The sequence below is a fragment of the Oryctolagus cuniculus genome, chromosome 1 (genome assembly GCF_051225735.1).
Source record: "Oryctolagus cuniculus isolate XC-2025 breed Fujian yellow rabbit chromosome 1, ASM5122573v1, whole genome shotgun sequence".
NCBI lineage: Eukaryota > Metazoa > Chordata > Mammalia > Lagomorpha > Leporidae > Oryctolagus > Oryctolagus cuniculus.
Genome location: NC_142867.1, coordinates 36855074 through 36927162, shown reverse-complemented (window position 1 = coordinate 36927162; position 72089 = coordinate 36855074). Strand labels below are relative to the sequence as shown.

The 72089-nt window shown below is 39.3% G+C and overlaps 1 long non-coding RNA gene across 1 annotated transcript; it reads right to left on the bottom strand.

Annotated features, from left to right (window-relative positions):
• Positions 1-43407: 43407 nt before the first annotated feature.
• Positions 43408-51198, bottom strand: LOC149128361 (uncharacterized). Its single transcript, XR_016218046.1, has 2 exons — positions 50931-51198; positions 43408-44222 (listed from the first exon to the last, which is right to left on the bottom strand). It is a non-coding gene; the product is annotated as an uncharacterized LOC149128361 (long non-coding RNA).
• Positions 51199-72089: the final 20891 nt, after the last annotated feature.

The window sequence follows — 72089 nt, the reverse complement described above, 5'->3', positions numbered from 1 at the left end:
TTAAATAGCAGTGGTGAGAGTGGGCATCCCTGCCTGGTGCCAGATTTCAGTGGAAATGATTCCAACTTTTCCCCATTCAATAGGGTGCTGGCTGTGGGTTTTTTATAAATTGCTTTGATTATATTGAGGAATGTTCCTTCTATACCCAATTTGCTTAGAGTTTTCATCATGAAAAGGTGTTGAATTTTATCAAATGCTTTCTCTGCATCAATTGAGATAACCATATGGTTTTTCTTCTGCAGTCTGTTAATGTGGTGAATCACATTGATTGATTTGCGAATGTTGAACCATCCCTGCATACCAGGGATGAATCCCACTTGGTCTGGGTGGATGATTTTTCTGATGTGTTGTTGTATTCTATTGGCCAGAATTTTATTGAGGATTTTTGCATCTATGTTCATCAGGGATATTGGTCTGTAATTTTCTTTCAGTGCTGCATCTTTCTCTGGCTTAGGGATTAAGGTGATGCTGGCTTCATAGAAAGAATTTGGGAGGATTCCCTCTTCTTCGATTGTTCTGAATAGTTTGAGAAGAAATGGGATTAGTTCTTCTTTAAATGTCTGGTAGAATTCAGCAGTGAATCCATCTGGTCCTGGGCTTTTCTTTGTTGGGAGGGCCTTTATTACTGTTTCAATTTCTGTTTCAGTTATGGGTCTATTTAGGTTTTCGATGTCTTCCTGGTTCAATTTAGGTAGGTTGCATGTGTCCAGGAATCTATCCATTTCTGATAGGTTTTCCTGTTTGCTGGCATACAGGTCCTTGTAGTAATTTCTGATGATTCTTTTTATTTCTGTGGTGTCTGTTGTTACGTTTCCTTTTTCATCTCTGATTTTATTGATTTGGGTCTTTTCTTTTTTTAGTTAGTTGGGCCAATGGGGTGTCAATTTTGTTTATTTTTTCAAAAAACCAGCTTCTCGCTTGGCTGATTTTTTGTAATGTTTTTTTGGATTCAATCCTGTTAATTTCTTCTCTGGTTTTAATTATTTCTCCTCTCCTACTAGATTTGGGTTTGGTTTGCTGCAGTTTTTCTAGGTCCTTGAGGTGCGCTGAAAGCTCATTTATTTGGTACCTTTCCAATTTCTTGATATAGGCACCTATTGCTATAAATTTGCCTCTCAATACTGCTTTTGCTGTATCCCATAAGTTTTGATATGTTGTGTTGTTGTCTTCATTTACTTCCAGAAAGTTTTTGATTTCTCTTTTGATTTCTTGAATGACCCAGTGTTCATTCAGGAGCATGTTGTTCAGTCTCCATGTGTTTGCATACTTTCTGGGGTTTCCTGAGTTGCTAATTTCCAGCTTCATCCCGCTGTGGTCTGAGAAGCTGCATGGTATGATTCTAATTCTTTTAAATTTGCTGAGACTTGCTTTATGGCCTAGTATGTGATCAATCCTAGAGAAGGTTCCATGCGCTGCTGAGAAGAATGTGAAGTCTGTAGATGTAGGGTTGAAAGTTCTGTAGATATCTGTTAGATCCATTTGGGCAATAGTGTCAATTAAATCTGCTGTTTCCTTGTTGATCTTCTGTCCGGATGATCTGTCTATTTCTGAGAGTGGAGTATTGAAGTCCCCCAGTACTATTGTATTGGAATCTAAATCTCCCTTTAAGTCCCTTAACATATCTTTTAAATAGACCGGTGCCCTGTAATTAGGTGCATATACATTTATAATAGTTACATCTTCCTGTTGAATTGAACCCTTAATCATTATATAGTGTCCCTCTTTGTCTCTCTTAACAGTTTTTGTATTAAAGTTTATTTTGTCTGATATTAATATGGCTACACCTGCTTTTTTTTGGTTTCTGTTGGCATGGAATATCTTTTTCCAACCTTTCACTTTCAGTCTGCATGCCTCTTTGTTAGAGAGATGTGTTTCTTGTAGGCAACAAATAGTTGGGTTGTGTTCTGTGAGCCAGTCAGCCAAACGGTGTCTTTTAACTGAAGAATTCAGACCATTAATGTTCAATGTGACAATTGATACGTAGTGACTTTGCCCTGCCATTTTCCCAGAAATATTTTCTAGTATATGCTTTGAGCTTCCCATGCTCTTTTACTGGTAGGTGTTCTTCCTTTCCCTTCTTTCATATTGATGGCCGTGTTTCTGTGTTTCTGAGTGTAGCACATCTTTAAGTATCTTTTGCAGGGCTGGACGAGTGGCCACAAAGTCCTTCAATTTCTGTTTGCTATGAAAGGTCTTTATTTCACCGTCATTCACAAATGAGAGCTTGGCAGGATATAATATTCTGGGCTGGCAATTTTTCTCTCTTAGCACCTGTGCTATGTCTCGCCATTCCCTCCTGGCTTGTAGGGTTTCTGATGAGAAGTCAGCTGTGAGTCTGATTGGAGATCCTCTGAGAGTAATCTGACGTTTCTCTCTTGCACATTTTAGGATCTTTTCTTTATGTTTCACTGTGGTAAGTTTAATTACCACGTGTCGTGGTGAGGATCTCTTTTGGTCATGTTTATTGGGGGTTCTATGAGCTTCCTGTACTAGGATATCTCTGTCCTTCTCCAAACCTGGAAAGTTCTCTGCTAGTATCTCACTAAAAAGGCCTTCCAATCCTTTCTCTTTTTCCATGCCTTCAGGAACTCCTAGAACTCGAATGTTGGTTTTTTTAATAGTATCCTGTAGATTCCCAACAATATTTTTTATGTTTCTAATTTCCTCTTCTTTTCTTTGGTTTGACTGTATGTTTTCCTGTGCTCTATCTTCTAAGTCCGATATTCTCTCTTCTGCTTCACCCATTCTGTTTTTAAGGCTTTCTAATGTGTTTGTCATTTGATCTATTGAGCTCTTCATTTCATTTTGATTTCTCTTGACTATTACACTTTCCTGTTCTACTAGTTTCTGAGTTTCATTTTGACTCTTCCTTAAAATTTCATTTTCACGAGAGAGATTTTCAATCTTGTCCATTAAGGATTTCTGTAGTTCAAGGATTTGCTTTTGAAAACTTCTAAATGTTCTTATCATAAATTTTTTGAAATCCGTATCTTGCATTTCTTCTATCTCATCATCTTCATACTCTTGGCTTGGGGTGTTTTGCTTATTTGGAGGCATCATAGTGTCATCGTTGATCTTGCTCCCTCTATATCTGTGTTTGTTACTCGGCATAGTTAATTCTTCTTGCGTCACTGTGCGTTTTTTTTTTTTTTTTTTTTATACTGTGTCCGTGTTAAGTGGACTGCCTGCTGTTGGAGGAGCCTTGGAGGCTTGAGATGGGTGCGGCCTGAGAGCTCTGCCTGGTTCTTCCTGGTTAAGGGTGTGCAAAGGTGACACCCTCAGGTTATGCGTGGTAAATCTCTCTCTTTTTATTTATTTATTTATTTTATTTATTCAGGGGGTAAGTAACACCGCAGGGCAGGGCTGTGCAGCATTGATGGTATTTAGCTTCCAGTCTTTGGCTCCTCTGGACTCCCACTGGGTTGCCTAGGCTACTGAATTGTAGTGACTCAGTTCCTTAACTCTCCCCCATTGATATGTAAATCCAAAGAGGAGGCCTGCTCTTTGTCTCTTGGGAATTTTTCAGTTGCAGCCTTGTAACCTTTGCAAGGTTAGGGGGAAGAGAAACCCCAAAGCTTTTTTTTTTTCCTTCTTTCTGGTAGTGAGTTTGCTGCACTTTCCGGCCCCCCTCTAGATTCTGACCCCTGTTTCCCCACCAATGTCTCGGGTTATTGAGCTCACCTCCCCTTCCAGCGCCGATGTGTGGACTCGGAGCCCTGAGCGTCCCAAGTCTCCCCGCTGTTGTCTGTGTGGCATGCACTCCCCTTGGAGCACTGTCGCGTAGACCCTGGGGCTTCTGTGGCTGGGTCCCGCAACTTGGCTTCCGCGCGGTGGGCGACCTTGTTCTCCCAGTAGGTCCTCCAATTCACACCTGCTCCATCCAGAAGGGTTTCCCCTGCAATTTTTTGGTTCTATTTTCTGCGGCTACCGTAACTCCCCTTTTATTAAACTAAATTTTCCCGGACTATCGGTGCGCGCCCTCACTATTCCGCCATCTTGGCTCCGCCCCCTCAGGGTAAAACTCAAGATTCATTTTCAATTATCTTTATATATGGAAGATCAACTTAGTATATACTAAGTAAAGATTTCAACAAACTGCACCCACACAGGAACACAAAGTACAGAGTACTATTTGAGTAGTAGTTTTACCATTAATTCGCATAGTACAACACATTAAGGACAGAGATCCTACATGGGGAGTAAGTGCACAGTGACTCCCATTGTTGATTTAACAATTGACACTCTTGTGTATGGCGTCAATAATCACCTGAAGCTCTTGTCATAAGCTGCCAAGGCTATGGAAGCCTGTTGAGTGCACCAACCCTGATCTTATTTAGACAAAGCCATAGTCAAAGTGGAAGTTCTGTCCTCCCTTCAGAGAAAGGTACCTCCTTCTTTTTGGCCCATTCTTTCCACTGGGATCACACTCACAGAGATCTTTTCTTTAGATCATTTTCTTTTATTTTTTATTTTTATTTATTTTTTTATTTTTTGCCACAGTGTCTTGGCTTTCCATGCCTGCAAAACTCTCATGGGCTTTTTAGCCAGATCCAAATGCCTTAAGGGCTGATTCTCAGGCCAGAGTGCTGTTTAGAACATTTGCATTCTATGAGTCTGCTGTGTATCCTGCTTCCCACATAGGATCATTCTCTCCTTTTTAATTATATCAATTATGATTTTAAACACTGGTCTTATTTATGTAATCCCTTTGACACTTAATCCTATCTTTTGGATCAGTTATGAACTTAAACCAATCACTTTAACAAGTAAGATGGCATTGGTACATGCCACCTTGATGGGATTGAATTGGAATCACCTGGCACATTTCTAGCTCTACCATTAGGGATAGATAAGTCCAAGTGAGCATATGCCAAACTGTACATCTCCTCCCTCTCTTATTCCCAGTCTTATATTTAACAGGGATCACTTTTCAGTTAAATTTAAACACCTAAGAGTAATTGTGTGTTAATTAAAGAGTTCAACCAATGGTATTAAGTAGAACAAAAAAATACTAAAAGGAATAAAATAGTAAGTTGTTCCTCGACAGTCAGGACAAGGGCTGATCAAGACATTGTTTCTCATAGTGCCCATTTCACTTCAACAGGTTTCCTTTTAGTTGCTCGGTCAGTTGTCACCAATTAGGGAGAACATATGATATTTGTCCTTTTGAGACTGGCTTATTTCACTCAGCATGATGTTTTCCAGATTCCTCCATTTTGTTGCAAATGACCACTAAGGAGTCCAGTTGTAGGTGGGTTGTGAAAGTTGCTTTATTAAGTCTTAAAGCCAGGAATTCTATTCAGCTCTGTTTGACTTTAAGCCTGTGTAATCCCATTTGGTAATTCTGAGCAGAGACATCTTTGTTCTTTCTCTTTTCCAAAGTCTCCAATAGGACAAAAGTAAGAAACAAAAACATCTTGCTGAGGCTCTGCTCCTTAACATCAGTTTGGTGTGTTAATAAATAAAGCTTTTCTGTTCTAAGAGTCAAAGGGAGCACATAAACAAGTCTAGTAGCTGCTACTACTAACAGATAGAATAAATAAAGGGGAGAGTGATCCAACATGGGAAGCGAGATACTCAGCAGACTCATAAAATGGCAGATGTCCTAAACAGCACTCTGGCCTCAGAATCAGCCCTAAAGGCATTCCAATCTGGCTGAAAAGCCCATGAGAGTATTTCAGGCATGGAAAGCCAAGACACTTTGGCAAAAAAAAAAAAAAAAAAAAAAAAAAAAAAAAAAAAAAAAAAAAAAAACTAAATGAAAGATCTCTATGAGTGAGATCCCAGTGGAAAGAACAGGTCTTCAAAGAAGGAGGTACCTTTCTCTGAAGGGAGGAGAGAACCTCCACTTTGACTATGACCTTGTCTAAACAAGATAAGAGTCAGAGAACTCAAGGGGCTTCCATAGCCTTGGAAACTCATGACTGGAGCATAGGGAGATTACTGATGCCATAAACAGGAGTATCAATTTGTAAAGTCAACAACAGGAGTCACTGTGCACTTACTCCTCATGTAGGATCTCTGTCCTTAATGTGCTGTACATTGAGACTTAATGCTATAACGAGTACTCAAACAGTATATTTCACTTTGTGTTTCTATGGGGGTGCAAACTGTTGAAATCTTTACTTAATGTACACTAAACTGATCTTCTGTAAAAAAAAAAAAAAAGAAGAAGAAGAAGAAAAAGAAGAAATTATCAATTCCCAACTTGACTCTCACTGGGTAAACATGACAATAGGTCTGATCTGATTTCATCATCATTTAAAAAATCATCTATTATTTTTCACTTTATGTTTCTGTGTGGTAGCAAACTGTTGAAATCTTTACTTAATGTATGCTAAACTGATCTTCTGTATATAAAAAGAATTGAAAATGAATCCTCATGTGAATGGAAGGGGGGAGAGGGAGTGGGAGAGGGGAGGGTTACGGGTGGGAGGGACGTTATCGGGGGGAAGCCATTGTAATCCATAAGCCATACTTTGGAAATTTATATTCATTAAATAAAAGTTAAAAAAAATAAAGCTTTTCTGTATGGATTGAGAAAGACCGTAAAAATAATTTTACACATTGGGGCTGGCGCCATTGCTCACTTGGCTAATCCTCCGCCTGCGGCACTGGCATCCCATATGGGTGCCAGTTCTAGTCCCGGCTGCTCCTCTTCCAGTCCAGCTCTCTGCTGTGGCCCAGGAGGGCAGTGGAGGATGGCCCAAGTGCTTGGGCCCCTGCACCCGCACGGGAGACCAGGAAGAAGCACCTGGCTCCTGGCTTCAGATTGGCGCAGCACTGGCCGTGGCAGCCATTTGGGGGGGTGAACCAACGGAGGGAAGACCTTTCTCTCTGTTTCTCTCAATGTCTATAACTCTACCTATCAAATTAAAAAATATCATTTTACACCTCACAAGTTTAAAGGATTCATGAATGAAGATGTGAATGAAGGCATGACAAGGCATCAAGAAACTGCAGAGCAAGCAACAAAGGCTGGGAAAGGGTGTGTCTCCTCCCCATGCTATGTCTACAAAAAGAAAGGGGGGAAGGGAAAGAAAGACAAAGAGGAATATTTGTTTAGCTGGGATCTTTTTAGTTCTCCTCTGGCTTAATGAATGCCCATGTCTCTAAAAATTCATTGCTGTACACTTCCCCTGTCACCCAGAACCACAACTGGCTCCTTGCCAACTGTCTCAAATTTCTAACAGTCCAATATTTCAATGCTTGGTTGCAGTCATCTAAAACAAACTCCATGCTTTTCACTGTCTATGAGTAAACTGGCTTTTGACTATACTCAGGAAATACAATGTACACATTTCAAAGCTTTTCTTATATTCTCGCTTCCACATTTGTGAGGCATTTTGAATCCTCTACCATGTCTTCTTGTGAAATACCCCCTGGTTTATATGTGACTTTTCCTCACATACTTATCTACTTTTCTCTTGCTGTATTTAATGTCATGTTGCATTTTTTTCCCTTTATTTGAAACAGACAGAGAAAGAAAAAGAAATATATATAGAGAGAGATTTGTATCTGCTGGTTTACTCTCCCAAAGGTCCATAGTAGCCAAGGCAAGACCAGGTCAAGAGTGGAAGCCAGGAACTCAATGAGGCTCTCCTAGATGAGTGGCAAGGCCCAAGCATTTGAGCTATCACCCGCTGCTTCCCAGGGTGTGCATCAGCAGAAAGTTGGATGAGAAGAAGAGCTGGGGACCATGATATGGGATGCTGGCATCCCAAGTGGCATTTTAACTGCTGTGCCAAACACTGTCGTGTTGGTTTGTAAAAGCCACAAAACAGAATTTAAAAAATCATAATAATCTCAGATTTGTAGAGTAAATAAATGATTAAGAGAAAATACTTTAAAATAAAACAATGGCTCAGTTGGTTCAATAGGTGTTAAACATCTCACTACAGTGTCAAAAGTTTAGTGGGTGGGCTCTTTTTTAGACATTGCATCTTAATTTTCAGATTTATTTTGTCCTATCTTTGCGTTCACCAAGCCTATTGGTTAGCCACATTACAACAGTATGTTGTAATAACAATAAACATAGCCATAGATTAAGGCTACTTCATAGATAAAATTCAAAATACAGGATGACTATACTTGCTTGATATCAGGTATTATTCTAGAATTTTACATATATTGTATATTATCTTGTTTTGTTCCCCACAACAATCAATGAAAGAAAGCATGTCCATATAGCACCTCACTGGTGCTTACCATTACACAAAGTATTCTCATTAGCTAATCTAGAGGAATAGTTACAATTACACTATGAAGTAAAGGTTTCCACAACTTACAAATGAAAATTTCTGAGAGCTTATGGAATTTTTATCTACAATCAGAATTAGTTAAGTGAGGACCTGGATTAGAAATTTCATCTCTGGGGGCTGGCACTGTGTGCAGCAGGTTAACGCCCTGGCTTGAAGCGCCGGCATCCCATATGGGCACCGGTTCTAGTCCCAGCTGCTCCTCTTCCAATCCAGCTCTCTGCTATGGTCTGGGATAGCAGTAGAAGATGGCCCATGCCCTTTGGCCCCTGCACCCATGTGGGAGACCCAAAGGAAGCTCCTGGCTCCTGGCTTTGAATCAGCACAGCTCCGGCCGTTGTGGCCATCTGGGGAGTGAACCAGCGGATGGAAGACCTCTCTCTCTGTCTCTACCTCTCTTTGTAACTCTGTCTTTCAAATAAATCTTTAAAAATAAATCTCTAAAAAAATCCCTTCTTTAAAAAAAAAGAAAGAAAAAAGAAATTTCATCTCTGGAATAGAAAATATTCTTCTTTTAATTATTTAATACAGATCTTTTCAATGTAACTTAGGAGACCAAAGTACACGTACTAAATAATCAATATATGAAATGAGAGAAAAGTACTGAATGATAATATTTCAATATGTCCGTTATTCTAGCATAACACAGAAGGGTCCAGCAAGGTCTGAAAATCTTAAAGTAATAATTTTGGATCTGAGGAAATAGAGTTTCCAAGAGAGAGGCATGGAATTAATGTTCATCATTAAGCACCTGAAATGTGTGAGATGACATTGTTTATTTAGAACATTTTTATGACAAGGGAACATGGGAAGAGTTAAGGATTTTACATTTAATACATTAATACATTAATATTAATTTACAATAATCTTGGGTGGCATGACACACCAATATAAACCGCATCTCCCTGAGTGAGGGAGTGAAGTTGACCAACAATGAAGCTGGAATTTGAACTAGAAAATGTGTTATTGAATCCATTTTCTTTCTCTAACATTGCTCTATTAGACATGTGAAGCCAGTAGCTCTTTCAAGTTCTACTTAGAATAACCCCATAATTGCCTCTTAAATCAGCACATGAGCAGAGAATCTTCATCACTTCAGAGATTCATTAGTCAGGATTTCTATTCATTTATTTAATTAAGTCATGCTTCAACTCATGTTAGTATTTGACCAGCTTTACACAGTCTCTCAATCACTTTATGTTTATGGACAGGTCAACCAGGAGAATAATTTCCGTCTGACAAGTTCCAATTGAACTCACTGCTCTGGATCATTAAGCACAATGGCTTTTACATTTACAACCATTTTCTGCCTTGTTGATTTCCATCTATTTCATTCACAAATTAATAAGACATAACTAGGACTCAATTAATGCCCCTTTGCATACTACCACAGGCCTTCTTGGAGGCAAGAATTGAAGTTTTGATGTCAAAAGAGGAAGCCTAGAAATAAGCAAACCAAAGATTCATTCATCTTATTGCACAAGCTAACTATGCCAATAAGAATGAATAACTAATTTGTATAATCAAATTTGCTTTAAACATTATCTAGATTTCCTGTCAAGAACTCAAATAGAGACAGGTATTCGTTCTAGCAGTTAAGACATCAGTTAAGACCCTATGTCTCCCCTTGATGTGTCTAAGTTTTATTCCCAGCTCCAACTTCCTACTATTGAGGATCCTAGGAAGCAGAGATGATGGCTCAAGTGATTGAGTGCCAGCCGCCCACTTGAGAGACCTGGATTGAATTGTCAACTTTCAGCTCTATTTCTTAGCCCCGGCCCAGTCTTTGCAGATGCTTGGGGAATAAGTCAGTGCATGGGAGCTCTCTCTCCCCCTCTCACATTTGTGTGTATGTGTGTGTGTGTGTATTAACCTACTTTCTCAGTTTCAGCATTATTGACATTCGGAGCTACATTACTCTTTCTTGTGAAGGCTGCCCTCTGCATTATAGGCTATTTAGCAGCATCCCATCTTCCAACCACGGGATGTCCCATCCTCTCCTTGGGTAATCAAAAATGTCTCTTTATGACCACTAGTGATGGAACAAAGGCATAAGCCTTAGCCATTATCGCTCATTGCCCAAAAGATAAATAAACATTGGAATTTATTCATTGCTCTTGAATCCCAGTTTGGTCTCACCCCCTATTGCCTTTACACCCTCACATTCTTTCCCAGGTTCCCAAGGCCCCACCTGGCCACCTGAAAGATTGGTTCCAGGAATTCACCTTTGTCTGTTCCCTCTACCCCCAGTCCCATCTCCAGCCCTCCTAACATATAAAAAGGCCCGGCCCCTGGAGTCGGGGCCTTCTGCCATGTGTTCCATCAATGTGCACCCCAGCAGTTTGTCACCCACCTCTGTGAATTTATTTTCTCTGAATAAATTCGGTCTGGCTGTAGTTCATATACTGCCTCCTCTCTATTCTGTGCCTCTTTTCCTAACAACTGATCTATTTTCATTAAGACTATTCACCCAGACTATGAAACTAGAATAATGCTTTGAGCTCATACCTTCCTCTTTTTTTCTCTGATAAGGAAATTGAAATCTGAAAAGAGGAAGTAGGTTGGTTAAGTGGGGAATATTTGATGAACTGTATACTGTGTGCCAAAATCTTTTACATATACTAATGGGATCTCCATGAGGAAACTTCTGTTCTTCTTTATAGATGAGGAAATGAGCCCCTAATCTTACCCCAGACCTCATGTCTCCTAAACTGCCTTGCTAAGACTCATGTGTGGAAAACCAGGTTATAATTCAATACAGATATTCAACTATTTAAAAAAACTGTAAGCATTTGGAAAGGTTTCTATTGAATATATACTATCTAAAATGAAAATTAGCTTTAGTGGATTCACATGGTCATAATAGAAAAACAATTTTAATTGCTCTAAATTTAGGCAAGAGGATATTGAATCCTTGGAAGTTGTACCTCAGTTGTTTCCTTCCCAAAGGATGTCATTTCCTGTTCTCTGGTTTAACATGGCTGCATCATATCTTTCACCTTTTCCAACTTTTCCTTCAAAATTTTACTCTTCATGGGTCCTAAATGTTTCTTACTGTCAGATCTGGAGCCATTAATAACCAGTGTCAATTTACATAATATCAAGAATATTATCTCATTTCTCATTTAAATAAATATTCCTTAATTTTTAAACACCCTGGCAGTAAAAGGAAAAATTAAAAATCTATTTTGTGTCTTTTTTTAATAATTTGTTTATTTATTTATTTGAAAGTCAGAGCTAGAGAGAAGGAGAGAGAGAGATCTTCCATCTGTTGGTTCACTCCCCAGAGGGCCACAAGGGCCAGGGCTGGGCCAGGCCCAAGCCAGGAGCCAGGAGAATCATCCAGGTCTTCCATGTAGGTGAAGGTGCCCAAACACTTGGGCCATCCTCCCCTGGGCTTCCAGATCATTAGCAAGGAGGTAGATCAGAAGTGAAGCAGCTGGGACATGAACTGGAGCCCATATGGGAGCCAATGGCAGCTTTACTCAATATGTCACAGTGCCCACTCCTGTTTTGTGTCTGTTACTCTACAATATTGTAACTTATGACACAGATACAGGGGTTCATTAAGCATGTGATTTTTTAAAGATTTCTTTTATCGATTCGAAAGGCATAGTGGCAGAAAAAGAGAAATAGAGAAAGAGGTCTTTTCCCAAATGGCCACAAAGGCCAGGACTTGGCCAAGCCAAAGCCAGAAGTCTGGAATACTATCTTGGTCTCCCAACACCACAGTGTTCTTTTGGGGAGTGAATCAGGTGATGGAAGAGCTTTTTAGCTCTTTGACTCTTCCCTTCGCTCTCTGTGTCATTCTGCCTTTCAAATAAATAAATCTTTTGAAAAAAACAATGATAGTCCAGGGCCAGCACTGGCACAACAGGTTAAAGCCTCAGCCTGCAGCACTAGCATCCCTTAGGGGCACCAGTTCAAGTCCCAGCTGCTCCTCTTCTGATCCAGCTCTCTGCTGTGGCCTGGGAAAGCAGTAGAAGCTGGCCCAGTCCTTGGGCCCCTGAACCCATGTGGGAGACCTGGAAGAAGCTCCTGGCCCCTGGCTTTGGATCAGCTCAACTCTGGCTGTTGAGGTCATTTACGGAGTGAACCAATGGAATGGAAGACCTCTCTCTCTCTGGTTCTACCTCCTCTCTCTGTAACTTAAAAAAAAAAAAATGAAAGTCCAAGAACATAAATATGATCTTCTTACTCTAAGGCTTAAAACTCATTACTGTTATGATGAGGGTCAAACTCACTAGGCCCATGATATAGCTATCAGTTAGCCACAGTCCTTCTAAGTTTAGATCTTATAATAGAATAGAGGGGAGGCTGCCCCTCTGGGCCCTGCATTAGTAGGAAGCCAGAGTAAGAAGTGGAGCCACGGCCGGCGCTGCGGCTCACTAGGCTAATCCTCCGCCTTGCGGCGCCAGCACACCGGGTTCTAGTCCCGGTTGGGGCGCTGGATTCTGTCCCGGTTGCCCCTCTTCCAGGCCAGCTCTCTGCTGTGGCCCGGGAGTGCAGTGGAGGATGGCCCAAGTCCTTGGGCCCTGCACCCCATGGGAGACCAGGAGAAGCACCTGGCTCCTGCCATCGGATCAGCGCGGTGCACTGGCCGCGCCATTGGAGGGTGAACCAACGGCAAAGGAAGACCTTTCTCTCTGTCTCTCTTTCTCACTGTCCACTCTGCCTGTCAAAAAAAAAAAAAAAAAAAAAAAAAAAAGAAGAAGAAGAAGAAGTAATAGAGGGGCCGGTGCTGAGGGGCATGTGCTGTGGTACAGCAGGTTAAAGCCCCAGCCTGCAGCACCTGTATCCCATATGGGAAGCTGGTTCAAGTCCTGGCTGCTCCATTTCAGAACCAGCTCCCTTCAAATGAGCCTGAGAAAGCAGCAGAGGATGGCCCAAGTCCTTGGGCCCCTGTACCCACATTGGGGACCCAGAGGAAGCTCCTGGCTCCTGGCTTTTGATTGGCCCAGGTCTGAACATTGCAGCCATTTGGGGCGAGAACAAGTGGATGGAAACTCTCTCTCTCTTTCTCTCCTCCCTCCCTCTCTCTCTCTCTGTCTGTCTGCTTCTGCCACTGCCTGTCTATAACTCTGCATTTCAAAGAAATTAATGAATCTTAAGAAAAAAAAGAAGAAAAGAAGTAACAGAGTAAAGGTACTTAGGCTGCTCTTGTCACCATAAGCTTACATCATCCCTAAATCTGACAAACCAAATGTGATAGTTTCCTAGCTCACTTGGTCCAGTGCTGCAAGCTTTTGCATATGATTTTCTCATGGCATGGAATGCCTACCTCTAAGCCACTAAGATACAAAACAGGAGCAATGTCTAAAAAAATACTTAACACTGGCCAGCGCCACGGCTCAACCAACAGAAAAGGAAGACCTTTCTCTCTGTCTCTCCCTCTCTCTCTAACTCTGCCTGTCAAAAATAAATAAATAAAATAAAAAATATACATATACTTACATTTAGATGAGTGAAATCAAAACAGATTTAGGAAATTAGAAACTTTGTGCAATTTTTCCTAATAGAGGATGACGGACTTAGAAATATATTTCAAATATAAAACCAGATATTGGCTGGCGCCGCGGCTCACTAGGCTAATCCTTCGCCCGCGGCACCAGCACCCCAGGTTCTAGTCCCGGTTGGGGCACCAGATTCTCTCCCGGTTGCTCCTCTTCCAGGCCAGCTCTCTGCTGTGGCCCAGGAGTGCAGTGGAGGATGGCCCAGGTCCTTGGGCCCTGCACCCGCATGGGAGACCAGGAGGAAGCAGCTGGCTCCTGGCTTTGGATCAGCACAGCACGCCGGCCGCAATGCACCGGCCATAGCGGCCACTTGGGGGGTGAACCAACAGAAAAGGAAGACCTTTCTCTCTGTCTCTCTCTCTCTCACTGCCTAACTCTGCCTGTCAAAAAAAAAAAAAAAAAAAAAAAAGCAACACTTGTGGTGTATCCGTGAAGCCTAATTAATTAGAGTCAAGTGCTGATAAGTGTTGCTGTATCTGAATTTTCTCCTTTCTTTCTTTAACATTGTATATTAAAATGTATGTTAATATACCCTGAAGCTAGATGGCATAGTGTATAATTATTGTAGTTAAAATAATTACTTTCAAACTTACGATGAAAAAAGTGGCAACTGTATTATCCTATTTTAGTACTAAAAACCTATAAACATTTTCCTTCCCAACCAGCTCTTTTCTCACTTCAGAAATTGTATTTTCTTACTATAATTACAATAAGAGTTCATATTTTAAGAGATGTAGAGAAAAAAATCAAAATTTTGTTGATATGTATGTGTATTATTGAAAAATAGTCATTACTAACATTTTGGTTTTTGTTATTCTTTTATTATGAAAATGGAGTCTTTTTATTTAGATGACTGCATTAAATAATAATGCCCTTTTTTGAATAGTTTTTCTTCAATAAGATATATTGTGACTATCTTTCATGACAATACATATTTTCATGGAACAATTTTCAAAGGGTGCATAATGCTACACAGTATAGGACCACCACAATTTAATAATTTCCTATAACAACATTAAATTTCTTTTTATTAAATTGTTGTTCAAAGAATTAAATTGCAACAAGATCTTTACAGCCTTTTCTTTTTAGACCAATAACACTCGTTCCTTCTATAGGAATCAGCCCCAAAAGGAGAATTGCTGAGTCAAGAGATGTGAAAGTTGAACATTTCTGCTAAAAATTTCCAGTTGTTTCTTCACAAATACTGTACCAATTTTCATTCCTATTAACAAGAGATGGCCCATTTTCTGCACCATTGACAGGTTTAGTTTTTTAACCCTTCCTAAAAGGATCGTTTAAATTTTCTTTTTTTTTATTTTTAACTTTTATTTAATGAATATAAATTTCCAAAGTACAGCTTATGGATTACAATGGCTTCCCCCCGATAACGTCCCTCCCACCCACAACCCTCCCCTTTCCCACTCCCTCTCCCCTTCCATTTACATCAAGATTCATTTTCGATTCTCTTTATATACAGAAGATCAGTTTAGCATACATTAAGTAAAGATTTCAACAGTTTGCTCCCACACAGAAACATAAAGTGAAAAATACTGTTTGAGTACTAGTTATAGCATTAAATCTCAACGTACAGCACACTAAGGACAGAGATCCTACATGAGGAGTAAGTGCACAGTGACTCCTGTTGTTGACTTCACAAATTGACACTCTTGTTTATGGCCTCAGTAATCACCCTAGGCTCTTGTCATGAGCTGCCAAGGCTATGGAAGCTCCCTGAGTTCACTGACTCTGATCATATTTAGACAAGGCCATGGTCAAAGTGGAAGTTCTGTCCTCCTTTTAGAGAAAGGTACCTCCTTCTTTGATGACCCGTTCTTTCCACTGGGATCTCACTCACGGAGATCTTTCAGTTAGTTGTTTTTTTTTTTTTTTTCCCAGAGTGTCTTGGCTTTCCATGCCTGAAATACTCTCATGGGCTTTTCAGCCGGATCCACATGCCTTAAGGGCTGATTCTGAGGCCAGAGTGCTGTTTAGGACATCTGCCATTCTATGGGTCTGCTGTGTATCTCACTTCCCATGATGGATTGTTCTCTCCCTTTTTGATTCTATCAGCTAGTATTTGCAGACACTATTCTTGTTTATGTGATCCCTTTGGTTCTTAGTCCTATCATTATGATCAATTGTGAACAGAAATTGATCACTGGGACTAGTGAGATGGCATTGGTACATGCCACCTTGATGGGATTGAATTGGAATCCCCTGGTATGTTTCTAACTCTACCATTTGAGGTAAGTCAGCTTGAGCATGTCCCGAATTGCACATCTCTTCCCTCTCTTATTCCCACTCTTATATTTAACAGTGATCACTTTTCAGTTAAGTTTCAGCACTTAATAAGAATTGTGTATTGATTACAGTATTCAACCAGAAGTATTAAGCAGGACAAACCAAAAAAATACTAAGAGGGATAACATATTAAGTTATTCATCAACAGTCAGGGCAAGGGCTGATCAAGTCACCGTTTCTCATAGTTTTCATTTCACTTTAACAGGTTTCCTTTTTGGTGCTCAGTTAGTTGTCACCTATCAAGGAGAACATATGGTATTTGTCCCTTTGGGATTGGCTTATTTCACTCAGCATAATGTTTTCCAAATTCCTAACAGGGATCACTTTTCAGTTAAAATTTAATCACCGAAGAATAAATGTGTGTTAATTACAGAGTTCAACCAATGGTACTAGAAGAAAAAAAAATACTGAACTGGATAAAGTATTACATTGTACATCAACAGTCAGGACAAGAGCTGATCAAGTCACTGTTTCTCATAGTGTCCATTTCACTTCAACAACTTTCCCCTTTGGTGCTCAGTTAGTTGTTGCTGATCAGGGAGAACATATGATATTTGTCCCTTTGGGACTGGCTTATTTCACTCAGCATGATGTTTTCCAAATTCCTCCATCTTGTTCAAATGATCGGGTTTTGTTGTTTTTGACTGCTGTATAGTACTCTATAGAGTACATGTCCCATAATTTCTTTATCCAGTCTACTGTTGGTTCCAGGTCTTAGCTATTGTAAATTGAGCTGCAATAAACATTAATGTGCAGACAGCTTGTTTGTTTTCCAATTTAATTTCCTTTGGGCAAATTCCAAGGAGTGGGATGGCTGGGTTGAATGGTAGGGTTATATTCAGGTTTCTGAGGAATCTCCAGACTGACTTCCATAGTGGCTTAACCAATTTGCATTCCCACCAACAGTGGGTTAGTGTCCCTTTTTCCCCACATCCTCTCCAGCATCTATTGTTGGTAGATTTCTGAATGTGAGCCACTTCAACTTCTATTTGTAGCCAATAACCCTAAGCCCTTTTCTTTTTCTATTACTATTTTCTTTCCTTTAAATAAAGGAAACTTTGATTTGGAAAAAATGGTTAGTAAGAGAGCTCACCCCTAGTTAATCTGGAAAGACATGAGCAATGGAAGGGAGGGGACACTTGCAAACCTTCTATGAGAAAATAGCAACAAAAGCAAGTAATAAATTAGCTATGTGATTTTACAGTGCCAATGAATATTATTTTCTTAGATAGCCAGTTAGGTACAATGGTAACATAAAGAAAATTCTGGGGACTAGCATTGTGGCATAGCAAGTAAATCCACCACCTGCGATACCAGCATCCCACATGGGCACTGGTTTCTGTCCCAGGTGCTCCATTTCCAATCCAGCTCTCTGCTGATGCACCTGGGAAGGCAGCAGAAAATGGTCCAAATATTTGGGTCCCTGCTCCCACATGGGAGATACAGAAGAAGCTCCTGGCTCCTGGCTTCAGACTGGCCCATCCCTAGGTGTTGCAGCCATGTAGAAAGCGAACCAACGGGTGAAAGATCGCTCTCTCTCTCTCTCTCTCTCTCTGTACCTCTTTCTCTGTATCTCTGACTTTCAAATAGCTATTTTTAAAAAAGAAAATGCTATAACAAGATATTAGGATAGAAAATGAGAAAATTCTATAATAATTTCAGGTTTGTCAAATAAATGTAACACTTAAAAACAAGAAAAAGGAATAAATTGAATTGTCTGATTGTTAAAAATTAGTCAAAGAAATAATGAGATCTATATATATATATATATATATATATATATATATATATATGTAGGCTCAAAAGTAAAACCTACTTAGCCAAGCCAGTAGACATTGATATTCAGCTGATATCATAATACAACAACCCAAACAGAACCACTGTGCAGGGCTACTGATAAAACACACGGCTGCTTTGTGCCTGTTTTTATACCTATATGGCCTCACTCACACCATATACTCATTTTAATTTTGCTGGGCAACATTTATATTAACCTTTCAGGTTTCCCTAGTTACTAAAAGGAGTACCCTTTCATGGAATGAGTATAATTATGGCATTCCATTCTTATCACTGTCTCCGTTTTCCTCTCAAGGAAGAAAATGCAATTGTTTCATTTCACCAATGCCTTGTGTGTGAAATGAAGAGCAAACTGCTGAATTCTCTGTACTCAGGAATAAATATTACATGCAGGCTTCTCCTTCCCCTTGGGAGTTGCTCAGAGCTGGGGAGGGCAACCACTCTGCCCAATCAGCTTGGAAAAATGCTTGTCAGGGAAGTAAAGCAAGACATTTAATTATTTCAACAGGAGATGGTAGCAGTAAAGTATAAAAAGGAAATATTATTAGCTGTGAAGGCAGTATTCCTCTTCCAGCAAGCACTGGCCACCTTAATAAAAATATGAATAAATTAATCAGGTAAGAAGTATGCAAGGCCTGCAAAGGTGCTGTCATGTGACCCCTCCACCGTTTATAGAGAGATGTATCTTTTCCATCGAAATGAGTATTCAGAAAGGACTGGGACTAGAAAAATGGGTCAAGAAAAGAACCTTGGGTTCTTAATTGGGAGTTGTTTTTCTGTGGACCCTCTAGAATGAGTTTCACAGGCCCCTCCATGTGAGAGTTGGGCTGGAGGGAGAAAAACAGAGATGACTAGACACACTTTAGATTCACACTGAAGAAACCCACCCTGGTTTCACATTAATAGGCAGGTGGTGTTTTTCCATGGCTAGACAAGTGTGTCACTGTTTTCACCTCTTTGCCTCTTTGATTTTTTTAAATCTCTCATAGTACACCAGCAATTGCCTGTGGGTGTGCCTGTGTGTGTGTGTGTGTGCATTCGTGTGCGTGCATACATGTGTGATGTTACCAGCATGTGAGCACTTTTATAGTGACATGGTACTTGACCGTTAGTACCCATCCTGAGCTATATTCATGGAGAAAACTAATTAATTAAGCACCAGCTTGCTTTTTATAAATAATCTATTTTTCCTTTTAACAATGCAGGGGTTGTTTATAGTTGCTGAGTGATCACACATTCTCAGCTTTATTCCTCAGATTTTAATGCTGGAACCAGGCTGTCATTAACACTTGCACTCTCTAATTGAGATAGAGTACAACAGTTTGCATTTTAATTAAAGGACTATTGCTGGTGGTGGCAGGGAGGGCGAGATGGATGGGGGTCTTATAATGTCAAGGTATCCCATAGTCTCAAACATATCATGCTATTTAAGCTATGCCTTTAACCCATTGCAGTTGGCAATCATGAGAATACAAGGGAAGCTAGATGGGAGAATAAAGGACATATTTTAGAAAGAGTGAAGACATTGATTTTTACATCAGTCACTTGAATGAGTGATTCTCTCCAGAGGGTGCAGGGAGGAGGCTCCTCTCTAAATGCTAGGAGTGTCTATGGATTTGAATAATGGATTAGGAAGCACAGAAACATCACGATTTTCAGATTTCTCCTGCTGAATCAGTACAGCTTGTCCAAAGCTTCAGGGAGAAAGCTATTCTTTACTGGAAGCACTGCGACAGGGGGCCCGAATAATGACTTTGCAATAGGGAGAGCGTCCCAAAAGACCAGTGTCGGATGAGACTGAGCTGGAATGATCAGAGGCAGTTAGCTATAGGTGGGTGGGCCTCAGAGCACTTTCCTGCTTGTCATTTTCATTCTGTTAGGGTGTGTGTGGGGGCAAGGGACTACAAATGCAGAATGCTTTAGGGAGAGCAGGTTGTGAGGGGCGGAGTGGGGGACGGATCCTAATTATTTTCTCTGACTGCGTTGTTTGATGGTGCTGTCATTAGACATCGCCATGCTGCCAGCCTGATACTCACAGAGTGAATGTTCTGGTAGTAAAGGCCCGAAGTTTGCATAACATCTGAATTAAAGTCTTCGGAATCAATTCTAAACAACAGTGACTCTGTTCAGATCAAGAGGAATAGAAATTCTGTTCAAATCCACTGATATATCTTAAAACAGGCTACAGGGGTGATGCAAGAAATCCAGTCCTTCAACCCTTTCCTTGAAAATAAATGTATATATAAATTTTTCATATAAATATATATACACTTTATATATACCCTTTTGCCCTGCAAGACTGGGGGGAAAGGTTGGAAAAAAGCTCAGTTGATTGAAAAGAAGTCATTAAGCGGGAGGCAGAGCATATGTGTCTTTTTTTTAAATCAGTGATCACCTCCAAAGAATTGCAGGATGGAAGTAGATAGCTCCTCCAAAACAAAACAACCGAGTGAGCAGCCATATGTGAGGCTATGTAAACAGGACACTTCTTCTGATCCCAGGAGTTAACAAAGACAGTGCCAGGAAAATGAGTCATCAAGCATTGCCATGAAAGCCAAGACTGAGGTTGGGGCTGAGTCATTTAAGAATCAGATCTAAAACTCACGTCCCTGCCTCCTTGTCTTGTCCAGCTCCACTGCATGGGGCAGCTGAAATGGACCCCTTGCTGTGCTTCCTATGAACTTTGACTGTGTGTATAAATAAGCCAGGAAAGTCAAAATTTTTGCAAATTATTTTTCTAACTATTTTTTTTCACACTGATTCAGCCAACTCATTTCCTCGAGTTTACTTTTCTTGTTCCAGAGTTGTCCAGGCTGGTGGACAAACCATGTCTAAGACAATAGTTAACCAATTCCCAGAAATCTTCAAGTACGCAAGTGTAGAATCATTCACATGTTCATCTAGCCAAATTGTTGCTATTGGGGGAATAACAATCTGTCTACACAGAACATCTTTCCTTGGCTCCTTCACCCCCAGCAAGTAAGTACTTGCGTCACATAGGAGTTTGCTTCAATCTCGATTGTCATGCTCAACAGCAGAGCCCAAGACATTTTGGTTAAGTCATAGTCACTGCCCTTGAGGAATGAGTAATTCTTGTTGTAAGATACATTTTATAAGCAATTTTCAGGGACAATTTTATAATAAAATAAATGAGCTTATATTAATACTGTGACCAATATACACAGTTAATATTATAAAAGTCGCAAGGAATACATTTAAATGTATTTAATATATAAACATATATTTATATGCATGTAGAAGGTGCACCTATGTGTGTGTGCTCTTAGATCTTTCTTTAAATAGAAATGTCTGATCCTGAAGCCCTTCAAATCGATAATAGTCACGCAGGTTAAAAGGATGAAGGAAGACACTCTGTTCAGGTTGGGACACAAGTAAGCTTGAAGTGCAAAGAGAAAACTAGTTTTGACACGCAGTTAAGTACTATACAAGTCACTTTAAAATGTTGTTTGAATCTCTGTGGACCCTTGAAATCTGATACTGAAACACTCTGTGGGATGGCCAAAGTAAAACAAAAATAGAGGAGTCAGGATTTGCAACCAAATTTTCCCTGGCTTCAAAACTGGTGCTGTTTATACTGTGTGTAAACAGTTTGTAGACAGGGGCAGGTGTTTGGAGCAGTGGTTAAATTGCCACCTGAGATGCTCAGATTCCATAATGAAGAGCCTGGTCCTTGGCCTGTCTCCTCTGCTTCTGATCCAGCTTCCTGCTAATACACACCTGAGAGGTAGCAAATGATGACTGAAGCACTCGGGTTTCTGCCACACACATAAAAGACTTGGATTGAGTTCCAGGCTTCTGCCTTCAGTGTGGCCCACCTCTGGCAGTTGTGGGCATTTGGGGAGTACACCAGGGGATAAAATATCTCTCACTGTCTCTTTACCTTTTAAATAAAGTGAAAAATAAATAAATATTTTTAAGAAGCTTGTGGACAAATGAAGTTGATAGAGAAGTTCATTTTGGTGTAAAAGCTTTTGAAATGCATGCATAAAAGAGCTCTACACAAAGTTAATTAAAAATTGTATAATGTAGGGGACAACTAACTGAGCACCAAAAAGGAAACCTGTTAAAGTGAAATGAAAACTATGAGAAACGGTGACTTGATCAGCCCTTGCCCTGACTGTTGATGAATAACTTAATATGTTATCCCTCTTAGTATTTTTTTGGTTTGTCCTACTTAATACTTCTGGTTGAATACTGTAATCAATACACAATTCTTCTTAAGTGCTGAAACTTAACTGAAAAGTGATCACTGTTAAATATAAGAGTGGGAATAAGAGAGGGAAGAGATGTGCAATTCGGGACATGCTCAAGCTGACTTACCTCAAATGGTAGAGTTAGAAACATACCAGGGGATTCCAATTCAATCCCATCAAGGTGGCATGTACCAATGCCATCTCACTAGTCCCAGTGATCAATTTCTGTTCACAATTGATCATAATGATAGGACTAAGAACCAAAGGGATCACATAAACAAGAATAGTGTCTGCAAATACTAGCTGATAGAATCAAAAAGGGAGAGAATGATCCAACATGGGAAGTGAGATACACAGCAGACCCATAGAATGGCAGATGTCCTAAACAGCACTCTGGCCTCAGAATCAGCCCTTAAGGCATGCGGATCTGGCTGAAAAGCCCATGAGAGTATTTCAGGCATGGAAAGCCAAGACACTCTGGGGAAAAAAAAAAAAAAAAAAAAAAAAAAAACTAAATGAAAGATTTCCGTGAGTGAGATCCCAGTGGAAAGAATGGGTCATCAAAGAAGGAGGTACCTTTCTCTGAAGGGAGGAGATAACTTCCACTTTGACCATGGCCTTGTCTAAATATGATCAGAGTCAGTGAACTCAGGGAGCTTCCATAGCCTTGGCAGCTCATGACAAGAGCCTAGGGTGATTACTGAGGCCATAAACAGAGTGTCAATTTGTGAAGTCAACAACAGGAGTCACTGTGCACTTACTCCTCATGTAGGATCTCTGTCCTTAGAGTGCTGTACATTGAGATTTCCTGCTATACCTAGTACTCAAACAGTATTTTTCACTTTATGTTTCTGTGTGGGAGCAAACTGTTGAAATCTTTACTTAATGTATGCTAAACTGATCTTCTGTATATAAAGAGAATCGAAAATGAATCTTGATGTAAATGGAAGGGGAGAGGGAGTGGGAAAGGGGAGGGTTGCGGGTGGGAGGGACGTTTTGGGGGGGAAGCCATTGTAATCCATAAGCTGTACTTTGGAAATTTATATTCATTAAATAAAAGTTAAAAAAATTGTATAATGTGAAAAGTCTAAATGCTAAAATATGTAATTTTAATTACATTAGGACTAAAATTAAATAGTAATGACTAGAATCTTTTTACAATTCATATTCTAAAGAATCCTTGTTTTTATGTTTATGACATAAATTTTGAGTATCTAAAGTTAGGGGTAGGGGCCAGTGGGTGCTATGGCATAGCTGGTTAACGCCCTGGCCTGAAGCGCCAGTATCCCATATAGGCACTGGTTCTAATCCTGGCTGCTCCTCTTCTGATCCAGCTCTCTGCTATGGCCTGGGTTAACAGTGGAAGATGGCCCAAGTCCTTGGGCCCCTGCACCCATGTGAGAGACCCTGAGGAGTCTCCTGGCTCCTGGCTTCAGAACAGCGCAGCTCCGGCCGTTGTGGCCATCTGGGGAGTGTACCAACGGATAGAAGACTCTCTCTGTCTCTACCTCTCTCTGTAACTCTGCCTTTCAAATAAATAAAAATTAATCTTTTAAAAAAATAAACTTCGGGGTACTTATTTACATCTTTATCATATTTTCAGAGAAGTACAGATGTATACATGTATACAAATATATGTAGTCGGTATGAATTTTAGTTTACATCAGAAAATGCAAGTGATATCATAGTTCTTTGTTTAAAGGATATTTAAAATATACTGGCAACACACAGACATTTCACTTTAGAAGTATTTTGGGGGCTGTTAACCTATAAGGACTCAAGTATGGTAGTGACTGAAGTCTTAATCTATGGAGGTTGTCATTTGTAAAATTGCTGCTATGACTACGTGACACTGTTGTTGTCAACTGATATCTGGATCTTAAAACTACTAGTCTTTGAGATTTGTGACAACATGGATGAACCAGAAGGACATTATGACAGATGAAGTAAACCAGGCACAGAAAGACAAACATTACATGACTTCACTTATTTGTGGAATTCAAAAAGTCAAACTCGTAGAAAGAGATTGTAAAAGGGTACACTAGAGGTCAAGGAGGCTAGGCAAATGTGAGAGAAAATGGTCTTAGGGAACAAATTTTCAGTTACGAGGTAAGCTCTCTGGAGACCAAGTTTACAACATGGGGACTCTAGATACCATGGATGCCACGTGTATACTTGAAGTTGGTTGGCAAAGTAGACCATAACTGTTCTCAGCACACATAAACACAACAGACAACTATTTGCAGTGATGAGTATGTTGATTAACTTGATTAAGGTAAGCATTTCAAAATACAAGTATACATGTATGTCAAAACATCACATTACACACTTTAAATATTTGCAATTTTTATCACTTAGAACTTAAGAAAGCTGGAAAAAAACCTGCTGCGTTCTTATGTCCAACAGGAGATGACAGTTAAGCAATAGCATATATGAATCTGGAGTAGAGTGGAGCTGTTAAGAAAGTATAAATGTGGGAGAGAGCAGCATGTGGATCTTAACACTATTTAAAGTAACAGAACTGATGAAAACCATCTAGGGAAAGAATAGAAAGAGAAGAAAAAGTATAATTGGTAGTGGCAAGAATTGTAAGCAATTGTCTTATCAATAGAACATTGGTTGAAAACTCATACTGTAAGATTTTGTATTGCTATTAGCAAGAGCAAGTTATATGTGCATGTAAAGAATGCTTCAAAAAGCTTCTGAAAAACTGAAATGAAAGTACAAGCTTGGGAGAGCATTTGGCCTAGATGTTAAGACACCTGCATCCCATAGCCAAGTGCCTGAGTTTGAGTCTTGGATTCTCTCCCAACTCCAGCCTCCCCACCAATGCAGGTCCTAGGAGGCAGCATTGATGACTCAAGCAGCTGTGCCCCTACCATCCATGTGAGATATCTGGATTGAGTCCACATCTCCAGCCTTAGCTTGACCCAGTGGATAAGTGATAGGGAGACTGGAAGGGGGTACTAGCAGGGGATAGAGGCCCCTTAAGAACATTTGTGTAATGAATCAGATGATAAAAGTGCACTCTCCCTCTCTCTCTCTCTCTATCTCTCTGCCCGTCTGCTTCTCAAATACACAAATAAATACATAATTTGTTTTTAAAGGGTATGAACTTATTTTGGTAGCCCCAATTTAAATGTATAGTATGGAAAACTATCCATAGATTATAATTTTTGCATCAAAATAAACTCATGCTCTGATTCCATTTTTCCATGATCTTTATGTAAATGCTATATAGTTTTTAAATTTTTATTTCTCTAATTTCATTGGAAAGGCAGAGATAGAAATGGAGAGAGACAGAGAGAGAGAGAAACAGATGGAGAGACAGAAAGATCTTTTCATCAGTTGAGTCACTACTCAATTGCCAAAACAGCCAGGGTTGGGCCAGGCAAAAGCTGAGTGCTAGTCACTCTCTGTGGATCTCCCACACAGGTAGCAGAGACCCACCTACTTGACCCATCATCTGCTGCCTCCCAGGAAGCTTGACTCAAAGTGGAGCTGGGACTCAAACCCAGACACACTGATAATGACTGCAGATGTTCCAAGCAGTGTATTTACCAGTGTGCCAAACACCCACCCCACTATGTAATTTTAAAGTTTATTCATGAGACTGGCATTATGACATAGTGAATTAAGCCTCTACTTGCAAGGTCAGCATCCCAAATCATAGTGCTAGCTTGAGTCCTGGCTGCTCCACTGTCAAACCAAATCTCTGCTAATTTGCCTGGGAAAGCAGCTGAAGATGGCCCAAATACTTGGGCCCCTGCCACCCACTTGGGAAACCTGAATGGAGTTCTTGTCTCCTGGCGTAGCCAAAACCTGGCTGTTGTGGTCATTTGGGAAGTAAATCAGTGGTCATTTGGGGAGCAAATCTGTGTGTGTGTGTAAGAGAGAGACTCTACATTTCAAATAAAAATATAAAGTATATTTCTCATTAACTCTATATTGAGGTTGTTTAGCCCACTAAGAAAGGAAGTGCCATATACTCCATAAATGTGTTTAGTCAGTGTGCTCTTAAAAATATAATAATTTAAAAATTTTAATATGTACTTTAAAATGTATAATTTAACAATATTAAATTTATTATTAAATACTTGAATATAATGAAAAATAATTTATAATTTAAATTTAAAATTTTGTTTTAAATTCGATCTAGGAATGCAAATAAATTTGACTCCAACCACTTAAATCAACAATTTAAGCAGCAACCACGGTTTTGTTGATTGAGTTTCTCTTGAGCTTTCCTTTCATCTTTTCCCTTCCCTCACCCCCTGGCCAAAGTGATTAGGAGTTGAACAAACAAGCTGGTGTGACATGTTCTAAGTGAATTGGCTGATAATTTATAAATACAGTGAAATTTCTTGTTGTCAGATGGTCACATTCCTGTTCAAATATAATTCGATACTGCATACTGGGCATCTCACAGACTTAGAGGAGAGAAAAGGAAACATAATTGTTAAAATAGCCTTGTAGAGTCATTAAAAACAGAATTTTTAAATGTGTGAAGTATACAATAAGTACAGTGTTTAAAATCCACATAGATGCTCTAAATGGAGTATTTCTGCAATGCAACACCTTGTGTTTTTGTATTTCCCATTCTATTCAAAAATATTCTTCAACATAAAGTAAATATCCAATATATTTGCATAGTGTGAACACCAGAAAACATCAGAGACTTTAAAGAAATTAGAATAATATCTGATTTCTGCATACTAAAAGTGTATGTTTATAGTTATCAATAAGTATATACAGAATTGTTATTAAACTCATGATGTTTTTAAAAATAAGAATACCAGTGTTTCATTTATAGGCTATTTTCGTAAGGATTATGCTATCAACATTTTCTAGAAAACATGTCAAAGTGATACATATACTTATAAATTATTCTGTATAAAGAGGGTAAAGACTAAGCAAAATAGTGTAAAAGTAAAGCAAAAGTAAACCTGAAAGATTAATTAAGAGCATGTTTATATATCTGTAGATAAGAAAGTCTACTCACTTTTTTAAAAGATACTGTTTTGTTTAGAATACCTTATACTCAAAAATGCTTATACATTTTAATTTGTAGAATTACACTTGCTTTTTTTTTTATTTTTGCAGGAACAAAACAGTGTTGAAGGAAAAGAGGAGTGGTTTGTGTGTTGCCTCAGGCAACATTTTCCTCATTCATTTAATAAATATTTGTGGTGTTAGTTACTAAGCATATAGCTGTAAACAAGGCACAGACTATGCCTTCATGCAAGCAATACTGGGCCATTATTAAATCAATAATTATTATACTTAAAATCTATAGACACATTTTCTATATTTGAATTAATCAATTGTTCTTACTTGATATATCCTAGGAACATATGTGAACACAAAGATTTTATTTCCAACAGTATATTTGCCTGTACACTAATGCTTTCACCACAGATGTGTGTCTCATTATCACTATAGTTCCATTATTTTGAGGAAGTTAGAAGATCCTTCCAAGGATAATTAGATAATTCAAATGAGAAAATTCAATAAAATTGGAAAAGAGATATTTTATAGTTAAAAGTGGGACACGGTCAGCTTTTTCCTGGTATATTCCTAAAATTTGGTCAAAATGGTAATTCTTTCCTTACACATTCCAATATTTTTACTATGGAAAAACTGCCAGTTTGTAATATTTCAAGAATAGAATAATTGGAGGTTGTTACAATAAGTGATGACTGTATAACATACACAACTGAACAACTTTGTAAAATAAGGATTATTTTATTATGCTCATAAATTCTGTGGATCAGGAATTTGTAAAAGGCACAGTACAGGTAGCTTATCTCTGCTCTTGAATGCTTGCGGTCTCAGGTGAGACTCAAAGACAGACGGCAGGATCACTGGAGGTTTCATCCACTTTCAAGTCTCAACATTGATGTCAGCTGTTGGTTGGACTTCACTGGGGGCTGTCACAAGATTGTATACAAGTGCCCTTTTCCCGTCATCTTTCTTCTTCACAGCCTGATGACTGGATTCCAAAAGCAAGATTCCAGGAAGAACTTGTTTCACCTTTTCTGACGTACTCACTCTGACCACAGCAATAGTCCTACATAAATCCAAGAGTACCAAAGACCCTGTATCTTAATCAGAGGATAGCAAATGTCCAATGTTATAACATGGAAAACTGGCTATTATGATGTGACCTTGTTGGAAACCTCATTGTCCTATGGAGACAAGTAAAAAGTGAAGTCTTGTATGCTTGTCATGTACTTTGTATATGAGCAATATTTTGCACTGATTTCTTTAGCAGCACTAAAGGATATACTAAAAGCAATTAATATAGCACTATAGCACATACATATAGTAAGTAACTAAATAATAAAATATAATTGATGTTATTATTTTAGATTTTGGCCAAGAGAACTGACCTAAACATGTGCTTTCTATGACTCATTGGTGTGTGGATCACACACCAATTTAGTATAACCTTAAAGGCTACTATCCTGATACACTTTAAATGTTATATATTAGGACAAAATATGAAATACCAGAATGCTTTCTATTTATAAGGTATTTCTTTAAAAATTCCTTTTCAATAGGGTATGTATGACTACCTAGTCATGAGGTAAACATGTGCCTTCCTGATTTTTAGTAAAAAAAAAAATTTGAAAGTTGCTTCTCTAAACTATAGGAAGGGGATTCTAGATAAATACCACAAATTGTGAAGCAAGAAAATGAAATAAGTTTATACAAGACTGTTGCTTAGAAGTTGATAATAGCATTTGTCAGAGAAAATCATTTTACTTTTAAAATACATCAGCTCTTTCCTTTCAAATAGACTATAAAATGTCTATTTTCCACTCGGGATGTCTTAAGTTTAAATTATAAAACCAAGCTTTCTATATATAAGTCAATTATTATCGTAATCTCTGGATAGAAAGAGTAAGGGACATAAATGTAGCTTGTTAAAAGTGATTACAGATTAATCAAGGAAAATTATGGAAACATAGCTCTTATTTTGTTACATCTGAAAGACCTTTACTGTTAGATGTCCCATTTTCTTGGATATGATTGTTTGGATAGGGTTAGACATATTCTATATGTGTATATTTAATGGGAGTTACTCTGGTAAGTTTTAGCTCTTTAGCCCATATGAGAGTACTTCACAAAGTTCAAAAAAAGTATATATAATGAAAAATTTCATGGATTTCAATTTTTGCACCAAAATAAACATAAATCTCAATTGCATTTTCCATGAACTTTTGGAAGTACCCTTGTACATGAATATTGTCCTGAATTAAAGGTAAAGGTACAATAATGATACCTGTAAATGATGGTGTTCTGTATAGAATTTTACATAGGAACAAAAGTTTTTAAAATGATTTTTAATGAACCATGCATGTCTAGATCAAGCTTGCTCATCAAGCAAAAATAGGCCTAAGTGTTCTAGATCGAAATATGCCAACAAGTATAGAGGGAATATTCCTAAAAACAATCAATGCAATTTATGACAACCCATGGCCAGAATCCTATTGAATTAGGTAAAGCTGGAGGTATCCCCCCTAACATCTGGAACCAGACAAGGATGCATACTGTCACCATTGCTAGTCAATATACTCCTGGAAATTTTATCCAAGGCCAGTAGGCAAGAAAAGTAAATTAAGGAAATATAAATTGTAAAGGAGGAAGTCAAACTATCCCTATTTGCAGATGACATAATTCTACATATAGGGGATCCAAAACACCCCACTAAGAAGCTGTTGGAACTCACAAAGGAGTTTGGTAAAGTGGCAGAATATAAAATTAACACAAAAAAATACCCTATGTATACACAGACAATGCTGTGGCTTAGAAAGAACTTTTAAGATCAATCCCATTCACAATAACTATAAAAAATTAAATACTTTTGAATAAATTTAACCAAGGTTGTCAAAGATCTCTATGATAAAAATTACTAAACATTAAAGGAGAAAATATAAAAAGAAAAAAATAATGGAAAAATCTTCCATGCACATGGATTGGAAGAATCAATATCATCAAAATGTCCATAGAACCAAAAGGAAATTACAGATTCAATGCAATCCCAATCAAAATCCCAATGACATTCTGTTCATATCTAGAAAAAAAATACGATAAAATTTGTATGGAAACATAAGAGACTCTAAATAGCTAAAGCAATCTTACACAATAAAAGCAAAGCTGGAGACATCCCAATATCACACTTCAAGCCATACAACAGGGCAGTTATAATCAACACAGCCTGGTACTGGCAGAAAACCACATGTATAGACCAATGGAACAGAACAGAAACTCCGTAAATCCATCAACACATCTATAACCAACTTATCTTTGACTAAGGAGCTAAAATCAATCCCTGGAGCAAGGACAGTCTCTTCAACACATGGTGTTGGGAAAACTGGATCTCTTTGCATGCAGAAGTATGAAACTGGACCACTGCCTTACACCTTACACAAAAATCCACTCAAATATTGAATCAAACACCTAAATCTATGACATGATACCATCAAATCACTAGAGAATATTGGGAAAACTCTGCAAGACATTGGCATAGACAAAGACTTCTTGGAAAAGACCCCAGAAGCACAGGCAATCAAAGCCCAAATTGACAAGTGGAATTACAGTAAACTGAGAAGTTTCTGCACTGCAAAAGAAACACTCAGCAAAGTGCAGAAGCAACTCAACAGAATGGGAGAAAATATTTATAACCTATGCAATTGATAAAAAGAGTTAACATCAAGAAACTCAACAACAACAAAAGAAACAATCCAATATAGAAATGGGCAAAGGACTTGAACAAGCATTTTTCAAGAGAAGAAATTCAAATGGCCAACAGATATATGAAGAAATGCTCAGTATCACTAGCCATCAGGGAAATGCAAATCAAAATCTCAATGAGATTTCACCTCACTCCAGTTAGAATGGTTCTCATACAGAAATCAGAAAACAACAAATGCTGGCAAGGATGTAGAAAGAAGGTACCCTAATCCACTGTTGGTGGGAATGTAAACTGCTCTAGCTACTGTGGAAGACACTATGGAGATACCTCAGAAATCTGAATATAGACCTACCATATGATACAACGCATCCCACTCCTGGGAATTTACCCAAACCAAAAGAAATCAGCATCTGAAAGAGTTATTTGTACCCCATGTTCATTGCAGCTTAATTCACAATAGCTAAGATATGGAATCAATCTATATGGCTATCATCTGAAGACTGGATAAAGAAATATGGTCTGTATACACTATGGAATACAACTCAACTTTAAAAAAAATTGAAATCCTGTCTTTTGCAACAAAATGGATGCAACTGGAAACCATTATATTTAATGAAATGAGCCAGACCTAAAAAAACACAGATATCATATATTTTCCCTGATCCAGGTAACTAATAGAGTACCTAAAATGTAATGTGTTGGAGTGAAATTGTCATATAGAGATTCGATGACTGTCATAGCCCTTGTCTCTTCTGTTGAGGAACAGTGTTTTTCTTCATACTATTTGTTGTACTCTTAGTATAGGGTTAACCTTACAATGATTAAATAAACTGCAATTAGATCATTGTAAAAATTAGGAATGGGAATAGGAGAGGGAGGAGGAAGAAATGTTGCAGTCCAGGCAGGAGGGAAGGTAGGGTGGGAAGTATCACTATGTTCCTGAATATGCATATGTGAAATACATGAAACTTGTATAACTTAAATAAAATTTTTAAAAAAGAAATTTGTCAGTAAGTACCTATGCTATATTTGGAAGAAATGTCCAATAAACTGCATGGCCATAACTTTGAAAGACCAGGTAATTGATCTTTCTTAAGCAGAAATCAGCTCTGCTCTAGATCCCATCAGAATATTGATGCCATCATAAAAATTAAGTAAAAAGTAAATATGAATTAGCTAGTGGTGATCATTCATACATGTCTTTGTGTACTTATCAAATATTTACTGGCTGCCAAACCCAGATAACGCAATAGTAAGCAAACAGATAATTCCCTGCTCTCATGAAAGTTGCATTGGAAACTTCAATTATAGAGAACTGTGAGAAACAATACTTCTATGATATTTCAAGTTTCTTTATTCTTATCTACTTGCCCATAAATTTTCCTATCACATATATTTTGCCTCAATGTAGAAACCACAAGTGACATTGCATACATATTCTCATAGAATAAGAAAGTATACAAACACCTTTTTCTTTATTTTGTTGTTAAAAAATCTGAAGCACCTTAAGTGAATCAATATGTGCAAAACAGAAGATAATCTTATGGACCAGAACTTTATAGTCAAGTGTTAACTCACATTGTAGGTCACCATTACAAAATTACGAAAATGAAAATATCATTAGAATTTATTGTCATCATCTACATTTCCACACTTGTTTTGTTCTGTATTTTGTGCATGTGTGATTCCTTGAAAGAGGTTTGTAGATTAAACTGATTATATCATCCATATCCAGGGTATTCTTTGGTAGAATTTTGTTTGAAGAAAAAGTAGTCCTTCAATTCTCTCCATAGCATCTATCACTACCTGATAAACTTTTTTTTTTTTTTTTTTTTTTGACAGGCAGAGTGGACAGTGAGAGAGACAGAGAGAAAGGTCTTCCTTTTGCCATTGGTTTACCCTCCAATGGCCGCCGCGGCCTGCGCGCTGCGGCCGGCACATTGCGCTGATCCAATGGCAGGAGCCAGGTACTTATCCTGGTCTCCCATGGAGTGCAGGGCCCCAGGACTTGGGCCATCCTCCACTGCACTCCCTGGCCACAGCAGAGAGCTGGCCTGGAAGAGGGGCAACCGGGACAGAACCCAGCGCCCCGACCAGGACTAGAACCCGGTGTGCTGGCGCCGCAAGGCGGAGGATTAGCTTAGTGAGCCGCGGCACCGGCCAGTGATAAACTCATTTTAAAATATGTATTTGCTGACTGTCTAGTACTCAACTAGAATGTCAATTGTATTAAAGTACAGATTTTGATCCCCTGTCCCATATAAATTGAGACATTTTGGAGAGACTCATTAAGAAATAACTCTGAGAGCAACACATATTATTATTCACACAAAATAGTTAAGGACAGAAAACTGAGGCATCAAAATGTTACAGAAAATTTCTAAAATCATATCTTTATTAAGTAGCTGAGCTGCAATTCACACCAGGAATCTGACTAAAGCATTAACACACTTAGCCATTAACTTTTACATTAATTGCTAGTAGATCTTGATTTTTCTATTATATCTAACGAATCTGAATTTTATCCATGACTTAAGGACTCTCCACTTGATATTTCTACTCCAAGGTGAGGTAATGAGGTCAGCCCTGCCAACTTCATAGTTATAGGAAAACTGTTAAGATTGTAAAGCACTTTTTAAATGTTGATCATCATTGTTTCAGTTGTTGAAAATCCAGGTATTGTGATGGGTCCTAACATAAAGAATTACATCATTTTGATAAAGGAACGGTGCCTAAAAATTAATTCAAACACTGGCTCCGTTTGCACATCAGAGTTTAAATTGAATATTTAAGCCAAATCATTGCCATTTACTTTCACTTGATTGAGCTCCGACACCCGTAGGTAACTTTCTCAAACTTCTCCCATTCATAGATGACACAGCTGGGTAGAAATTAGTCTCTAAAAATACTTTCACACAACCGGCTTGTTTTCTAGTCACTGTCTGCTTATGTTATGCTCATTCCATCTGTCAATAGATGTGAGTCACACATTCGACCTTTCAGCTTCACTTGCGCACATAAATTTCTTCCAATTTCCTGTGAAACAAACACTTTTAACTCTTTAGGGTTTTGAAATTTGTACACAGGTCATTCAGGGATGATTCAAAGAACAAAGTAAGCCCTTGAATGTGTGACAAATTTGGCTTGAGTACTTTATAATTGGAATAGATATTTTCTTTTGCTGTTTGACTAATAAATAAAGGCCTATATCAAGACATAGATACATAGGTACTTGTATTTGTGTCTACTTTTATATATATATATATATATATCAGATTTTCCATGATTTAAGATAACTAAAGGCAAAAACGGTTTAAGGAATACAAAGGTAACCTATAACGAAAGCCTACTAATTCTCCCTTTTAATGTCAATACAGTTTTATCCATTTACAATCCATGTAAAAGAATGCTTCAATCTTCAGTTGAGAAAGTAAAGTTTATCCCTTTCTATGACTGCATGACTATTTTGTCAAATTTGTCTAATCTTTTTATTCTGATTACACATAATAAATAAAGAAATATGCAATAGAAACATGCCTCTAATTTAAGAAATTGTATTTGGAGAGAGTTTAAATTAAAACTAGTTCTGTGATTTAACAAAAACCACAAAGCTCTCCCCAAAGTCTGTTGTGATAAAGAAGCGCACAATCACTGAATAACAAAATGATGGAATTGATAAAGGTAGCCAAAAAATGTTCTTATCTCAAAAACTATTCTTACCCTAGACAAAAGAGGAATAACAAGACCTTTTTCTTCCGTTTCTTCCTTGGTTACCAATCCCAGAGTGGCTGAAGTGTCAATGGGGGCTGTTTCTTTCAGGACTGCAGAAGGGAACCATGCCTGCAGGGCTCCAGGAAAATGATGGAAAGAAGACACGCTAGGCGTGTGCTGAATTGTTCAGTACTCACCTCCATTTCTGTTTTAATTTTTGTGTCTCATTCCTTGCTGTTTTGTACATCTTGTGACTTCCATAAAATTTTCCAGCTGCACAGCCTGTATTAAGGATACAGGTCTAGGATCACAGTAGCCATGGTTACTCTGCCGAAAGTACAATGCTACCAGTAGGATCATCAACTCACCCTCATCTAAGTGCTGGTGAAACTAGGCTGTCTTCACTGGTCACACGCTCTGGGTGCAAAACCTATGGTTCACGGACCAGTGCTTGTTAGGGTACAGGACATTGTCTATTTCATATCTCCACTTAAGCTGGTAAAAGTGGATACTCTGAATCACCCTAGTATATTAATCCCAAATCCAGGTGTGACTTCCTCTGAAAACCTTTAATGTTGTTTTTTTTAATTAACTCCGAAAGGAAGAAGGGCAATGTCTAGGAATCTAGAAGCAGCAACTAGGGTGTAACAATTGCTCAGAGCTTCTGCTAAACATATGATATGAGGTGAGAGCTGACGGGAATTTTAGTATGGACAAGAGTACTCTGCATCCATGGAAGGTTGCAATCACACCACATTCCAGCCTTGTCTAACTGGAGAGAAAGAAGACAGGACTTCATATGTTTTGTTAAAAGAATTCTTTCTTTGAAATAAGGCAGATCTGAGATCCAGTCTAGTCCCTGCCACTGAATGGTCTCGGACAAATGACTCAATTTCCTCCACTATAAAATAGAAAGAATGAGAGACACGTGAGAATTAAATGACTCAGAACACTTTCTGTCTTATTCATCACTGTATTTGCAATTTCTTAGTGTTGCCAAGGAGTTATTCCCTTAATTCCCCGAATTTGGCACATAGAAAACCCAGTGAGAGGCGTCTATAGCTCTGTTATTCTTTACTGCTCTAACATTCTTTTTTGCCCCCAAAGCAATGGATCTTTGTCCAGTTTTATTCAAATTCATTATGTTGGGAATATGTGAAAACGGAAAAGAAAAGTTATCTTTAGGGTTTCCTTAATGACAGGAAATCGCAAATGAAGGGCAAATGTGCAGCACAAAATGAGGGAGATGTCCAGGAGACATTCCATGTATGACAAGGTAACCAGTCACAAGGTTTGCAAGATCTGTTGTTTTAAGTCTACCTCATTAAGAAAGTAGCCATAATATATCTTCATAGGGCTCTGGCAAAAACAAGTTAAAGAAATATTGGGTTTCACTTGTGAAACTAAGGAAGCTTATTACCAAGAAAATTCTCAAGACCCAAACTAAAAGGAAAACCTTCTAAACAGAAAGCAAATACTCTGCAACATAGAAAGTGACAAAATTATACCAAATATGAATTCAGATCTATCTAGAAAGCACAACCATTAATAATATAGCCTCTTTGCTCAGGCCAAAAAGAAAAAAAATTCAAGGAGAGTTAATCAGAAAGTGAAGAAAACAAAATGTTAGTTGAAAACAACACCTCCTGGCAGGAAAGTCTATCAAAATGATGACTCTTTCCAAGAAGGTGATTCAGCCACACTCCCAGGAGGCCAATGAGTCCAGGTTGCCCAGAGGAATAGAAAGTACATCACAGGGAACAATCTGCTCCCCTCCATTCCCTGGGTGTGCAGGGGTTGTACCAGTGAAGGCTTTCCATCTTGATTCCTGGTGATTTGAGCTCCAGTTACTTTGGGGGTTCCTGACCACTGCTGGAACTTGCCTGTGGATGACTAAATTAATGGGGAAGAGGAGAGAGGAGGCTCCCAAATCAGATTACTGTGTAAATATCAGAGATGCTTCAGAGGGCCTCGGTTATTTGGTTGCTGGTTTCTGATTCAAAAAGCAAATTTGTTCTGCAGGTTTCGATGTTTATGGCTCTCATCTTACTCTCCACTTGACAGTGTTCTAAATAACTTCCTAAACTTTATTTCATGACATCTTAGTCACATTGCAGGTTATACTTCCATAGATGATGAGTCAAGGGGAAATGGCAAACAACATAACCATTTTTGCATCCATTTTCCTTTGGCAAGAGATTGTGAATAACAAGATAAGTAGAAAAGATAGTCACTCCATATTTTTCCCCTTTAGTTGATATTCTGTAGTCTGTTTACACCCTATAAATACAAGTTGAAATATAAAGAAATAATGAAAATGACTCTACTCTTGTAAGGAAAACCACTTCTGCAAACTACAAATAAGAAAAGGTCAGATAAGTAGGAACTGTTGTATCATTTATATTATTTTTCTTATCTCCATAAATTAAGACTTAATAAACCTGAACAAAATAAAATTGCACCCTGCATTCTGCAAATGGGAGGGTGGATACATAATCTTAAATTTAGTTTCCAAACTTTGTAATTGCACTCATGTTAATCAGTCTGTGCATTTCAACAAGATTGCTCTGAACTTAATTTAGATATATAAGATCCTACTTAGCTTTTACTCTCTTCTGTGTACTTGGCCAGCAGTCACAAGTGAAATGAATCTCAACAAAAAAATTAGAAAATCAGTGATGCAGTTAAAATGGCTGGAGTTGTTGTAACAATTTACAACACTATAATCCTAAAATAAGAATGTCTAATATCTGTAAATGTCCTTGCATCATCCAAAGTGAGGTCCATATGCAATCCCTTCCCATTTTAATATAAAGAAGAACACTATTGCTAAAGAAATTAACTGAAGTGGCCAAAGGGGAAAAAAAAGGAGCTTAGGCACAAGGCTGGTCATGGAACACAATTGGCCCAACAACCACTGTATTCTAGTGCATTAATGGCATCCCACATACAAGTAAAACTTTTTGCCTTAGCATGATTTTGAAGCCTTCCTTTTTGCCTTGTGTGTTTTAATAGCACCTTACCACTGTTGGGAATAGTGAGTAGAATACATTTTATTTACCCTGTGTCCAATGCCTGGTGGCCACTCTTTTTAACCTTCGATTTATTTGACTGCTATTCACTTCTCAATCCTTGCTCTCCTCAATAACTTGGTATACACAGTTCTATATGTGAATCAAAGTTTACCCACTTAATTGTAGGAAATATATTTAACTTCTCTGTTTTCACAAAACAAATCATGTTAAGTAATGTTAGTGTTTATTTTGAAGATTAACTGCATGATAATGCACTTAGTTGCGTACCATGAAGTCAATAAATGTTTTCTTCTTTGCATTCATTTTGCCCACCCCAGATCCATGTCTCCCAAACAGAAATGAGATCATCCAACAATATTCTGCCTTCTTTCAATAGTCAATGATTTGCTGCAGCTTGAGGTTCTATCCCTATTTACTTAAGAACAGGCTATTGTCCAAATCCAATCAATATATAAATGTCTTTGTCACAAGGAATTTGTTCGACAAGACACAATAATCTATTATACCATTTGATTGTGAAATGACTTCTCGCATACCAAGATATGCAAATTGGAAAATGTAAAATAATAATTATAATGGCAAAAATTTTATAATTAACACCTGAATGTTGTCATAAAGACATGTTCTTTGAGAGTTCAACTAACTCTTCTCAGAGACATTCACACACATAAAGATAAACTGATATAGTAGAAAATACTTAGATTATAAAATCATTGATCTGTGATTAGTTTTCCTCCCATCACTTATATGTGTGACTTTTATTTAATGAATATAAATTTCCAAAATACAGCCTATGGATTACAATGGCTTCCCCCCCATAACGTCCCTCCCACCCGCAACCCTCCCCTTTCCCACTCCCTCTCCCCTTCCATTTACATCAAGATTCATTTTCGATTCTCTTTATCTACAGAAGATCAGTTTAGCATACATTAAGTAAAGATTTCAACAGTTTGCTCCCACACAGAAACATAAAGTGAAAAATACTGTTTGAGTACTAGTTATAGCATTAAATGTCAATGTACAGCACACTAAGGACAGAGAGCCTACATGAGGAGTAAGTGCACAGTGACTCCTGTTGTTGACTTCACAAATTGACACTCTTGTTTATGGCCTCAGTAATCACCCTAGGCTCTTGTCATGAGCTGCCAAGGCTATGGAAGCCCCCTGAGTTCACTGACTCTGATCATATTTAGACAAGGCCATGGTCAAAGTGGAAGTTATCTCCTCCCTTCAGAGAAAGGTACCTCCTTCTTTGATGACCCGTTCTTTCCACTGGGATCTCACTCACGGAAATCTTTCATTTAGTTTTTTTTTATTCCCCCAGAGTGTCTTGGCTTTCCATGCCTGAAATACTCTCATGGGCTTTTCAGCCAGATCCGCATGCCTTAAGGGCTGATTCTGAGGCCAGAGTGCTGTTTAGGACATCTGCCATTCTATGGGTCTGCTGTGTATCTCACTTCCCATGTTGGATCATTCTCTCCCTTTTTGATTCTATCAGCTAGTATTTGCAGACACTATTCTTGTTTATGTGATCCCTTTGGTTCTTAGTCCTGTCATTATGATCAATTGTGAACAGAAATTGATCACTGGGACTAGTGAGATGGCATTAGTACATGCTACCTTGATGGGATTGAAATGGACTCCCCTGGTATGTTTCTAACTCTACCGTTTGAGGTAAGTCAGCTTGAGCATGTCCCGAATTGCACATCTCTTCCCTCTCTTATTCCCACTCTTATATTTAACAGTGATCACTTTTCAGTTAAGTTTCAGCACTTAAGAAGAATTGTGTATTGATTACAGTATTCAACCAAAAGTATTAAGTAGAACAAACAAAAAAAATACTAAGAGGGATAACATATCAAGTTGCTCATCAACAGTCAGGGTGAGGGCTGATCAAGTCACCGTTTCTCATAGTGTTCATTTCACTTTAACAGGTTTCCTTTTTGGTGCTCAGTTAGTTGTCACCTATCAGGGAGAACAAGTGGTATTTGTCCCTTTGGGATTGGCTTATTTCACTCAGCATAATGTTTTCCAAATTCCTAACAGGGATCACTTTTCAGTTAAAATTTAAACACCTAAGAATAATTGTGTGTCAATTACAGAGTTCAACCAATGGTACTAGAACAAAAAAAAAATACTAAAATGGATAAAGTATTACATTGTACATCAACCGTCAGGACAAGAGCTGATCAAGTCACTGTTTCTCATATAATTTTTTTAAGCTCAACATCCACATCTGTACAATGGGAATGATAAAACTTCCTTTTCAGGATAGCTGTGAGGTTTGCATATACAAAGATATCTCAAAAGTTTGTGGAAAATGAAATTAAAACACTTATTGATACAAAAAATTAGAAATCATGCATGCATTTTTTACATAATTAGCATTTCCACGAAATTTTTGAAGACCTTTTGTGTGAGTGTGTGCACACATGCACTAGTTAATGTGTGTTTTAGAGGAACACAGATCATTGCACAATGAATACTACCACTAGTAACCATGATACTTTCAAGTCATTATGATATATATTGATTTCAATGCACAAGAACTTTGCTCATTGCAATAATTTACATGTTAAAGATTTGCTTTTGATAAAATGGGTCTTCACATTGATTACAAGTCTGAAGAATAATGACTTCTTAAGTAAACAGTTATTTTAAATCAGAATATAGAACACTTATTTAATAAACCTAAACCTTTGGACATAATATGTATGCATTGCAAATTTAAAACATTTGTTAAAATATACTCAGCAGAATTTCAATTAGATTGTACTTTGTTTATTTATTAAAATGATAAAGAAATAATATTTTATTAAAATATTTAAAATGCAGAGTTTGAACTAATTGGCAGAAATAGCCTCCTCAATTAATCTTAATGTTATGATGAATAATTATTATATTTCTGTCAATAGTCTTTTGTAGGAATATTTTTTCAATGCCATGACTGAATTGCATGGATTATTAGACCATCTCCATATGGGATAAATCAGAATATTCTAGTTTTACATTATTTGGAAAATTACACATAAAAACAATGAGAGATAGTTCCAACCTTCCTAGAATTTAGAAACAAATGATGCCCATAACTTACAATGAAGTTACTCCCAATAAACATTATAAGTTGTAATGCATTTAATTCATCTAATCTTCTCAATATCCTTGCTTAGCAACACGCTATAAATTCTTGATTGTTAACCCTCACCATCACATGGCTGACTGGGAGTATGGCTCACTGCCATGCTCAGCATCACAAGAAAGTACCAGATTTCTAGCCTGGGAAGAGATTAAATTCAACATGTGAAATACACTTTCCACTGCATACAAATCACTTTCATACCATTGTAGTCAGAAAGTCATTAACTCAAACAATTGTAAATTGGGGACCCTCCGTACATTCTGTACATCATTTTTGTTTAGTTTCTGAACATTTATCAATAAGAATGAACGAAAGTTTAGATTCCTTTTATGACAGAAAGATAATAATGGGGAATGTATTTAGCTAATTAGCATTTAAAATTTCATATTGGAGTGGACATTTAGCCTACCTGTTAAGATGCTAGCATTTCACATCAGAGGGCATGGGTTCAATTCCAGCTTCCTGACAACACAGACCCTGTGAGGCAATGATCATGGTGGAGTTTCTACCACCTACTTGGAGATCTGGGTTGTGTTCCTGGCTTCCAGTTTCGTAAACCTGGCCCAATTCCAGTCCAGCCCCAGATGTTGTGGGCATTTGAAAAGGCCAGCAAGTGGGAGTTCTCCTCTGACTCTTTGCCTCTCAAATAAATACACATTTATGTTTACTTTTGATTATTCTCCTCCATGTGAAAGTATATGTGAGATATTTTATTTTTTCACAATAGTGACCACTTGCTCTTATAATATCTTATATTTTATTCTACTCTCTGAAACTCTTCATAATTAAGAGTAAATAATATCTCAATGTCTCTGAGCTTCAGTTTCTTCACTTTAAAATTAGAATAATAATACCAACCATGCCTGCATTGTAGGTTTACATTAAGAATAAGCTGATAATGTTTGCAAAGATACTTTTGAAAAACTGTATTTGCTACACTGATGGAAATTATGATTATTGCATTTTCATCAGATGAAAGTTTAGCTAATCCCATTTTTATGAGTTGTGATGTTCTTGAGATGGATTATTTAACAGATCTTACTTCACTGTTTACCTTACTTCGGGCATGTCTTTAGAATGGAAAAGGAAAAGTTATGTTTATGGTTACATACTTTATGGATTAAGGGCCCTGAAAAGAATCTTGGTTTTATCTTTTTGTTAGGTCAATCAAGTGAGATCTCACAACTCAGGAATGTACTAGTTGTGATTCAAAAACTTTCAGAATTCACTTTTAAATTAAGGTGGATAATGCTGATTACTTTGTCCATGACTTGTAGCTAATCTTATTCTTTAAATCATCAGACAATAGATAAAATATGGAGACAGCATTAAACATTTTAAGTGTACACAGATCCATTAGGAGGATACTATAATATGCAGGTTCCTCTTCCTGAAATACTCTTACTGCCTCTTCCTGTGAGATCCTGACACATACTTCAGAGTCTATCTCACCCCTATCCTTTCGACGATGACAATTACCCAGTTGGAATCAATGTCGTGCCCTCCTCATTCCCCAAACACTGTCTGTTAAACATTTTTGCTGAATGATTCTGATATCCATCAGCTCAGGAACCCATTCTCGCCCATTCTTATGTCTTTTAAGTTATCATGATGCTTTCCATCCTTTCTCATTGTGGTGGGCTTGTTAGCTTTCCCCAAATGCTAATGTCATCTACTTTTGCTTATTTCCCAAATGGACATAATACTGTCAAGAATGGCAACTGTAATCTAGATGTGGACACGTGACAAACTCTAGCTAGTCATTGATTTAGGTGCAGAAATTAAGAGTAAGCATTTGGCACAGTAATTAATTCCTTGCTTGTGATGCCTGCATTCTATTTCAGAGTGCATGGTTGAAGTCCAGGCTGAAGTTGCAATCCAGCTTCTTGTTAATGTGCATCCTGGGAGGCAGTAGAGGATGTCTCAAGTGCTTGGATTCATGCCACCCACAAGGGAGCTCAAGATTAAGTTGCAGGCTCCTGGCTTCAACCTGGCCCACTCCCAACTGGTTGCACAAATTCATATAGTGAACCCATGGATGGAAAACCAAAAATGGAAGATCTATCTCATCTATACACTGATCTATCTAATATCCATCTATCACTTATCTATCATCTATCTGTCTTTCAATAAAGACTCATTTTAAAAATAGCATAAAGTATATGAGAAAATTATGGATTACTCCTGTTTTTGAGGAATTCTTTTTAACTTCCACAGCTTCTTTTCTGTACGAGGCATTTTGAAACACCCAGATGAAAGCAATATTCTAGGAATAATCAAGCAGCATGATATAAGGAGACTGAGCCCTCAACATCATGGAACCATAATTGCAATCCTGGTATCCTTATTCTCAGCTGTTATGTGAGAAAACTATGTTTAAACATCCGTGGCTTTCAGTTTCTATCCCAGTAAAGTCAAACTTATGCCATAATGAATGCACTTCTCCACTCAGCATGTGAAGTGTTATATTTAGGCATTATATGCAAATAATTAAAATGTTTGTACATGTTCATGTATGTGTAAATAATTACATTTCTATGTGGTCTAATAAACTGTTCCTATTGTCTGGGAAGCCTCTAGATTATTTGGTATCCTATGCAACCTTTTCGTCTAAATTAACATACGGTTTTCTTTTGGAAAGTCTTCCATGACCTTACCAATTTATGAAAAATTAATAGAATGTAGTTTCATATTTTAACCCATAACTTATTATAACTGAAAGTACAGAATACTTTGTATAACTTTTAATTTAATGCTTTATTGTCTATAAAACCATACATTTCATGGAGGCAGAGAATCTGTCTGCAAAATTTACTGATGAAATAGGAAATGCTCTATACATTCAGTATTTTTTATGGGAAGGTACAAAGGAAAGAAAGGAGGGAGGGAGGGAGTGAGGGAGGGAGGGAAGGAGGGAGGGAGGAAGGAAGGAAGGAAGGAAGGAAGGAAGGAAGGAAGGAAGGAAGGAAGAAAAGGAGGGAGGGAGAGGAAGGCTTTGCAGTCATGAATAGGAGGAAAAGTAGAAGTTATCTTGGGATCTCATTGTTTAGGCTCAAAATCTTCCACTTGAAATACCCATAAAATGAAGGAAACCAGTGTTCCTAGAGGGGAGGGGCTTGGATCATGGAATTCATTTCCTCAAGCCCCCTCTTTTTTCTGTGTAGGTAGTGTAGTTGTAAAGTAAGACTGTCCTTATTGGATTGCTTCGTTTCTTTCAATTTTCTTCTAGGTCCAAATAAATCAAAGCTTGAAAACTGTGTATATTTGGAAACCAGCATTACTTCCAAAAAATTCTCTATAGTATTTTGGGACTTATGCCCAGGGTCCTCCATTTTCCCTTATTTCTTGAATAAAAATTTGCCAAGAGGGACTTGATCAGGCCCACCTCTGGCGCTGCCAGCCTGATGGAATTTCCTGGTCCTCTAGGTGGTGCTGGAAATGTCAACTTGAAGGATCGCTGCCAAGTCAGAAAATCACTGCTTATGACTCCACATGCAGATCAGGACAGGTGTCTTCATCTGTTTGTTGGCAGGTTCTGTACCATAATAAGTTTCTGTTTAAAAAATCAATAAAGTTTCTTTTGAAATAAAGATTTTAAATTTCAAGTCAAACGTATTTAACACAATTGACCCTCCTGCTCATTGACGGAAATTCTTCTCTTGGCTTCCAGAAACCCACTCTCTACTGGGGTTCTTCCTACCTCACTGGTCACGGTCTCTTTATCTTTTTTGTTAATAAGCATGTCCCATAACTCATTCCCAGAACCAACTCTCTTTTCTAACTATACTTCATCAAAGATTTCATCTGAACTCACAGCTCTGAATGTAGCTATGCTGATGACTCTCAATTCTATATCTTCAACCGTACTCCAGGGGAATAAATTTGACTGCCTCCATGACAGTTTCTTTTGGCTGCCCAAAGTCTTCACAAACTCACTATATCAAAAACTGAACTTTCATCACATCTCCAGATTTGCATCTTCTCATTTAATTGAAATTCAGCAATACCAATTGTGAGAACAAATGTTGCATTAGAGTGTCAGCTTTGATGGCTCTATTTCACTTTGAGATACTAATTCTATCAAGGTATCTAAACCATACTAACTTCAAAATATGTCTGTATTGTGGCCATTTTTCAATACTTTCACTGCCACTATTCTGTCTTGTAGCAGCTGCATCTCATATATATATTATTGAAACAACTACTCTGTGGTTTCCCTGCTTTTACAAAATCCTTGGTCCTCACCACCTAAAGAGAAGCCAAAGTAGTCTTAAAAATAGAAATCAGATCACTTGCTTTTAAAACATTGTGTTGGCTTTTAAAACACTGTATTGGCTCTCCATTCCACACCAAGTTATAGCCCAGGGCCTTTTCTCCGTGGCTTTGTATGATATGCCCTCATGACCCTCCCTGATCTTAACACCTCCTCCTCTACCTCTTTCTTACTTTGCTTCAGACACACAGGACTGCTTGCTAATCTACAAATGCATGAGGCAATGAGGCAGTCTCTCATACACAGGACATCAAATTGCCATTTCTTCCACCTTAAGATTCCTCTCCCCACAGAGCCACAAATCTAACCCTCTTAGTGTCTTTGGACCTTGCTTAAATATCAGATCATTAGGGTACGTATTCTCCCGGCAGTTACGATGCTGTTTGGGGTACCTTCATCCAACGTTGGTAATGTCAAGACTCAAGTCCCAGCTCTGCTCCCAATTCCAGTTTCCTATTAATGTGCACCCTGGGAGACAGCAAATGATGGCTCAAGTAGCTTGGTCCCTGACACCCATGTGAGAGACCTGATTGTACCTGAGTCTCAGCTTCAGTATAACACATCTCTGGCTATTGTGGGGATTTGTGGAATAAACCAGTAGATGGAAGATTCCATCTTTCTGTCTCAAATGAAAGAAATGATAAAATTTTAAAAATTTTTTAATTTTTTTAAATTTATTTGACAGGTAGAATTAGAAAGTGAGAGAGAGAGACAGAGAGAAAGGTCTTCCTTCAGCTAGTTCACTCGCCAAATGGCCACCACGGCTGACACTGCGCTGATCCGAAGCCAGGAGCCAGGTGCTTCTCCTGGTCTCCCATGCGGGTGCAGGGCCCAAGCACTTGGGCCATCCTCCACTGCCTTCCCGGGCCACAGCAGAGAGCTGGACTGGAAGAGAGGCAATTGGGACTAGAAGTTGGTGCCCATATGGGATGCTGGCACCGCAGGCGGAGGATTAACTAAGTGAGCCACGGTGCCTGCCCCCAATTTTTTTTTAAATGCTACCACTTCCTCAGTGAGGTCCACCCTGCATCATTACACTACCGCCTGGTACTCCTAATCCTCCTAATTGCTGTATTTTCTTTAACTATAGTACTTTCACCTTCTAACATTTTATATAACTGATGTATTTATTATGTACGTCATATGTTGTTTGTCTCTTTCACTAAACTATAAGCTAAATAGTGTCATATTTAATTTTAATTATAGCTATAACAGCTTCTGGCACATACTAGCAGTTTAATATATATTTACTAAATAACTGACACTTTCACACTAGAAACAGGAAGAGGTCAAGTTTTCCTGCTACCACCATTACTACCCAGTAATATACTGAATACCCAGATCATTGCAAGAGGAGAAGGAATAGGAAGATTTGATATTTAATATGAAAGTAAAGTGAAAACTGTGCCTATGTACATATAATATGGTTATCCACCCATACAGCCAAGAAATCATTTTTTAAAAAATAGGCAAACAGTTTGATTTTATCTCACAGACTCAACACAGAACATTTCTGTGACCCAATAAATGTGGATTTATTTCCCCACACTGACCAATTCTCCTACAATAGTTGACTGTCATATAATTCAATTCAGTTTTGACACTAACCTCAGTTCGGACCCTACAGGTTACAGGATTCAACACCACAAAATTGCCCTCCATTCAGGTGCCAGCTGCAAATCCCAGGTTGTCTTACCTGTGTTTCTAGGCAACCAGCTATAAATTAGAAGTTCCCACAGCCCCCTGTTTAGGTTTTGTTATTTGCTAAAATTGTAGCTGAAATTCAGAGAAACACCTCACATATTATAAGATGATATAAATTAAGAGATACATAAACAAAAGTATGAGGGAGCAAAGTGGATCTTCCATGCTCTTTGAAAGGCATACCACTCACCAATCTCTTCCATATTAAGCAACAGAGCAGTTTGAATGAACTCTATCCTTTTGATTTTTTTATGGATACTGTCTTAATTCCAGGGGCATGATTGATTACATAATTGGCATTGGTTATAAACTCAACGTTCTGCCTCTTCTTTCCCTGGAGGTTGGAGGTGGACTGAAAATTCCCATCCTGTAATCACATGGTTAGTGCCCTTGGCAACTAGCCCCTGTCATGAGCATGCCCAGCATTCCGCAGTTGCCAGTCATCTCATTACCATGAAAAGACACTTACCCCTTTGGGAATCCCAAGGGTGTTTAAGGGCAATGTGACCAGATAAGGAGAGGAAAACTAAATATATATTTCTTTTTATTTTTTAATTTTAATAAACATTTGTTTATTTGAAAGTCAGAGAGAAAGATCTTGCAGTCACTGGTTCAGTTCCTAAATGCAAGCAACAGCCAGGGCTGAAAACCACATTTGTGACAGGTCTCCCACATTTGTGACAAGGAGCTGAGTACCTGGGCCATTCATTATCTGTTTTCTTCCAGGCATATTGTTAGGAAGCTAGATTGAAAACAGGAGAAAAGGCCGGCGCCATGGCTCAATAGGCTAATCCTCCGCCTTGTGGCGCCGGCACACCAGGTTATAGTCCTGGTCGGGGCACTGGATTCTGTCCCAGTTGCCCCTCTTCCAGTCCAGCTCTCTGCTGTGGCCAGGGAGTGCAGTGGAGGATGGCCCAAGTGCTTGGGCCCTGCACCCCATGGGAGACCAGGAGAAGCACCTGGCTCCTGGCTTCGGATCAGTGTGGTGCGCCAGCCGCAGCGGCCATTGTGGGGTAAACCAACGGAAAAAGGAAGACCTTTCTCTCTGTCTCTCTCTCTCTCACTGTGCACTCTGCCTGTCCAGAAAGAAAGAAAGAAAGAAAGAAAGAAAGAAAGAAAGAAAGAAAGAAAGAAAGAAAATAGAGGAGAAAGGACTCAAACTAGGTACTTGAACATGGTATATGGGCATCCCAAGTGGTGAATTTAAACATTGAATCACAATGCCCACCCTTATATTTCTCTTAATCACAATATCACAGTCACCTGAAGAGATCTATAACTAATGAAAGAATTCTATAAGGAGGTCAAACTCATCTTCAATACATTTTTTTTAAATTCTTTTTCTGGTGACAGCATTGTGGCACAGCAGGTTAAGAGGCTGCCTGTAATGCCAGTATCCTATATGAGTGCTGGTTCAAGTCCCGGCTTCTCTATTGCTAATGGCTTGGGAAAGAAGTAGAAGATGTCCCAAGTGTTTGGGTCCCTGCCACCTACAGGGGAGACCCAAATAGAGTTCCGGGCTCTGAGTTTTAAAATGGCCTACCCTGGCTCTTTCAGCCATTTGTGGAATGAATCAGTGAAGAAAAATCTCTATCTGTTTCTTGATATCTTTCTCTAAGTCTGCCTTTCAAATAAATAAATAAAACATGTTTTTTAAAAAAATATTTTTCTCTCCCCATTGTAATTGTATTAGCTAACCATTACTATAGTGTAAGACAGACTAATTTAAAAAAAAAAGTTTATTTTAGCTTATGGTTTTGGAGGGGCAAAGTCTAGGAGCCTCATTTGACGATGGCCTTCTCTCTGACAGGACTCTGAGATGGTTCTAAGCATCACATGCTAGAAATGGGAAACGTATGTGTGTGTTTGTTGTCATCAGACCACCTGGATTTAGTTATGGGGGGGCTCCATCCTGAATATCTCATCAATTGCATCACTTCCAAAGCCCCACCTCAAAAGAAAATCATAACTCAACTAAATCTCCACCCTCTTGATGTCATTACCTTAAGACTTTGAGAAATAACCTCTTGGGATTGGTGTGATGAATATTCATAACATCACAATCATCAACTTTTGAAAGTAAAATCATGGACAGTACAGGAAAGTGAAAATTGTCCTACTAAAGGTACTGACAGATTAAGATGGACAGGACAGAAGCCAGTGTGGTGGCACAACACGTTAAGCTGCTGCCTGCAGCAAAATGAAATGAAAATCCCCAGTTTGAGTCCCAGCTGCTCTGCTTCCAATCCAGCTCCCTACTATTATTCCTGGGAAAGCAGTGAAAGATGACCCAAATTCTTGGGCCCTTACCAACCACATGAGATGCAGATTGAAGCTTCTCTCTTTCTATCTCTCCCTCTCTCTCCCTCTGGAACTCTGCATTTCAAATAACAGAATAAAATGGTGGGTTTTTTTTTAAGTTTAAATTTAAAGATTGGGTTCAGTGCTGTGGTGTAGCAGGTAAGTCCTCCACCTGCAGTGCTGGCATCCTATATAGGTACCTGTTCAAGTCCCAGCTGCTCCACTTCAATCTAGCTCCCTGTTAATATGCTTGGGAAAGCAGGGGAAGATGGCCCAAGTCCTTGGGGCCCTGTACCCATGTGGGAGACCTGAAAGGAGCTCCTGGCTTCTGGCTTCAGATCAGCCCAGCTCCGGTCGGTGTGGCTATTTGGGGAGTGAACCACCAGATGGAAGATTTCTCTCTCTCTGCCTCTGCCTCTTTGTAACTCTGCATTTCAAATTAATAAATAAATTTTAAAAAATAAATAAATAGGGACCTGCACTGTGGCGCAGTGGGTTAGAGCCTCAGCCTGCATTGCCAGCATCCCATATGGGCACCGGTTCTAGTCCCGGCTGCTCTACTTCCAATCCAGCTCTCTGCTGTGGCCTGGGAAAGCAGTAGAAGATGTCTCAAGTCCTTGAGCCCCTGCACCTGCATGGGAGACCCAGAAGAAGCTCCTGGCTCCTGGCTTCGGATCAGTTCAGCTCTGGCCATTGCGGTCATTTGGGGAGTGAACCAGTGGAATGGAAAACCTCTCTCTCTCTTTCTCTCTGGCTCTACTTCTCTCTCTTAACTCTGTCTTTCAAATAAATAAAATAATTCCTTAAACAAATGTAAATAAATAAAAGATCAACAGGACAGGAGCTGGTGGTTCCCCAATTCCTGCTTCCTGCAAATGCAGACCCTAGAATGCACCTATGATAGAAAGAGTTTGGGTCCCTGCCACCACTGCAAGAGATTTTGGACTGAATTCCTGGTGCCTGGATTTGGCCCCAGCCCAGGCTCTGCTATTGTGAGGACTTGGAGAAGGAAACAGCAGATGGGAGTACTCTCTCTCTCTCTCTACTCTCTCTCTCTCTCTTCCTCTCTGTATTACAAATAGAAAAAAAAAAAAATAACAGGAGAAAATGCCTGCAAACTTATTTACACACATGAGCATAAGAATGATATACTGTCTTAATGGGAGAGGAAAGGGGATTATAGCAATTTTAAAGAGTAGTAAATGATTTAGTGGGGAGAGAATGAAGCTGAAGAACAGATAATGTCCTGGGAAAACTTTTCTCTGGGCACTAGGTGTGGTGTCTGGTTTTCAGTTTCTTCCTCTATGATGACTTTAATGGTCCACGCTTAATGTGATTTCAGGAAGAAGACTTAAACCTTTTTGTTGAATCCTCTCTTTAGGTAAACAAGGGAATTTTAGTAAAGGAAGGATCATGTGAAAGGGAAGAGCAAGGGACAGCTCAAAGAGACCTTGAGGCTACTTTTTGAGTTCAGCATATCAGAGCACCAAACTTTGGCGTATCATTTTCTCAGCTTCAATGATAGGAAAAGATATGATTTGCAGTAACAGAAGTAAAGTAAAATACCTAAAAATATATCTAATATAAAAGTTTCTAGGGAGCCGGCGCCGTGGCTCAATAGGCTAATCCTCCACCTTGCGGCGCCGGCACACCGGGTTCTAGTCCCGGTTGGGGCGCCGGATTCTGTCCCGGTTGCCCCTCTTCCAGGCCAGCTCTCTGCTATGGCCAGGGAGTGCAGTGGAGGATGGCCCAGGTGCTTGGGCCCTGCACCCCATGGGAGACCAGGAAAAAGCACCTGGCTCCTGGCTCCTGCCAGGATCAGCGCGGTGCGCCGGCTGCAGCGGCGGCCATTGGAGGGTGAACCAGCGGCAAAGGAAGACCTTTCTCTCTCTGTCTCTCTCTCTCACTGTCCACTCTGCCTGTCAAAAAAAAAAAAAAAAAAAAAAAAAAAAAAAAGTTTCTAGGGCCGGTGCAGTGGCTCACCTGGTTAATCCTCCACGTGCGGCACAGGTATCCCATATGGGCGCTGGGTTCTAGTCCCTGTTGCTCCTCTTCTAGTTCAGCTCTCTGGTGTGGCCCGGGAAGGCAGTGGAGGATGGCCCAAGTGCTTGGGTCCCTGTACCCACATGGGAGGCCAGGAGAAGCACCTGGCTCCTGGCTTCGGATTGGCATAGCTCCGGCCGTAGTGATTGTTTGGGAGGTGAACCAACGGAAGGAAGACCTTTCTCTCTGTCTCTCTCTCACTGTCTAACTGTAAAAAAAAAAAAAAAAAAAGTTCTATATTTGCATTAATAAAAGTATCAAAGTGAATATTACAAATATATGAGCAAACTAAGTTTATGAACAAGAAGATATATATTATTATACATTTTCCTAATGTAATTGATGATTTAATGCATATTAGTCAAAACAAACTCATTTCAAAGCATTTGAGGGTTTCAAATCCAAATGAAAGGAAAATATTTTAATATATCCAATGTACTTCTATGAAAGGTTAAACAACAACAAAGTATTATTAATTCAGGAATAGATCAAAACTATAACACTTATCATCTCTTCTGAAAAGAGTGCTAATTAAAAAATTATATTCATGGGGCTGGCGCTGTGGCACAGTAGGTTAATCCTCCTGCAGAGCCAGCATCCCATATAGGCACCAGTTCTAGTCCCAGCTGCTCCTCTTCCAATCCAGCTCTCCGCTATGTCCTGGGAAAGCAGTAGAAGATGGCCCAAGTGCTTGGGCCCCTGCACCCACGTGGGAGACCTGGAAGAAGCACCTGGCTCTTGGCTTCAGATCAGCGCAGCATTGGCCATTGCGGCTATTTGGGCAGTGAGCCAATGAAAAGAAGACCTTTATCTCTGTTTCTCCCTCTCACTGTCTGTAACTCTACCTCTCAAATAAATAAATAAAATCTTTAAAAAAAATCATACTCGCCGGCGCCGTGGCTCAATAGGCTAATCCTCCACCTTGCGGCGCCGGCACACCGGGTTCTAGTCCCGGTTGGGGCGCCGGATTCTGTCCCGGTTGCCCCTCTTCCAGGCCAGCTCTCTGCTATGGCCAGGGAGTGCAGTGGAGGATGGCCCAGGTGCTTGGGCCCTGCACCCCATGGGAGACCAGGAAAAGCACCTGGCTCCTGGCTCCTGCCAGGATCAGCGCGGTGCGCCGGCTGCAGCGGCGGCCATTGGAGGGTGAACCAGCGGCAAAGGAAGACCTTTCTCTCTCTGTCTCTCTCTCTCACTGTCCACTCTGCCTGTCAAAAATAAAAAAAAACAAAAAATCATACTCATAAATCAGCCATTTATCACAAAAATAAGACTCTGTAACAGATTTATACCAAGTTGAATTTGTGATATAGCATAGATTTCAAATGAAATTATAGAAGTATTGGGAAAAGTATTGGAGATATTATATAATTTCTTTATAGGGAAGTTTTCCAATAAAACAAAAATCACAAAACTTAGAAAGCCTAAAGAATAAATTGTCATTTTTCCCTCACAAAAATAAAAACAATTAGAGCAAAATAGATTACCACACCATCACTAAAATTCTGGATAACTATCCAACTTACATAAAGAGTTTCTTCATATCAGTAGAAAATAAGACAAGACTCCTAGCAGGCAAAATATATGAAAACACAGTTTACAGAGAAAGAAAAAAAAGAAAAATATACAAAAGATAATCCCACTTGATAGGGAAATACAAAGTTAAAGAAGCATAGCATTTTGTTTTACACATTTAACAAGGAAATATTTCCAACATTAAATATTTCCCAAAATATGGGGGTATTAAACCTCATCTAACATTCCAATATAACAAGTGAAGACTTTTTAATTCATTATTTAAAGATTCCCCTGCTACTCACTCTTGATTCACTCTGAGCCCAAAAGGAAAAAAAAAAAAGTCTAATTGAGAGAAAGAAACAATCAGAATGGAATACAAGAAGCACTCTACTATTTTTTTAAGGATGTCATTGATTGGAAATACAATAATTCAACCAACATTTATTAAGTGCCGAGGCCTCTAAATTATAGATGGAATAGAAAACAAAACAAAAATAGTGAATCAGAGTCATTCCAGTTAATTTCCTTGAATACATGATCTGCTGGATGAGGAAGACCCTCTCACCAGTATAACTTACCCAAGATAGATTGTTAAGTGCTCCAATAAAGGGGCATACCAAGTGCTATGGGACCATGGGGAGGAAGAGATTAATCACTACCATTACCACATTTTAAAAAATCAATTTATCAGGATCCTAGCTTTGTAATTAAAGGAAACTTGCCAAGGCACTTAGAACAAAAAGATCTTTGTACTCGTGTAATCCTCTTCCTAACCCTCTTCTCCAGGCCATTCTACCCAGTGGATTACATAGAATCATATTTTTTTTTCTTTCAACATGTTGGTCTAACTATGACTCAGAACCAGAGACTCACTCTGGATACAATATCAACACTGAATATGGCTTCACTCTTGCCATTTATAGTCTCAGAAATACCATATAATAAAGGTCATTCATTTTACTGGTATGACAAAATTGTTTGGAAGAAGAAAATTGCACACAATAAATTTGTGAATTCCTTGTACTGTCAAATGTTGTAGGATTTCCACTGGACATCTGATGGGAAATAGGGTCCTTTCAATTATTTCAAGTTTTCTATCTGGTGCAAATTAAATACTTCATACAATTTTACCTAAGCATTGAGAAACTTAACTGAATATAAGAACGTTTTTTTTCAATTTTTTTTTATTTAGTAAATATAAATTTCCAAAGTACAGTTTATGGATTACAATGGCTTCCCCCCCCCAATAATTTCCCTCCCACTCGCACCCCTCCCATCTCCCGCCCCCTCTCCCATTCCATTCACATCAAGATTCATTTTCAATTATCTTTATATACAGAAGATTGATTCAGTATATATTAAGTAAAGATTTCATCAGTTTGCACCCACACAGAAACACAAAGTGTAAAATACTGTTTCAGTACTAGTTATAGCGTTACTTCACATTGGACAACACATTAAGGACAGATCCCACATGAGAAGTAAGTACACAGTGACTCCTGTTGTTGACTTAACAATTTGACACTCTTGTTTATGGCGTCAGTAATCTCCCTAGGCTCAAGTCAGGAGTTGCCAAGGCTATGGAAGCCTGTTGAATTCGCCAACTTCAATCTTATTTAGACAAGGTCATAGTCAAAGTGGAAGTTCTCTCCTCCCTTCAGAGAAAGGAACCTTCTTCTTCGATGGCCCTGTTCTTTCCACTAGGATCTCACTTGCAGAGATCTTTCATTTAGGTCTTCTTTTTTTTTTTTTCCAGAGTGTATTGGCTTTCCATGCCTAAACTACTCTCATGGGCTCTTCAGCCATATCCAAATGCCTTAAGGGCTAATTCTGAGGCCAGAGTGCTATTTAGGACATCTGCCATTCTATGAGTCTGCTGTGTATCCGACTTCCCATGATGGATCGTTCTCTCCCTTTTTGATTCTATCAGTTAGTATTAGCTTGTTTGTGTGATCCCTTTGACTCTTAGACCTATCATTATGATCAATTGTGAACTGAAATTGATCAGTTGGACTAGTGAGATGGCATTGGTACATGCCACCTTGATGGGATTGTATTGGAATCCCCTGGCACGATTCTAACTCCACCATTTGGGGCAAGTCCAATTGAGCATGTCCCAAATTGTACATCTCCTCCCTCTCTTATTCCCACTCTTATATTTAACAGGGATCATTTTCCAGTTAAAATTTAAACACCTAAGAATAATTGTGTGTTCATTACAGAGTTCAACCAATAAGAACTTTTTTACTCACAAATAGCAAACTATTTCTTCTCAGTTTCTGTTCATTAATTGTTTCAACTAATATTTGTTGAGCTTCTATTAAGTTCAAAGCAATGGTGCTGGGAATACAGAGGTGAACAAATCATACTAAGGCCCTATTTTTATAGTTGTTTAATCATAAAGAAAGGCAGAAATAAATAAACATTAATCAGTATTATTTCACATAATAATAAGTGTTAAGAATGCTCAAGACAAGGATAGATTTGGGGCCAGCACTGTGGCATAGCCAGCAAAGCCACTGCCTGCAGTGCCAGCATCCCATATGGGTGCCGCTGTGAGTCCCAGCTGCTCCACTTTGAATCCAGCTCTCTGCTATAGCCTTGGAAAGCAGAAGATGGCCCAAGTCCTTGCACCCCTGCACCCATGTGGGAGACCTGGAAGAAGCTCCTGGCTCCTGGCTTCGGAATGGTGCATCTCTGGCCATTGTGGCAAATTGAAGAGTAAACCAGCAGATGGAAGATCTCTCTCTTTGTCTATGTCTCTGCTTCTGCTTCTTTGTAACTCTATCTTTCAAATAAATAAATAAATCTAAAAAAAGGAAGGGCACTGTGTGCAGAAAGAATAGTAAGTGCAAAGAACTCAAGAAAGGATTAGGTGTGTTCCAACAACTCTTGGAAGTAGAGTGAGCAACTCTTCTTGTTGGCTGAGGACTGAGAAAATTCCCAGGATACTAGGCTGTCAGTGCTAACAATGGAGAAATCTTGGGAAACAGGATCACAAGTTATTATCTCTCTAAGAAATCCACTCTGACCAAAATGTATGAACACTTAGGCAAAATTTTTGGCAATGGGTACAGAGAGGTGGGTAGGAGCCAGATAATGTAGTGTCTGTAGCATATGAGAAGATATATTTTAGTGTGGTAGAATAGTATGTGGTCTCAGTTGTTTAATAACCTTAATTCTTGGCCAGCGCCGCAGCTCAATAGGCTAATCCTCCATCTTGCAGCGCTGGCACACCGGGTTCTAGTCCTGGTCGGGGCACTAGATTCTGTCCCGGTTGCCCCTCTTCCAGTCCAGCTCTCTGCTGTGGCCTGGGAGTGCAGTGGAGGATGGCCCAAGTGCTTGGGCCCTGCACCCGCAGGGGAGACCAGGAGAAACACCTGGCTCCTGCCCTGGGATGAGCGTGGTGCGCCGGCCGCAGCACACCAGCCACAGCGCGCCAGCCGCAGCAGTCATTGGAGGATGAACCAACGGTAAAGGAAGACCTTTCTCTTTCTCTCTCTCTCTCTCTCTCTCTCTCACTGCCCACTCTGCCTGTCAAAAATAAAAAAAAATAAGGCCGGCGCCGTGGCTCAATAGGCTAATCCTCCACCTTGCGGCGCCGGCACACCGGGTTCTAGTCCCGGTCGGGGCGCCGGATTCTGTCCCGGTTGCCCCTCTTCCAGGCCAGCTCTCTGCTATGGCCAGGGAGTGCAATGGAGGATGGCCCAGGTGCTTGGGCCCTGCACCCCATGGGAGACCAGGAAAAAGCACCTGGATCCTGGCTCCTGCCATCGGATCAGCGCGGTGCGCCGGCTGCAGCGGCGGCCATTGGAGGGTGAACCAACAGAAAAAGGAAGACCTTTCTCTCTGTCTCTCTCTCTCACTGTCCACTCTGCCTGTCAAAAAAAAACAAATAAATAAAAAAAAATTAAAAAAACCTTAATTATTTTTTAAAATAACTATTTATTTGAAAAGCAAAGTGAGAGAGAAAGAAAGAAAATATTTTCCATACACTGGTTCACTTTTCAAATGGCTACAACAGCTGTGTCAGTGCCAAGCCAAAGCCAATGGCCAGGAACTCGATCCAGGTCTCCCACATGAGTGGCAGGGGCCTGAATATTTGGGCCACTTTCTTCTGCTTCCCAGGTGCATTAGCAAATAGCCAGACTGGAAGATTGAGCATCTGTGACTCAGAACATACTCCATTATGGGATGCCAGTATCAAAAGCAGTGGCTTTGGCCGGCGCCACGGCTCAATAGACTAATCCTCCGCCTGCGGCACCAGCACCCCGGGTTCTAGTCCTGGCTGGGGCACCGGATTCTGTCCAGGTTGCTCCTCTTCCAGTCCAGCTCTCTGCTGTGGCCCAGGAAGGCAGTGGAGGATGGCCCAAGTGCTTGGGCCCTGCACCTGCATGGGAGACCAGGAGAGGCACCTGGCTCCTGGCTTCGGATCAGCGCGGTATACTGGCTGCAGTGCGCCGGCCTCAGCAGCCACTGTGGGGTGAACCAATGGAAAAAGGAAGACCTTTCTCTCTGTCTCTGTCTCTCTCACTATCCACTCTGCCTGTCAAAAAAAGTAAAATTAAAATTAAAAAAAAAAGCAGTGGCTTTATGAACTGCACCACAATGACGGCCGATGATAGCCCTAATTCTCACTTGGCATATTGAAATAAGTAGGCATATCCTTTATTAAGAAGACTTCCTGTTTTCTTTTAGGTCAGGGAACAGCCATCCTGTGAGTCAAAGCAATTCTGAAGGTCAAAACCAGAAAATTGGTCAGAAGACTCACATGCCCTAAGCATTATTCTAAATATATATTTGAAAATAATTTTTATAAGTGCCTTAAGACTTCTCTGTTGAAAACTTGAAGAAAGCAGCCCTCCCATAGAGGAAAGCAATGGAAGAAAATACCCTGGCTTTGCTGATTTAGGTAACAAATCACAGTCTCCAGGCATAGCCCATCCCATTATTTACCTGTCCATCTTGAATGAACGATACCAACCTATCTCTGATATGGTTTAAGCTCAGGAGCTCATTATTCAAAGAAATCCTGAAGGCTTCTTACACTACACTTTCTGTGTTTTTAATATAGTTCTTTTGGGGCTGGCGCTGTGACAGAGTGAGTAAAACTACCACCTACACTGCTGGCATCCCAGGTGGGTTCTAGTTCAAGTCCCAGCTGCTCTGCTTCTGACCCAGCTCTCTGCTATGGCCTGGGAAAGCAGTGGAGGATGGCCCAAGTCCTTGTGCCCAGTCAGAAGCCAGGAGCTCCAACTGTTGCAGCTATCTGGGGAGTGAACCAGCAGATGGAAGACTCTCTCTCTCTCTCTTCCCCTCCCCCCCTCCCTCCCTCTGCTCTCTGTAACTCTGCCTTTCAAATAAATAAAATAAATTTTAATATGTATATATATGTGCATATATAGTTCTTTCTTGGAAAGTCTCAATTTCTATATGCTATGACAGCATCCTTATCTTTTAGCCCAAACTGTGACATACTTGTTCATAGGAATGACTACATCTATACACCTGCTGTGTTTAACAACAGCAAAATACTTAATAATCTACCTCTACTTGATGCTGGGATTCTTCCCACTATGCTTAATTTTGTCTGAAGCATAGATACTGCAAGAGAATTTAAAAAATTAAAATAATTGAGAAAAGAGAGAGGCTGGAGATTGTAAATCATACAAACATAGGGGAAAATACAGGGAAGGTGACAGAGGGTTCCATTTAGCAGGGATGTAGCTGAATCTCACTCTCTCCCCTAGAGGTTATGAAGGACCTAGACATCTCTGATGCCTTCTCCAACTCAAGAACATCTCATGTTCTCCATAAGAAGGAGTAACAGACATTAGGAAACCATAGAAAAACTGATTATAATGGAATAGGAACTATTTCTTAAGACTGTAAATGTCAGTTGGAGGAATTCAGTTTGGGGATCAGGAGACAATGAAGAAAACACTAGGTTGAAATCAAAGTCTTTGTTTTCACTATAACTAGGCCTACCACAAACTCCTCTTTTTAGAAATGCGGGGTATGTTCTAAATAATTCTCAGATCTCTTCAAGTCTACATCTCAAAGTTCCTTTGTGTATATTCATTAGTTGTTCCATTTAGAGAATATTAGAATAAATGACATTTGATGATCATCATTTTTTATTGAAGTGGCTAAGACACATCTAGAGTTAAAAATGTTCCCCTACCTATACCAGAATATATAAAGATTTTTATACTAAATTTGCTACACAAAGAGTAATGTTAGAGGAATGATTTTTGCTGCTATATTTTTAGATGTGACTCTGTCCAGAGGTTAAATTGAATACTTTTCCCCAATGCAAGTAGACACAGCCATCATCAAGTTCATCATTGTCGCTCCCCGTCTTCGTGGAGGAACGACACAGGACCCTGCGTTGTTCTTTTGTCTGCTCGGCCCTTCCCGGGTTTGCTGCTGGTTCTTCCCGGGTTGGCTACCGACCCTTCCACCTCCGTGGAAGGGCGGTTCCCCCTAGCCACTTTCCCCACTTCCACGGGGGAGCGGCACACCGCCAGCCGGCTCTCTTGGGGGCTGCACAGGTGTTCCTTCAGATAGATGTTCCCCAGTGCATGTTGTCTCTCTCCTCCTTTATAGTCCTCTTCCACCAATCCCAACTCTGCTACCCACACGCCGAATATGCTGCTCTCCTCCAATCAGGAGCAGGTCCTACAGTTTATTGGTTGAACTGGAGGCAGCTGTGTAGAAGCTGTTTTACTCCTCTCCCAGCGCCATATTGTGGGAGAGCAGATGCATAGAATAAGTCTTAATTCCAGTAACTTAGTCTAGTCCAAGTTGCTCCCAGTTGCTCCCCACAATCATCAGTGGGCAAATTTTAGTTTCTCAAATGTCTAGGAACTCTATCACCAAGTGTTCTGTAGTCTAATTCTTTTGCATTAATTTTGGGGCTGGTGCTGTGGTGCAGTAGGTTAATCCTCCACTTCCAGCGCTGGCATCCCATATGGGCACCGGTTCTAGTCCCGGCTGCTCTTCTTCCAATCCAGCTCTCTGCTGTGGCCTGGGAAAGCAGTAGAAGATGGTCCAAGTCCTTGGGCCCCTTTACCCGCATGGGAGATCGGGAAGAAGCTCCTGGCTCTGGGCTTTGGATTGGGGCAGCTCCGACTGTTGTGGCCATTGGGGACTGAACCAGTGACAGAAGACCTTTCTCTCTGTTTCTCCCTCTCACTGTCTGTAACTCTCCCTCTCAATTAAATAAATAAAATGTTTAAAATTTATTTGAGTAGCAGAAAGGGACAGACACCAAGAGAGAAAGCTCCCATATGTTAGTTCAATCCTCAAATGCCTACAATGGACAAGGTTGGGCCAGGCTGAGGCCAGAAGCTGAGAATTCAATCTAGGTTTTCCACATGCATGGCAGGATCCTAAATACATGAGCCACCACCACTGCCCCTAAAGGTCTGAATCAACAGAACTATTAGGAGATAGAGCCAGGTATTGAAGCCACATACTCTTATATGAAAAATAATCTTCTTAACTGCTAGGCTACCTGCATGACTCCTGTCTTGTAATTCTTATTCCATTTCTCTTCAAAGCATTTCCATATTAGAAAGCCTCTCTGTTCAGAGGCAATGGGAAAGGTAGCAATACGACTGAATATGAGCATAGGCATACATTGACTGTCCTATAAATGCTAGCAATCTGTTGAACACTAAAGATTATATAAATCTTAGCAGCTTTACTGATGCTTCATACACAAGCAGCTGTTGTTTCTTGGTCGCCTGATAAAATATGCTGCAAAATTTCTCCCAAGAAAATCTCACCGAAGTTGATTCCAGCAAATCCTTCATAACATCCTTGCAAGTAGCTTCAGTTTCTAAGCAATCCAAGGGAAGACCCAATCAATGGCAACTTTTCCAAGGAGTTTGCTCTTTCTCCTTTGGAGATGAGGCATTTATAACATAAGAAATTCTCTTGGCTCAATCGTTAACCAGCAGTCACTCAATTCCAAACTGAAGTGGCTGTGTATGACTATTTCTAAGACATATTATGTGTATTGAAATGTGTTTTTGACAATATGTCTCTATGTATCTGCATCTGTTTCTATATCTTATCTATATCCATATATCTATTTCTATATATAACCATAAGTAGAACACTTATGGGCTGCATGTTTAGAGACTAAGTCATAAAATATCTCTTTTCAAGCCTGAGACTACCAAATTAACATTAAACTTAAAAAGTTAACCATCTGTAAAAATATTCACTGGGAAACCCAAATCAAAAGAACACCTAGGATGTGATTTTGAATACTGTTGATCCCAGGAGTAGGTGTCAGTCTCAGCCAATGTGAGGGGTTTGAGGGCTCCCTGGTGCCAGCAGTTAATCTGCCTTCACATCTCAACTAACATGCTTCACCTCCAAAACTTACCCACCTTTCCTCCTTCTTCATCTTTTATTTGTGCTTTTATGGTCCTCAGTTGCTACCATGATCATGTTTTACCTTCTATAAAACTGTACTAGAAAGAAATAAACCACGTCTGTCATGATCATCGTAACTTTAGTAATTAACACAATGCTCGCTAAATTTTGGCTTCAATTTAAATGGTTAAGTGAATGTTGGAAATGAATTATAATCTTAGAAGAAGTATCTGTAAATTATGATGGCATATTCAAATGACACACTTTTTACCAAAGATACCATAATTTCTTTGTTATCATAAGACTTTTGTATATTCTATCCCTTAAGCTGAGACTTCCATCTTCTATGTTTTCATTAGTGACTCCTACTCCCCATTTCCACACATGGTGGTCTTGCTTTTCTTTAGGAACCCTGTTTTGATTACCCTGGTAAATCTAAACCTTCTTATTCCATGCTGTCATATACCCATTAACCTCTCCCATGTACTTTAACTTTTGAAATTTTATATATCATTGTATGTTTGTTTAATGTACAGTTGACCCACTAGACACTAAGCCCCATGATGGCATGTTCCTGAATGGTTTTACTAATCACATCATCCCCCAGGAAAGTACATTGCCTTCCATACCAAAGGAGTCCTTAATGATTTGCTGAGTTAATGAATAAGTGATTTGAAGAGTAAGAAATTGCCAAAAATACACTCTGGCCTCAGAATCAGCCCTTAAGGCATTCGGATCTGGCTGAAGAGCCCATGAGAGTATTTCAGGCATGGAAAGCCAAGACACTCTGGAAAAGAAAAAATAGAGGACCTAAATGAAAGATCTCTGTGAGTGAGATCCCAGTAGAAAGAAGGGGCCATAAAAGAAGGAGGTACCTTTCTCTGAAGGGAGGAGAGAACTTCCACTTTGACTATGACCTTGTCTAAATAAGATCGAAGTCGGCAAACTCAAAAGGCTTCCATAGCCTTGGCAACTCATGACTAGAGCCTAGGGAGATTACTGATGCCATAAACAAGAGTGTCAAATAGTCAAAGTGGAAGTTCTCTCCTCCCTTCAGAGAAGTTACCTCCTTCTTTGATAGCCCATTCTTTCTGCTGGGATCTCACTCACAGAGATCTTTCATTTAGGTCATTTTTTTGTGCCACAATGTCTTGGCTTTCCATACCTGAGAAACCACCTAGAGACTTTTATTATGCAATTTGATCCTCTAAATTAAGAGTACTTTTAGAAGTTCATGGAAAAAATGAAATTGAAAGATAAACTTACTTTGGTGAAAAATTTTAAAATCCATCCACAGTTGTTTGTTAATAATACATTTTCTATGTACTTTTTGGTGACCCTTTTGTATACCTAATAATATGCTGTGCTAATACTCATAACTGCCCATTTGTCAGAAATATCCTCTACTATACATTATATGATTTGTATATAAGTTCCTTGAGTTTAAAATGATAACCTAGAGGTAGGCAATATTCTGTGGCATATGTGGCTATTCACACATTCATTCATTCTTCTTTCTTGACTGCCTACTAGGGGCTAGCTCTAATATTACTTTGATGTGCTTAACTGTGTGCAAAGGGTTAACATTAGACCTAGGCTGATACAGAGTTGGGAACTCAATGTTTGTCTTCTCACAGTGCTGTTTCCTTGGAAACTACAGAGTTAAGATAAATGTGGAATGTTGTGTCTGTCTCGTCTGTCTGTTCATGTGGGACTACACCTGGATTGGAGCAGCTGGGATTTGCTGTGAAGGCTTGGGCATATGTAAATAAAGATATAAAAGACAGGTAGGAAATTAAGGAGCAGTATTTCAGTCAAAATAATTCACACACTTCTTAGCTCTTAAGAGGAGGAATGATTTGTGTCTCTTAAGGACATGGGGACCAAAGAATCTGTGAATTCAGGTAGATGTGAGCCTTCCCATTAGATGAATATGGACTAAATGCTAACTCTTCTTATTAAGTAAGTAAACTTATGTTAAGTTGAAGCCTGGTTGTGTCTCATGAGACTGATGCCTTCTCAAGCTTATAGTAGCAGCTGTTGTGGTATATTCACAAAATATAGGACCTGAGCCTCCTAGGCCAGTCTTATCTCTCACTTGAAGAAATTCCTTTCATAGTACATATTCCCTGTAAAGCTCCACTTCTCATCTTGCCATCCTTTTTATTTGGCTCTTCCTACCCTATTGCAACATCTGGGCTCTTAATAGCTAATGATGATCACCATCACAGTAATAGATAGATCCTGGTTCATATCCCAATTCTGCCACTTTCTGAGTTTATGGCCCTAACAAATGAATTTATTTTTTATATAAGTTTCTTCTTCTGAAAACTGAACTCACAGTGGAGATATAATAGAGCAAACTTATTTATTAAAAGTGTGATCCCTGCAGCCAGACCAGATTTCATACATTGAACTAATAATAAATAAATGACTTTGTGTCCATAGTCAAGTTACCTAACCTCTCTGTGCCCTGGGTTCTTTATCTACAAAATGGAGAAAACAATTACACTTGTATTATAATGATTTTCTATGAGAATTTAAACATATAGGTAAATGTAGAGACAGATAGATAAATAGATATGCATAAACCACCCAGACTCAGATATAGTAAACCCACAATAAATGTCAGCTATTAAGGATAATTATAGCTACATTTAAATTACAATGCAATGCTTCAAGAATTTTTGCTCCACTAAAAAGTGAAATTATAAGTCATTAGCCTAGGGAAGATACGTTTGTGAGAGAGGCTATAAATTCCAATTACTCAGAAGAGAAATTTTTCAAAAAAATACAACACCTAAGGCAATGTGGTTACTTTTCCTTTCTCTAACTGGAGAAAGAATGGGATTTTGGTAAGGTGAGACCACATAATTCACAAGTATAACATTAGTTGAAGAACAAGAATACTAGGGCATATACAAAGTCACTACAGTGACCCAGGACAATTCATTTTGACTGACTTCATCTATTTAATATTTATTCTTCCTTGCTTCACAAAAGATTTTGTATAAGTAGATATCGTTCTTTTCTCAGGGGACCTCAGTTTTCTCTTCTATATAGTGAGAGGGTCAGATAAGATGACTTCTAGCTACATTTGTAGTTCTAAGTTTCTATTACCCATTCAAGATAAGCAGTCCCAAGTATCTAATCCCACTGGATGAGAAAAGACATATATATATATATATATAATATATTTAAATATATATATACAAACATTTATATATATATATCATCAGCCAAGAGAGAGAAAATGTATAACTCAACTGCCTTCATAATTCATCATCACAGAGATTTTTATTTTAAGATTTGTGTAACATATATTCTTGATCTGTTTAATTAAGTTTTGCGAAGAATTTCCATGTGCCTATTTGAAAACTGAATGTTGAGCCTCTCACAGAATCTAAACTCATGTTTGTCTCCCACACAGTTCAAATCTGAAATGTTTTCGTGACATTTTCATTGGTTCAATAAATTACTCTGCAATATATACTTGCATCCCTCCCATACAAGCAGAAATAAATAAATGAATAAAATAAATAAATACAAATTAACCCAGTCTCAGCTGCAGAGACTTTCCCAGTTGCCTCCCACCCACATTCACCCAACTCACCTGGCACCTGTTCATAAAGATCATTTCAATTAAAGAAGAAATCACTGTGAATCAGGGATGCTGGTTGGCTTTGTCTGTGCTGTCTTGTGGCAGTTTCCTCAAATTCCACAGATGTACTGTGATGATTCAAACTTCTTTGTCATTCGTAATGTTCATACCAGAGTTTAACATAAGGGGGTTCATTTAGAAATAATTAATTGCCTTTCTGCAGCTGGGAAGGATTCCTTCAACTAGAGCTCTCTGGAGCTGGAGGACGCTATGGAAATGTTATAGACCAATAAGCCCAAAGACTCCTGAGACCAGCTGGGAAGGCTCATGCCACACAGGCCTCAGTACAACAGTTAATTGTCATTACTGCCTTTTGTTTGTTGGGGATGGGCTCAGAGTTTGGTGGTTTTCAAATGCCTAGATATGCAGTGCCTAGCCTTCATGGAAATCAGAAATTTAGCATTTCAGAGAGAAATAGGAATTTTGTGATTGACATGCAACCTTTATAAGTCATATGTGTACTTTTTGTTTTTGAGACTCAGGTTTCACACATAAAGAATAGTGGAAAGGGCAAATACGATTCACAGGATTTTCATAAAAAATTAACCAAGGTAATTCATTAAAGGTGCTTAAACTATGATTAATGAATTCTTCTTATTACACTTTATCTTTAGGCTTAAATCATGGTTGTGATTCCCCTTGACTCGTTCAATTTCATGTGGTAAAACAACCATCCCAGAATTCAAGGCTATATCCTTTAAATATATGCTTGGGGCCAACAGTGTGGCATAGCAGGGTTTAGCTGCTATCCAGCATCCCATATGAGTGCTGATTAGAGTCCCAGCTGCTCCACTTCTGATACAGCTCCCTACTAATGTGCCTGGGAAGGCAAAGGAGGATGGCCAGAGTCCTTGGGCCCCTGCACCCACATGGGAGACCCATAGAAAGCTCCTGGCTCCTGGCTTCAGCCTGGCCAAGCCCTGGCCATTGTAGTCATTTGTGGAAGTGAACCAGTGGATGGAAGATCTCTCTTTCTCTTGCTCTGTAATTCTTTCAAATGAATAAATATATCTTTAAAAAAAGAATTTCAAAAATATGCTTTTGAGCATATGACAAAAGTGACAACAGTGTCAAAAATAAGAACATGCTCATCCCTTTTTCTACAGAGTGACCTGCAAGTTTGAAATTTTGTTTGAGAGAATGGCTTATGACTTCATTTTAGTATTTTTATATTCATGTGAAGGACAATACATGATATTTCTCCATGTAAAAGTGGATATGGAGATGAGCTCCACAAAGACTAAGGAGAGACCAGGAAATGACTCCAGGATCTGGTATTGTGGCACAGCCCATTAAACTGCCATTCATGACACCAGCATCCCATATCAGTTTCTGTTTCTCACCCTGCTTGCTGTTAATGTGCCTGGGAAGGGAACAGGAGATGGTCCAAGGATTGGGGCCCTTGCCATTCATGTAGGAAACCAAGTTCCCAGTTCCTGTCTTTAGCCTGGTCCAGATCTGGCTGCTGCAGCTGTTCAGGGAGTGACGGAAGATGTCTCTCTCTCCCCCTCTCTCTGACGTTCTGCTTTCAAATAAATAAATCAGAAGAAGAAGAGGAGGAGGAGGAGGAGGAGGAAGAGGAGGAAGAGGAGGGAGGAGGAGGAGGAGAAAGAAAAGGAGGGGAGAAGGGGAGGGGGGAAGGGGAGGGGGGAGGGAAGGAGGGGACACGAAGAAAAAGAAACAGAATGGCAGGAGGAGGAGAAGAGGAAGAAAGGAAGTGGCTCCAGGGCTGTTTAAAATGCATTGAGGCACTGGGGATCCGGCTATCTCCACGCTGCCCCAGCTTATTACAGACCTCACCCTAAAGCTAGTCCAGGGGAGTGGGTTGCATTTTGAGATTCTTTTAGTGTTTTTATGTACATGGGGCACCAGGCAGCACTACTTCATCTCCAGCATAAGTAATTGGACAACACTCTTCTAATGGCAGAAGAAACTGGCAGGAACTAGTCTCTTCACACTGTCCCAGCAGGAATGCTTTTAATCAAAAGTTATCTGGAGAGAGTCTCAAGATAATTTTTAAACATATGTAAGAGAAACAGAAGATATTTGCTAGGCAATTAATAATCAGAGTATTTATACAGTATTAGGTGACACAAAATAATTAGCATTCAGAGTATGAGAAGAGATCTAGTTCATTGTGATTTTTTATGGCTTTTTACAGTTTTGATAAAATTGAACATCTATGAAAATATCACATCCCTTTTGGCACATCTCTAATATGGCTGAAGAAGGCTGTTTGATCTTATCCTCCAAGTATCAGTTTTGCTTATGAGCAGAAACAGAACCCAAATATAGAATCAGGAACCCATATGCTTCAGTCTTAAACATTGTTTTACTGAGACAGAATTATCTGTTGGATCTATCTGTATTTAAAACACTGAACTAGGCACTGTATATGTATTCATTTTATTCAATGTTTATATCAGCAATGACAATGTTATTATCTCTGTTTTAAGGATGAAAGGAAGTGATGCTCAGAGAAGAAAACTAATTTGCCCATAATATCATAGCTAAAATTCCAGAACCAGCTTTCAAATTCATTAATGCAATGTCTGATCTTCTCTTTCCTAAATTAGAAGGAGGGTAGGAGTTAAGTAATAGAATCTGAAGGATACCAAAGCCTTCCCATGGCTACAGAGTGCTTCCTTAAGTTAGGTACCTTTTGGAGCAGTCTAACAATTACAAAAACATGAGGTGCCTTTTTTGAATCAAATCTCTATTAAATGAGTGCCTATAATTTGTCCAGCTCTCTTCTAGACCCTAATAAATAAAGGAGCAGAAAGAGAGAAAGCAGGAGGAAAAAATAATTTCAGTCTAAATACCCTGATTTAATCATTACACATTTTATATATATGTTGAATTATCATACTGTAATACACAAATATGTACAATTTTTAAAAGGTGCAATTTAATAACTTTGAAAGTAAGCTTGCCATCTACATATCCATTTGAAGATTACCTTCAAGACACCGTTACTTCAAACTGGTGGTTGATCCAACAGTAATCTTCTGGCTTGTGCTCCAATTCAGAATAAAGCACATAATCACCCACAGTTTGAACTGGAAAGCAGACAACCTGACTGATCTCCCCCAAAACATAACTGAATTTTGTTGTGTTGGGAACATTTTATCAGGGGCTTGCAGAATGGGGGCAACAACAATATTTTTTCAATCTCATTCTTACATAGAAGTCTGTTGTTTGGAAACCAGTCATTAACTCATCAATCACAACATTTAAAACTGCCAATGTAGTTTACTGATTAAATTACTTGCATGATAATATACAATTCTCACATTTTGGGAAAAGAAAATGCAAAAAATTAAACCTATCTAACACCATGGAAACAACCATCAAAATAATGCCACATATGTAGACTTATCACTGATTCTCATAAAGTATGTGGTTTAAATAGCTTGACTTTCTAAATAAATGCTGATATCTGACAGCTACCTAGTAAAATCAAATTTTCTTATGAAACCTTAAATTTTATTTCATTTTGTGTTACAAATGCAAAGCTAGTTGAGAGAACAACTTGATAATCTCTTATTTGTGAAATTGCTTTGGCCCCTACCAAGTGAATATGGACCTTTTTTGGAGGTGACTTTACTCTTCAAGTATGACTAAGTCCTAGGTTAATTTTTTTTAAGATTTTATTCATTTATTTGACAGGTAGAGATACAGACAGTGAGAGAGAGACAGAGAGAAAGGTCTTCCTTCCGTTGGTTCACTCCCCAAATGGCTGCCACAGCCAGAGCTGCGCCGATCCGAAGCCAGGAGCCGGGAGCCTTCCCCTGGTCTCCCATGTGGGTGCAGGGGCCCAAGCACTTGGGCCATCTTCTACTGCACTTGGACCATCTTCTACTGCTTTCCCAGGCCATAGCAGAGAGTTGGACTGGAAGAGGAACAACCGGGACTAGAACCGGCGTCCATATGAATGCTGACACCGCAAGCGGAGGATTAACCTAGTGAGCCACGACGCTGGTCCCTCTAGGTTTCTTTAGGACACAGCTCTGGGGGCCGGTGCTGTGGCACAGTGGGTTAACACCCTGGCCTTGAGCACCAGCATCCCATATGGGCACCAGTTCTAGTCCTGGTTGCTCCACTTCCGATCCAGCTCTCTGCTATGACCTGGGAAAGCAGTGGAAGATGGCCCAAGCGCTTGGGCCCCTGCATGCACATGGGAGACCTGGAGGAAGCTCCTGGCTCCTGGCTTCAGATAGGCGCAGCTCCGGACCTTGCAGCCAATTAGGGAGTGAAACAACAGGTGGAGGACCTCTCTTTCTCTCTCTCTCTCTCTCTCTCTCTCTCTCTCTCTCTCTCTCCTCCCTCTATGTAACTCTGACTCTCAAATAAATAAATAAATAAATCTTTAAAAAAAAATCAATAAATAAACACAGTACCAACAATGTTTAAAAAAAAAAAAACCTATACACATCATTCATAAATGGCGCTAGCAAGCCATCATCATATCCATCTGCTCCCATGAGTGATCCCAAATAACTACATCATCTACATTATGATACACTGCGAATGCAGGACAGAAGACTGATAGTCTTCTACACTCTTGGACTTCGGGAGATGGTTTGTTCTGCAGCCTACCAATAAACATTTCCAAGGAAATACCAGACCAAAGATGCATCTCTCTCAAGGGGATGATGCTGTCTTACATGTCTCTCGCTTTTCAGAGATGTACACCAAAATGTACAAAATGCCAAGTGGAGTGATCAATCTGCCTTACAGATTACTTTGGACCTACAGACTCACAACATTCGACATATGTGGTTAAGGATCAGGCCATGTTAAAAGTCAAGGGTGCACTTATTCATGCATCTGAACATCTGAACTTTCTAGTTGCCCTATTTATATATTCCTGCATTCTATTTCTTTCTTTAAAAAAATTTATTTGAGAGAGAGAAAGAGAAAGCTCCCATCGGCTGGTTCATTCTGCAAATGCCTGCTACAGCTGTGGGCTAGGGGATGAATCTGGGAGCCCAGCTCAATGTAGGTCTCCCACAAAGGAGGAAGGAACCTACTTGAACCATCACTGCTGCCCCTCTGGGCCCTGCACTAGCAGGAAGCCAGAGTAAGAAGTGGAGCCACATACTAAATCCAGGCACTCTGATACAGGACACAGGTGTCTTTTTTAAAAAAGATTTATTTATTTATTTGAAAGTCAGAATTACACAGAGATAAGGAGAGGCAGAGAGAAAGAGAGGTCTTCCATCCACTGGTTCATTCCTCAAATGGCCGCAACAGCTGGAGCTGCACCGATCCAAAGCCAGGAGCCACAAACTTCTTCTGGGTCTCCCATGTGGGTGCAGGAGCCCAAGGACTTGGGCCATCCTCTGTTGTTTTCCAGAGCAGAGAGAAAGATCAGAAGTGGAACAGGCAGGACTGAACTGGTGCCCCATGGGATGCCGGCATTGCAGGCAGCGGCTTTACCCACTATGGCACAGCGCTGGCCCCAGGACACAGGTGTCTTAACTACCATCTTACTCCCTAGGAAAAAGTGCACCCTTGAACTTACAGCTGCCTGGGTGGTGGCCTATTATCTAAATAAACTACCACAGGATTTCTCTGCAAGTCAACTCAGCTAGGTGGAACACCCTCACAGCTAACACTACACCAGTTACTACTCCTACTTTAAGCGGCTCCAAGGTAACATTTCAAGGCCAGGTTGAAATAACAATATGGGACAAAGCTCCTTGAATTTGTCATTTGGATTCTCACAGTCTGTTTTCCTAGGTAACAATGATTCAAGCTAAATTCACTTTTTTATTGTTTCTCTTTTGGTTAGTACAAGACCTGGTCAAAAATTTTCTTTGAATTTCTGAATAAATGAAAAAATCCAGTCACATCTGGCAATGGGCATGGATCTATTAGGCCTGATATTGTCTAAAGACTTAACTATACTTCTTATTAAGAAAAATAATAAATAAGTAAATAAAGGAATGTCGATTAATTTTTGCTTTTTGTGTTAAGAGTTAATTCTTCTTTTCCAGAATCTGCACAGCTCTGGAACCTGGTGCTTAGTCCTCACCATAATTATTAGGAAACAAGTCAAAAAAGAAAAAAAAGCAGAGATGCTATCAGATATTAAATGATAGAGAACTTATAGAATAAATACACATAGGTATGGCCCACTCTTTAAAAGAATGGACTGAGAAAGAAACATTCCTGCACCTTAAAAAATTAAATAAGGTAAACTGAACTTTTCATAATCCTCAAATAAAACTATTAGACAGCTACACAAGAATGATTATTACAAAAAACAGATTAGTGTATTAACAAGTATGTGAGAAAAAAAGAACCCTGGTACACTGATGGTGAGAATGTAAATTAGTACAATCACTTTGGAAAGCAGTATGGAGTTCCACAGAAACTAAATTTAGAATTACCATATGATCTAGCAGTCTCGTTTCTGGGTATATAGCCACAGGAACTGAAATCCCTATGTTGATGAGATACCAGCACTTCCATGTTTATTACAACATTATTCACAACAGGCAAGATATAGAAACAACCCAATCTATCGGTCAATGAATGGATAAAGTAAACGTTGTATATATACACAACGAAATAATATATGGCCTTCAAAAACAAAGGGATGTGGATGGCACTGTGGTGTAGTAGGTTAAGCTTCCACTTGCAGCACCAGCATCCTGTATGGACACTGGTTCTAGTCCCAGCTGCTTCACTTCCAATCCAGCACCCAGCTAATGGCCTGGGAAAGCAGTGGAAGATGGCAGGGAACTGGATTGAAAGTGGAGCAGGAGGGACACAAAACAGTACCCATTTAGGATGCTTGCGTAGTAAGCAGTGACTTAACCCTCTAACCCACAATGCAGACTTCTGAAAGAGCAGATTTTTTTAAGTTCTTGCTGCCAATATTTTTTATAAGCAAGCTATGTGATGGATATGTTTATCGGCTTGAATTAATCTTTCAACAATGTATGTATTGGCCAAAACTTCTCATTGCCCCCCATAAATATATACAATTGTTTGTCTATTAGAATTTTAAAAAGTAGTTAAAAGAGGTGCCATGTTGTAGCACAGCAGATTAAGCTGCCTCCTGTGATATCTATGTTCCAGCTGCTCCACTTCTGATCCAGCTCTCTGCTAATAAGCCTGGGAAAGCTGCAGAGGATGACCCAAATGCCTGGGCTCTTGCACCCATATGAAGACCCAGAAGAAGCTCCTGCCCCCTGGCTTCAGCCTGGCCTAGAACTACCCATTGCATCCATCTTGGAAGTGAGCCATCAGATGGAGGTTCACTCTCCCCCCACCCCAACTCTGCCTTCCAAATAAATAAATCTTTTTTTTTAAATAATTCAAAGAAATATTAACTTATTTTAAAAGGAATGATAAAACTGAGAGAGTAAGAGAATTGCTTCATCTATTTATTAAATATATGCATGCACTGTACAGAAAAGAAAAGAATTAGCATCCTGAGCATGCAACTATTGTGTACTGAAGGCTCTTGCTGTTGCTTATGTAGTGAGACCATCCTTACAACCCCATGAGGTCTCCAT